The sequence below is a fragment of the Eumetopias jubatus genome, unplaced genomic scaffold (assembly GCF_037043125.1).
Source record: "Eumetopias jubatus isolate StellerSeaLion01/CBP00866 unplaced genomic scaffold, mEumJub1_p1.0 scaffold_17, whole genome shotgun sequence".
NCBI classification, from domain to species: Eukaryota; Metazoa; Chordata; class Mammalia; order Carnivora; family Otariidae; genus Eumetopias; species Eumetopias jubatus.
The window spans coordinates 9,365,678-9,427,481 of NW_028274823.1; the positions used below are offsets into that span (position 1 = coordinate 9,365,678).

General features: G+C 42.5%; 2 protein-coding genes across 7 annotated transcripts; one reads left to right on the top strand and one right to left on the bottom strand.

Moving 5' to 3' along the window:
* Positions 1-15,960: 15,960 nt before the first annotated feature.
* Positions 15,961-45,018, bottom strand: ACADSB (acyl-CoA dehydrogenase short/branched chain). Its single transcript, XM_028120028.2, has 11 exons — positions 44,925-45,018; positions 30,737-30,896; positions 30,426-30,526; positions 27,645-27,851; positions 26,940-27,110; positions 26,119-26,244; positions 24,560-24,652; positions 21,984-22,073; positions 20,138-20,275; positions 18,019-18,118; positions 15,961-17,318 (listed from the first exon to the last, which is right to left on the bottom strand). Exons 1-11 carry the CDS (start codon positions 44,964-44,966, stop codon positions 17,248-17,250), a joined length of 1,299 nt encoding a protein of 432 aa, XP_027975829.1. The 5' UTR covers positions 44,967-45,018; the 3' UTR covers positions 15,961-17,247.
* A 159-nt stretch (positions 45,019-45,177) lies between these two features.
* Positions 45,178-59,924, top strand: IKZF5 (IKAROS family zinc finger 5). 6 transcript variants are annotated; one of them, XM_028119951.2, is made up of 5 exons: positions 45,178-45,325; positions 46,801-46,949; positions 53,927-54,126; positions 56,134-56,316; positions 57,508-59,924. In XM_028119951.2, the coding sequence occupies exons 3-5, from the start codon at positions 53,994-53,996 to the stop codon at positions 58,449-58,451; spliced, it is 1,260 nt and encodes a 419-aa protein (XP_027975752.1). In that variant the 5' UTR covers positions 45,178-45,325; positions 46,801-46,949; positions 53,927-53,993; the 3' UTR covers positions 58,452-59,924. The 6 variants fall into 6 exon arrangements, with proteins under 6 accessions (XP_027975752.1, XP_027975753.1, XP_027975757.1 ...); XM_028119952.2 differs by having other exon boundaries at positions 53,941-54,126; XM_028119954.2 differs by lacking the exon at positions 45,178-45,325 and adding an exon at positions 45,347-45,673.
* Positions 59,925-61,804: the final 1,880 nt, after the last annotated feature.

Below are 61,804 nucleotides of genomic sequence, written 5' to 3' on the forward strand. Positions count from 1 at the left end.
CAGTTGGGAAGAAGACATCCATACCCCACCAGTCTGAGATTAAGTTTCAGGCTCTTGGTCATCCACTGAGTGACCATGGGAGCAAGGGCCTTCCCCTCTCCGGGCTCAGGTCCCCTCGATGGGAATAAGAAGGTAGCTGACAAGTCTCTAGTGTCCCAAGCAGCAGCTTACGACTACACGATTTTTCAGAAGACTTTTCAGATTATCTTGTCCAAGCAGCTAGTCTGCTTTGGGGGTCTCCCCATACGTAGTCTCTAGGGCAGAGAGAGGATGGAGTCCGGGCCCCTGGGATCGCAGGCAGCTGAAGATGCGAGGAGGTGGGCCAACAACAGGGTGCTGGGTGTGGATCTCTGGGCAGCTATGCGGATGAGCAAGAAGGAAAGAGCGCATCCCTTTAGTTTTGATTGTGACAAGCTTATTGGGTTGCAGTGTTTGGGGATCTTTTCTAATAATCATCCCCAGTTACCCTGGACCCAAGCCCTCACTCCTGCTAGGGTGGCGACTCTCTTGACAACAGCAGGTCTCAGCTCATATGAGAGCTTCTTAGTCACTTTCGGTTCATTAAACAGCCTCGGTTCAGTTCTTAAGGCTTAGCCCTGTTCATTTAGAAACCACAGTCTCGCGTCTATTTTGTGCCCTGAACTTCAGCATTGGCCAAGTGTGAGTGTGTGTGTGTGTGTGTGTGTGTAGCAGAGAGCATGCAGGGTCTCTTTTGACGTTTTCCTTTTCTCATCTGGAGCTGGGGTTGGTTGTGGCATCGGGGAACGAGGAGCGAGACAAAGACAACTCTGCCCCCTTGCGTGGCCGGGCGGGGTGCGGTCCCTCATTGCCCTTGCTGGGCTAGCTTTTCCTCCGTGCACAGGCTACGAATGAGTGTTGGCTACGGCAAGTCTTGCTGTCAATGGGACTTGCTTTCGGGGCCCTGGGGGAGGAGGGGATCTCTTTCGGGAATGGCTACATTTTACTGCTGGCTGTATGCTTTCCGCTTCCGTGCATACCTCTTTGTCCCCAAGATAAAAGATTCTAGGAAGAAGGTAGAACACAGTCTCATCTACCTCCGGAACTGGCTCTCAGGCCTGCAGGCACACGCAGAACCCATCTGCCTTCACTCTTTGGAACCAGGGACTCAAGATAGGGCGGCCTGGCTCTCCCGGGTTCGGGGGTGGGGGGGCAGCGGGGGGGTGGCTTTTATGGCGCCATTGTTTCTTGGCTTTCTTCTCTTCTGCCCTTAGGCAAAAAATCAACACTCCATGGGCTAACACTCCATGGGCTAAGTGAGGCATCTACCTGAACAAAATGCCAGGCTGCCTTCCTTGTATGGACCCTCAGTCTTGGCTTTGGGGAGGTAAAGCACCCTCTCCACCCGCCTCAGCCTGTGTTTCTCCTACGTTGACGATGGCTTATGGAACGGTCACCTCCCTGAGGACTCTGAGGAGGTAGCCGGTCCTTCTGGTGCTTTTCTGAACTTAGAATATGAGGTATTTAGGTATGTGACCTTATTGCCCAACTGGGAGGCCCCTTTGAAAGTGAAAGATGGCCTCGTTGATAATTATTCTGAGACAACAGACATAAACCGGGACTGTCCAGGGAAACCGAGACACACGGTCCCTCAGTTCTGAGCATGTCTGGACTCCAGCTCCGGGTCTGCAAAAGGGAAACTCAGGCCCCACACCCTGTGCACCAGCAGTCAGGGTGACAACAGCTCTGAGCCCCAGCCCAGCAACTTCACGGGGGGTCTCCCCGGAGTCCCGTCTGGGTTCTGGGGTTTCCCGCAGCTCCAAAGTGCTTCCATCCTCTACCATCCTCTAGGTCTGCTCTCCTGGCCCCGGGGAAGTTCTTGGTTGGCTTCTCTGCTTTGTCTGGGACATGCATGAGATCAAGGCCAGAAGGCTGTTCCTGGGATCCAGTCTCCTCATGTCCCCCATACCTTCTCCTCTGGCACACATTTCCAGGGGGCTAGCCTAGGCTGCCATACTGCTTCAAAGCCAAAAGCTCTTGGAGAACAATAATGTTTGCTTAGGTACTCTGGGCATCACTTGTTTTTTTTTTTTTTCCTTTAAGATTTATTTATTTATTTGAGAGAGCGAGAGCACGTGCATGAGCCGGGGGAGGGGCAGACGGAGAAGGAGAGAGAGAATCTCAGACTCCCCACTGAGCGCGGAGTCTGACGCGGGTCTCGAGCTCACAACCCCGCAGATCATGATCTGAGCTGAAACCAAGATTTGGACATTCAACCGACTGGGCCACCCAGGCACCCCTCACTTGTTCTTTTGAGGGAGCAGCTACTGCATCTTCTAGAGCAGCCCAGACAAATTGGACTGGAATATGCTCTGTATCTGCACTGCCCAATGTGGGAGCCACTAGCCAAACATTGCCAATGAGCGCTTGGAACACGGCTAGTGCTACTGAGGAATCAAATTTTAAATTTTATTCATTTTTAACTACTTTAAATTTAAATAGTCATATGTGGCTAGTAGCTATCATATTGGAAAGCACAGTTCTAGAAAAATCATTGAAGAGGAGAGGTATAATCCAACTTAAGTTTAAAAGACTGTCTCAGGCTGATAGGTGGAAAACGGGTTGGATACTGGGAAGAGAGGAAGCAGAGAGCTAGTTAGGAGGCACTGTTTCCAGATTGAGGTCACACCTTGGATTGGACTAAAGCGCTAGGAGAGAGGGGAAGATGTGCAGATGAAGAATTATTTTGGAGGTAGAACCAGTGAAGGAGGCCCGCTGGTGACTGGGCTTCCATAGGTCACTCTGAGGACCACATTTGCAGCTAAACAGATCCACTCTAGAGGAGTCATTTTTGAACCATGCATTATTTGTCACAGAGCCCTTTGACACGGGACAGGTCTTGTTTCGGTGGTGGACACGGCTGGTTACCACACGTACTGGTTTGAATAGTGTCTCCCAAAAATCCATGTCCTCCAAGAACCTATGAATGTGAGTGACCTTACTAAGAAATAAGATCTTTGCAGATGTCCTCAAGATGAGGTCATACTGGATTAGGGTGGGCCCCAAATCCAACAGGACTGGTGTCCTTAGAAGAGGAAGGAAGTTTGGACACAGACATGCCCTTGGAAGGAAGATGGCCATGTGACGATGAGGCTGAGGTTGGAGCTGCGCTGCCATGAGCCAAGGAACCTAAGGGTGGCTGGCAGTCACCAGAAGCTAGAAGAGGCAAGGAAGGATCCTCTCCTAGAGCCTGTAGAGGGAGTATGGACCTGCAAACACCTTCATTTTGGACTTGTGGCCTCCAGAACCATGAGAGAATGCATTTCTGTTATTTCTAGCCACCTAGTTTATGGTATTTTGTTACAGCAGCCCTGGGACATAGATGCCCTGAGCCAGCATCCATCCCTGTTTTCTTTCTAGCAGACCTAGGTTTCCTTCTGACAACTACCCCTCCTCCAGTAGCCATGGACCTAAGGAAGTAGACCTTTCCTGGGTGGGTGCTGTTGACCTAGAGGTAATCCTTCCTTGTTGCCAGGGATGATTTTGGAGTGGGCATGTGACCCAACGTTGGCCAGGAGGATATGAGGAGTAGTCTGTGGAGGCCATCTGCTTCCATTGGCTCTAAGGCATTCTTCTTCCCTTGGACATGATTGCGTCGATGGGTAACACCTCTAGCTGCTGCAGCAAGCCAGGTACCAGCCTGAGGATGATGTCCATGGAAGGATGGCAGAGTATAGAGATGGGAAGAGCCTGGGCCTGTTGACCTTGCAAAGCTGCTGAATCAACTCACCCTGAGTCCTGGGCTTTCAAGCTATGTGACATACCGAGACCAGGCTCATACCTTCTCCATTCAAGCGGCTCATCAAAGTACAAACCCCAAGAGAGGAGTGTTGGCCAATACCATTGCCCCATCTGGCTGTTCTTCCAAATGATGTTTTAGCACCTCCAGCAATTACCAGCGGGACCCCCCCCACCCCTTGAATGTAAACAATGAGTAAAAGAAAGGAGAAACATTCACTAAACTGCTACTCTTTTAGGAAAAAGAGCTAACTGGGGCACCAGGGTTGGCTCAGTCAGTTAAGCATCCGACTCTGGATTTCGGCTCAGGTCATGATCTCGGGGTCATGAGTGCAGGTTCGTGAGATCAAGCTGGCCCTGTGCTTTTTGTGAAGCCTGCTTAAGATTCTCTCTCTCCCCCCTACTCTGCCTCCCTTCCCCGACCCAGTCTCTCTCCCTTTCTAAAAAAAAAAAGAAAAAGCAAAATCACTGACCAATTAGTGCTTCCTATCTGACCCTCCATCCCACAGATATGTTGTCAGCACCTGGTTTCAGCTTCTTTGGAGGCTGGTGTAGGGGAGATGTCTTATAAGCAACATTTATTTCTTGAAGTTCTGGAGGCTGGGAAGTCCCAGATCATGGCACCGTCAGATTTTTAAAAAATTTTTTATTTAAATTCAATTTAGTTAACATGAACTGTATTATTAGTTTGAGGGGTAGAATTTAGTGATTCATCAGTTGCACATAACACCCAGTGCTCATGACGTCGAGTGCCTCCTTCATGCCCCTCACCCAGTTGCCCCATCCGCCCACCCCCGTCCCCTCCAGCAACCCTCAGTTTGTTTCCTAGAGTTCAGCGTCTCTTATGGTTTGCTTCCCTCTGTTTTCATCTTATTTTTCCTTCCCTTCCCTTATGTTCATGTTTTGTTTCTTAAATTCCACATATGAGTGAAATCATATGGTATTTTTCTCTGACTGGCTTATTTCACTTAGCATAATACTCTCTAGTTCCATCCACGTCATTGCAAATGGCAAGATCTCATGCTTTCTGATGGCTGAGTACAGATGCGGACCACCTTACTGCTGTGCCCTCACATGGCCTGAGTGGGCAGGGCTCCCTCTGGAGGTCCCACTTATAAGGGCACTAATCCCACTTAACCCCCCTCCCCTCAAAGGCCGTACCTCCAACACTACCACCTCGTGGGCTAGGATTTCAACATACGAATTCAGGAGGACACACATCAGATGGGAAGGGTCCTCTTACTCTTCTCTCAAATTAGGCGATTCCACCAAAGCCTTTCAGCTTTCTAGCTTCTCCCTTCTGTCCCTGGCTATCCCCAGAGTTTCTCTCATCCAGGAAAAAAAAAATGCATCTCCTAATTTCAGAAGACCTCACAAACCACCTGACTTTTAATTCTGCCAACTTATTTTGATGTATCTCTCCCCTTTTTTTCCTCACTCATAAGAGGCACTTAGTCATCCTTTGGTCTACCTGTGCCCAGCACCCTCATGGACTCAACTCAGCTGCAAACGGGCAAATCATTACGTGCATCACTACGTCTCCCTTGGACCCCGCCCAGGGCCATGGTGCTTCCCCAGGGCCCGGACTGCGGGAGGCCTTCCCCATGCATGTGGTGCTGCTCAGCTGCCCTCATACTCGGCATCCCTCGGCATTGACTCAGGCTGCCTCCGTGCTTGCTCTTAAGAGTTGGGCTACCTGTGACCCCACAACTGAAAGCCACTGCTTTGGTGGTAAGGAGGATTTGCTTGGGAAAAAGACAAATTCACTAGCTTGTCAAATCCTTCCTCCCAGGTAACAAGAGCACAATACATTCTTGGCAAAGCCATGGTCATCTCCCAAAACACTGAGCTTCCCCTTTCTGGCCCTTCTGCGTTCCAATGGGCAGTTCCAGAACTTTCCATGAATTGCCATGGTTTTCCAACAGTTCTACACGGTGGCTGATGTTATGCAATATCAATAATTTGCATGACTATTAACTTTGATTATTTATGTAGGTCTAGATGGAACATGCATGGCACATGACACCGATTCATTACATCAGCTGACAGCAACTGGATGCTAAAATTGTGAATGGTCTTTTTTATAAAAAGTATTTAATAATTAAAATTTCAAAAATTAAAATTAAAGTCTTATAGTTAGAATTTTATTTTGCCTCTTTATATTAATGACTTTAAATACTTATTTAAAAATAACTTTTGAAGACAAAGATAATGTAAAAATTTTGCATTAACTTTAATTTGCATTTCTTATGAAAATACATTCCACTTTTGCACACTATGAATAAAACTATTTTTTAAAAAATCCTGTGGCTCATGAGTACCTGTAAGATCACAGTAGGAACAGAATATAAAAACATAAAAGAGAACACAAAAGCTAGGAAGAAACAAGAAATAGAAGATCTCCATAGAGGTGGTCCACTTAGGTGTTTAAAACCCATAATAGTCAAGGGAGCACAAACAGGACATTACACATTCGTTTTTGTTTTCTTAAAGATTTTATTTTATTTTATTTTATTTTATTTTATTTTATTTTATTTTATTATTTATATATTTTTTAAAGATTTTATTTATTCATTTGAGACACAGAGATAGAGAGAGAGACCATGAGCAGGAAGAGAGGCAGAGGAAGAGGGAGAAGCAGGCTCCCCACTGAGCAGGGAACCCCATGCAGGGCTTGATCCCAGGACCCTGAGATCATGACCTGAGCTGAAGGCAGACGCTTAACCATCTGAGCCACCCAGGTGCCCCTTAAAGATTTTATTTTTAAGTAATGTCTCCACCCAACATGGGGCTCAAACTCAAAACCCTGAGATCAAGAGTCACATGCTCTACCAACTGAGCCAGCCAGGCACCCCTTACACATTCTTTTTTTTTTTAAAGACTTTATTTATTTGACAGAGAGAGACACAGCGAGAGAGCGAACACAAGCAGGGGGAGTGGGAGAGGCAGAAGCAGACTCCCTGCGGAGCAGGGAGCCCGATGCGGGGCTCGATCCCAGGACCCCGGGATCATGACCTGAGCCGAAGGCAGACGCTTAAGGACCGAGCCACCCAGGCGCCCCTACACATTATTTATTTATTTATTTTAAAGAATTTCAAAGAGATTTTTTTTTTTAAAGATCTTATTTATTTGACAGAGAGAGAGAGCACAAGTAGGCAGAGTGGCAGGCAGATGGAGTGGGAGAGGGAGAAGCGGGCTCTCCGCTGAGCAGGGAGCCCGATGTGGGGCTCGATCCCAAGACCCCAGGACCATGACCTGAGCCGAAGGCAGCTGCTTAACCAACTGAGCCACCCAGGCGCCCCTACACATTCTTTATTTAATGACGATTTATTTACTGATCAGAACAATGAAAATGTATATGAAAAACATTTTCAGTGGATCCACATAAGGAAATCCCTGCAATTTCACCCTCATTAGTTAAAAATGTAATTACTGATCAAAAACAGTAAGACCACAGGTGGGCTTCCAGTTCCAGGCCCACGAACACTCAGGATTGGCCTGCTCAACTGGCATTTGCAGAGATGCTGAGGGGGCCCTGAAATTTTACCTTTATTAGCAAGAGAGTTAATTAAGAAACTGCTGATAGGTTCAGTGTTTTATTTTATTTTATTTTTTTTAAGATTTTATTTATTTATTTGAGAGAGAGAGAATGAGAGATAGAGAGCACGAGAGGGAAGAGGGTCAGAGGGAGAAGCAGACTCCCCGCTGAGCAGGGAGCCCGATGCGGGACTCGATCCCGGGACTCCAGGATCATGACCTGAGCCGAAGGCAGTCGCTTAACCAACTGAGCCACCCAGGCGCCCTAGGTTCAGTGTTTTAAATCTAATAATTTTTCTTAGAGAGAATGGATATTTTTTTCCCTCTTGGAGATGTAAACTAACCAAGTAGGGCTTGCTGAAATTGCTATGGGGTCTTAGAAGGGAAACCCACAGACTGAGGTAGTTGCAAAAATGGTAGAGGAATAGGGGCCAAAAACCGTTAGAGGTTAAGGGCCTCGGACAATTCCAGAAGAATATAAATGAGTCTTGAGAGAAATAACATGAAAGCCTCCAAACGAACTACCCAACCAACAAGCTCACCCTGAGAGCACGTTCTTCTGCTGGACGTTAACAAGGAAGTATGAGGATTTTCTTTCAAGAGATTTTCCTTTTAAAAGATGCCCGTGGAATATTCTGGCTTTTGCATAATAATGTGCAGTTCTTTTCCCTAGGAGGCCGGTGGTGAATGCTGCAGTCCTTGATTTAGAGTCAGGTTTTTCATCATCTATACTATTAGTCAGAGGTGGTGAAGCAAACTTTTTTGAAATTTTTATTCTTCTGGAAAATTGCCCTGAATTGCTGAGGCCCAGTACAAATTTCATACCAAAAAATCGGCTGGAATGAGGCAAACATCTCTATAAACTTGGGGTCACCTGAGGTGAGAAGTGTGTTAACCCAAAGACAGCATGAACGTCCATGCCCAAGTGATGACCTGTCTTGCAAAAACATGACCAGATGAACAGAGCCTAAATTTCTTTTTACATAATGTTAAAACAAAACAAAACACACCTTTCTGTATCTGGCTACTGTTTTAACATTGTTACATTTCAATCTGAGTAACTCCCAAGATTTGCCCACTGGGTAAGTACAGGGCTGTCTTAGTCTCAAAATGCTCTTTAGTATAAAATACACTTAAAATGAGCTTAGCGGCAATCAATAAGCATATCCTTAGCCTTTGTCTACTTGGAAAAATCAACTGGGTTGATCACATGGAGGATTAATGAGCAAAGGAACTGTACATACCTTATACAGTGATAGGGTTCTGTTACATGAACGTGTGCAAAATAAAGCAAGACTCAAAGGGGCTGTCCACTCAACTAGATGTACTCCCTCCAGGTTCTCCGACCCTCCAAAGGGGTTAAAACCTTACAACTCTGGAATTTCTTTATTGTTAGTTTATATCTCTAAGAGGAAAAAAAAATCCATTTCTAAGAAAAATTATTAGATTTAATGCCCTGTATCTAAGGTAATTTATCAGTAGTTTCATTAACTCTCTTGCTAATAAAGCTAAAATTTCATTAAAGCAAGCCCCACTGAGCCTCCTACTTTGGGGTGGGAGAATTGTGATGAACACATTGACCTAAATTGCTTTTGGTTCCACAGAACTAGGAAAACAGCTGGTGCATAGCTTCTCAATAGCACATTAGGAGAGAGAATGGGCAATCTGTAATGAGCTAGTCACCTCTGAACTCAGTAGGATGAAGGGGAAGGTGCCCTGCCCGCTCCATCTTCTGCTGCTCTGCCCTTCTAAGCCAGGTGGGTGTTTAGGGAGTTCTGGAGTTTTGTTAGCTGGTCCTGCTACACTGGGGTGCTGGGAAGTTGAAAAGGAACATGGACTCCGGGGCTGGAGTCATTGGAACACCCAACTTTTAGTGTGCAATGAAAAATCCCCTGAGGGAATTCTGAAACAGGCGGATTCCAGGCCCAATGATCTGACTGGTAGATCAGGATCTCAGTTGACTTCGTGGTGGGGGGTGGGGGGCAGAAGGCCCATGAAAGGTCTATTCCACCCTCCCCAAGCACTTTGTCAGTCTTTACACCATTAGGACTATGGAAGACCCCCACATCTCCACCTCCCACCCAAATCCTTAGGCCTTTTGGACATAAATTTCCAAGAGTCTGCTGGACATTATGCCAGGACAGATCTGAAAATAAACATCAGACCCAAGGACCAGCAAATTCTTGGGGATGGCATTCCACAGTCTGCACCATTTTTAGGACTCTCAAAGTTGTTCTAAAGTTCAACGAAGACACTGGCACAGAGAATGGTAAGAGGTACAATGGTAGAATCTTGATAAATGGTAGAAGAGAAAAGAAACCAGTAGAATCAGCCAAAAGTTGGTGTTCTGTCAAAAAAGCAAAGGAAGCGGAGAGCCTGAGAAAGAAGAGGGGTGTCCAAAACTGTAGTTTGGAATGGATATAATAGGTCAACAATTAAGGCTAAAAAGATAGCTTTTTAAAAAAGATTTTATTTATTTTGAGACAGAGAAAGTGTGCACAATGGGAGGGGCAGAGGGAGAGGGAGAGAGAATCTCAGGCGGACTCCATGTGGGGTCTGATCTCCCGACCCTGAGACCACGACCTGAGCTGAAAGCAAGAGCTGGACACTTAAACAAACGAGCCACCCAGGTGCCCCAAAAAGCTAACTTTTGAGAGCATTGTGTAAGCCCACTGACAAAAGTAAACGGCAGGTTAAGAAGAGATGAAAGGAGCAAGCCCTGAGAGGAGGGGTGGCCACAGGTGGCGACCTGGCAGCCCTGTGGGGCAGTGGCCCACAGGGACTTCCGAGCTTTTAAGGACAGGAGACATGAACACTGTTGTAGATTGAAGGAGGGAGCCCATCGGTCCAGACAGGCTACAAATGAAATTGACTGAATAATGACCCAAGTTCCTATGGGACTATCGTGTCTTCATTTTATTTTTTTTAATTTTTAAAATATTTTATTTATATATTTATTTTATTTTATTTTTTGGTAGACAATTTTTATTCCTTTATTTTTTTTTTTTTTTGGTGTTTTCCAAACAGACTGACTGACTGACCTTCTCATAATCTGTTTTAAGAGGCAATAATTTAGGGGCGCCTGGGTGGCTCAGTCGGTTAAGCGTCTGCCTTCGGCTCAGGTCATGATCCCGGGCTCCCTGCTCAGTGGGGAGTCTGCTTCTCCCCCTGCCTGCCGCTTCCCCTGCTTGTGCTCTCTCTGACAAATAAATAAAATCTTAAAAAAAAAAAGGCAATAATTTAATCAGAGGCTGGCAAATGTTTTCCCAAGGGCCAGAGAGTAAATATTGGATATTTAAATATTAATTTAATATTAATAAACTGAGGGTATTATGTATATATTGATATGCCATTTCACATTTAAACATTTTTTTTCGTTTGCAGGTCATAACTGTTCTGTTTGGAGATCTCAGGTCAAATCCCATAAAATCAAATTGGGACAAAAAGACAAGATGCTAGTCCCCGGGCCAGTGTAGATGGCCCAGTTTGTACCTGAATGCGAGAAGCCCTCCCGGTAAAGTCCTGCCAGCAGAGCAAGACACACAAGGCTCGAGCAGGACAGCTGTTCACACTGGACACGTGCAAATTGCCCACAGGGGCCAACCCTCCAAGGGACTGGGTTTCAGATCCCTTTGGGTCCTCTGTCAGTCCAGCGTCCTGCGTGACTGGATGGCGCGGCCTACTTGGCTGTGGCTAGTTGAGAAAAGCAAAATCAGTAAAAGGTCAAATGATGCACAAAAGAGAAAATTTTCAGCAACCCCACAGGTAGCGTTCATTTTATTTTCAGTACACAAGTACTCTTATATTTATTTGACAATTATATGAGTCCTGTTATACCCCCATTATAAAAAGTCCAACAGTAGAGATGACCCCAGTGACCCCCAGTGCTGGTCCCACAGGCCCTCAATGCAGGGATCCATGTGGCCGCTGCACTTCCTGAGTTTATGACAAGAATTTCTATACGTGCTTGGCCTTACAGCAACAGATTTGTACCGCGGTGCACAAATATTCGATGTTATTTTTAACAATAAATTTGGTGAGGATTTTAACTCAGTACACGGATCTTATTCTTTTAAACTGCCACACGGGATGTATGGTATGTACACTATCATTGTGTAAGGGTATAAATATCATGTATTTATTCTCTTAAGCATCTCTAATTTCCGCTACTACCAACCCTGCTGCCCTCAAGTCCGAGACTTTCCTTCTTATCTGTCCACCCATAAGTGCTGGACCAAGCTGGGCTTCCCATACCTTTGTCCACACTCCGTAATCTCCATTTTTATGTTTGAATTAACCAGTTATTTAAAGTTATGGTTAGCTTTTTTTGTACCCTGCCGTTTTGCCATTTAATTCACTTCTCACTGTGTAGGGTGGATGTTGCTTATACAATTTTGTATTTTTTTTTTTGGAATTTGTAGGAATTTCCTTTGTGGCAAATTCCACAGGGTCATTCATTTGCACTTGAAAAGAACGGTCTCCCCACAGACCTCAAACTTGTTAATTACGTTATCCCAACCCCCCCCCCCCCCACTTACCTTCTGCTAGGTTTGTTCATCTCTGAGTCAGCGCCTGTGAGGATGGCTTTGTCAATGTTTTTCATTGTATTTCTATCTGTTTCGCTCCAAGTACGTTGTTAGAGACATAAAGTTCATGACTACTGGGCCTTCTTGGTGAGATCTTCCTGTTTGCTTATGGTCTGTGCCTTTAATTCAGTGCTGGCCCTTCTTGAGGAAGTCCTACTGTCTTCCCTGGTCCTTTTGACTCTCCCACGCTGCTGTTTTTTGGTGTTTCTAACTGTATGCAGCCAGGATTTACATTTTCCTTTTGTCCCATCTTAACATCTTTTACTTTTCATGGATGAGTTTAACCCATTTATACCATAAGCACTGCTATGCTGGGCTGTAGCCCTACCTGATTTTGTTTCCTACTGACCACTAACTTTTGTAAAGTTAGCTTATTTTCCTTTATATGGTAGCTCTCCGTATAGATCACTGGGGACGGAACATCCTGTACCACCCACTCAGCTTTTTATCCTGCTCTGTCATTCTTCCTGCCTCAGGGAGACTTCCCGATAGCTCTGGAGGGGAGGAGATTTTCTGGAATTACTTTAGTGCCCTTTTCAGTACTTTGCTCTCCTTCCAGCCGCATCTTTCCATCGCCCGGCACACCCCACTCCCCAGTTTTTCTCCCAGAACATGCGGACTCCCACCTCCCCTACTGGTTTGTCTCACAGGCCCTCTTCCCAGCTAGCTTCTCTGTTTGAAAAGATCCTAGTGGCATCTTACTGAAAGCCTCCTGAAGATTAATGAAACTGTCAGACCAGAGGAACGAGTCTGGGATGGCCCTCATCGGCCAGACTGCCCAAGTTTGCATCATCTCTGTTATGTGCCAGTAAGCATCTTATTCAAGCTCTCCATACCTCAGTCTCCTGACCTGTAAAATGGGTTAACAGGAGCACCTACTGCATAGGGTTGTTGTGAGTTAATACGTGCCAAGAGTGTAGAGTGACGGCTGATGAGAGCTCAAGAGATGTTAGTGCTCAGTGTCATCATTCTCAAGGATCTAAAGAAATACTTTTGCGTAGCGTTGGCCTTGGTACTTTCCTATTCAATCTCCGTGTGAGGACACACTAATGAGAACAGAAAAGCGACACCTGAGATGAACACACATTTCGATAAGTATCTAGTCTTTCTCAGCTCTGTGCGGCACTTCAGACCCTTGGATGCTGTGAATGCTCGGCACATGCCACTGAATGACAAAAGAAGAAAGGGACTGATATCTAGATTTCTAAACTAATGTAGGAAATAACAGGGAACAGATAGGCTGAAGCCTCCAATGGCGTTAGGTTATAGCGTATCACTAAGTAAAAGACACAACAATATAAAATTTCCCAGAGTAGTACTATAAAGCACAGGCATAAATATCAGGTAGATACAATCTATGCTGTGAAGATGTGCTCAAAAGAGGTGACTTCTCTACTGAAGAGTTGCTTCCGCAAAAAAAAAAAAAAAGAAGGGTCCTCTGGTAAAATTTTCTTTAGCTTCAGAAATTAAACTTGGTCTATATCGTGAGACCTCTTCTCTGAAAACAAACGAAATTGGCTTACACGAGAGGCAAGCTAGCAGCTTGGGAAACAAAAGTGTTCTGTATTCTGCAGGAAGATTACATTATTTTGTTACTTTATCTGTATGCGTAACAAACAGTTTTGCTTTGTCCGAGGAGCAAAAATCTCCAGTTGACCGAGTGCTGTATTTTTTTATTCTCCACAGAATACTGATTTTGTAATATTGAATAGCCTGATTGATATATACCATTAAAACAAAACTTTCACTTTATGAAAGATCAGCAAAAGTACATCAGCAAGGGTATAACTAGTGCACTTACTCACATACGTCATCATCATAAAACCCAATCAGACACAGTGATCTTCACATCTAACATGCCAACTGTAACCTCCGAGAGCTGGTGTCTTTGGGAGGTGATTAATATATGTAAGTAATGACAATGATCGATGGCAATACTTTTGACATATTAACTCTTTGTCAGTTAAACCTAAAAGAAATCCTCAAGAGAATACTGAAGTACAACGAGACTGAAATCCAAAATTTGTTGAACAGAGATGACATCAAATAGGAGGCAGAGCACTGAACTGGGAGCCAGTACATTTGGATTCTCATCTTGTTTTGTCCCTGGTGGATGACCGTGGGCAAATATTCTGGGCTTCGAATCCTTCCCTTTTAAAACCAGAGAGTTGGCTGGATAGTTCTCTAAGGTCTTTCTGGGTTTAACTTCCCATGACTCTAAAATCTTTGACACTGATTCATTTTCATGTTGTAAAATAAGTAAATCTCTCACAATACTGACTTGGCCAGCTTGGAGTCCAGCTCCGCCCACACAAACACAGCCAATGCGGTTCCTTGGTGTCTGGGTTCACCAAGAACCACGAAGGCCCAACCCTCAAATTAACAAAGAAAAATGACAGCCTTCAGGAGGTGAACAAGCTCATCCTCCACTAGACACCAACTCAGGATAGTTTTACATGCCCCAAAGTCATGGTTATTAAGAAAAGACAGAAGGGCTGGGGTGCCTGGGTGGCTCAACTGGTTAAGCGTCCAACTTTTTTTTTTTTTTTTAAAGATTTATTTATTTGAGAGAGAGAGTGAGCGAGCAGGGGGAGAGGCAGAGGGAGAGGATCTCAAGCAGACTCCCCGCTGAGAGCTGAAGCTGACAAGGGCCTGATCTCGTGACCTTGAGACCATGACCCAAGCCAAAACCAAAAGTCAGATGCCCAACCGACTGAGGCACCCAGGTGCCCCAAGGGTCCAACTCTTGATCTCAGCTCAGTTCTTGATCTGAGTTCAAGCCCCGCGGTGGGTACTTAAAAAAAAAAAAAAAAAAAAAAGGTATAAGGGAAGAACTACAGGGAAACCCCACAACATCCTCTTTGGTAAAAAGTAAAATAACATGATGATTCATTAATAGAAGAGAGTAGATATGTTAACTATAATACATAATCAATTTTCAACTGGCTTTTGTGAACATGCACAACATATATACACACCATTAGAATTTTATCAATACGAAATATAAATTCAAGGTCTGGATATCCCCAGGAGTTTCTCCAAGGCTGCTAATTTGAACACGACATTTATTGTAGTTTCATGTGTTTATAATTCTACAGGAACCAGCTGGGATTTATCTTACTAATGTTGGCTTCTATAGCATTATCCGTAAAGCCCACCTCTTTTTTATATAATCATAGAAATTAAAGATGTCCAGCCCCGTTTGAGGGTATTTCATCTATTCCCCTACTCTCCTTATCAGACCATACTGCCTTCTTGTTTGGAAAGACTGAATGAATGAGTTTCTATTATCTCCCTTTTTGAAAGTCAAGTAGACTTTATCTCTTTTGATCCAAGGTCTAAATTTGTCTTTATTTCTTCCTGATATTTTAAAGTAACCCTGTCTCTATTGTATTTACCAATTCTGAATATTTAACTGTGATCTGTATGACAGAAATTAAGCCAATTCAAGAAACATGAATGTGCAAAGCAAAATTACTTTAAAAGTGCCCAGTTTTCTTGATAAACACGATCCTTTCATTTATGTACTAAAATGCTTCCCATTCAACAGTAGTGATTATGAGGCTTTAAACATTCTTCAACATCTGTAACCCATGCCACCTTTTCAGAAAATATAAAACTCTAACCATTCCATTGTCCACCTCCCTGAGGGGACTCAGGATATATACCCTGGGTGGGAGGGAGATGGGGTCCTCTTCTCCAGATCGAGAATCCCCAATACTGAAGAAATGGTGGGGCGCCTGGGTGGCTCTGTCGTTAAGCGTCTGCCTTCGGCTCAGGTCATGATCCCAGGGTCCTGGGATCGAGCCCTGCATCGGGCTCCCTGCTCCGCGGGAAGCCTGCTGCTCCCTCTCCCACTCCCCCTGCTTGTGTTCCCTCTCTCGCTGTCCCTCTCTCTGTCAAATAAATAAATAAAATCTAAAAAAAAAAAAAAATGGCATCACCAGCTCTATATTTTGTTGAGCTTTGCCTTTCTATAATCTATTGTACTGTGAAACAATAGATTTATTTTTTCTTCCCAGATATAAAATTATTTTTATATTTTTTTTTAAAGATTTTATTTATTTATTTGACAGAGAGAGACACAGCGAGAGAGGGAACACAAGCAGGGAGAGTGGGAGAGGGAGAAGCAGGCTTCCCGCTGAGCAGGGGGCCCGATGCGGGGCTCGATCCCATGGCCCTGGGATCATGACCTGAGCCGAAGGCAGACGCTTAACGAATGAGCCACCCAGGCGCCCCTTTATATTATTTTTTACATCACTGAATATGTTTTTTCAAACTCTACAGGCCCCTTCTCTCATTCGTTGTAAGATTTTGATATACTTCTTTACAGGAACGAGATTTCTCGCTCTTGAACATCACTGAACCAAAACATAATTTTTGCATTACTATTCATGATCAGGCCCAATAACTAAGTTTGAGGAAACACTATTCAATTCAAATATAGAAAGAAATGATGTTGTTGAAAAGTAGTCCACAGTACAATGAACATTATAATATTGAATATGTTCTGATTATGAAACCAAATTACTTAAAATTTATGCTTGAAAACTAATAGACTTGTTTTAGATTTTTTTTTTTTTTTTTTTTGTAAGTGGGCTCCATGCCCAATATGGGGCTCGAACTCACAACCCTGAGATCAAGAGTCATGCACTGCTTTACTGACTAAGCCAGCCAGGTGCCCCAAGAGACTTGTTTTTAAAATGATCTGCTGAAATCATCATGAAATGCATCTTTTATGCAGGTCAATTATAGCAACAAATTATATTGCTTTATTTTGTTAAGATAATGTCTTCAGTCATATGATCTATAGAAGTATACACTATTTTCCACCCACTTCCAGATATGTAGAACTAGAACTTTCAGATTTTTCTTTCTTTAACTTAAACTTTTTTTAGATTTTTCTAAATACATTTTCAGTTTCTACCTAGTTTTAGAAACTCAGAATTGATCTATAGAACTGCCAACTGTGACAAAACCTTCTCCAAAAGATTTTAAAAAATAAAAATTTAACAGGAATATAAAATAGCCATGTCTGTAAGTAATACTTCACATGTATTTTTCCAAATGCTGACAGAGTGAAACTTCTGTCTGCCCCAAAGCTGGAATGATTAATATGTACACAACTCTAAAAATAGTTCTGGAGAAAATACGGATGCATTTCTTTCCAAATTCGAAAAATGATTCCCTGTGCCTCTTTTATGCAGACTGGAACAACAGATAAAACAGTAAAGGTCTACCCCAAGAATCATGACTAAGGGCTTAAACAGAACGCTTCGATGCTGTGGAGGTTTACTTCCCCAACAAGGCACAATAGTTTAGAATCTTCTACCAGCAACCAGGGGGAGAGGCCCCGTTCCCTCGGACGTCAGTATTCTGCACCAATGTGCTTTGCAATGGTGTTCAGCTGGATATTTGAAGCTCCTTCATATATTGTACCTTAAACAAAAGGGAGCAAAAGGAACAATTAGGAGCACACCCACAGCTACACGTGTCTACACAAGAAATCACTTTTACATGTCGCCTCTGTGGTTGCTATAAGACTGTCCCCAGTGATATCACTCCATGTCCCTGAATATGGTACAATATGACAAAGTCATTCTATCTATGAGATGATAATATTCCATTTTGGAAACTGGATTCTGATTCCAGAATCAGTATGAAACAGCTGAAGTTTGTCGCTCCTCAACTATCAGTCCCTCAGGAACGGGCAGCTTTGAAAACCCCTCATTTTTGTCTCCCCCCCTGGTAGTGGAGCATCGAACACTCAGGCCTGATTAGGCATGAGGCTTCTGGAATTAGAACTTCGCTTCAAAGAACGGCATTCAACGCATCAAATGTATTAACGAGTTTAGTAAAAGAAAAATTAGAACAGGTAATTTTGTTGCACTTTTACTAAAAGGCCTGTTGAGGGATTTAAAAAGGCAACCTGAGGTTTTAAAAGATATACATCCATCTCTTTCTTGAAGAAAGAGGTGGGGGGGAAAACCCAGCCACAGAAGAGAGCCAATAAACACAAGACTGAAGAGATTAAAACCGCCTTTGCCTTAGTAGTATAAAATCAAAGGCACACAGCAGCCCCAACAGCCACAAAGGTGAATAAAAGAAAACAAAATAAAACGTAAAAAAATCTATTTACCAATTTTTGCATCTCGGAAGTATTTTTCCACGGGGTAATCTTTGGTGTAGCCAACTCCTCCCATCCACTCAATACACTTACTAGTTGTGAGGCCTGCAACCTGCCAAAACCAAGCAGCAGATGACATGTTGAAACCACATAACTAATGCACCATAAACACTCCTGCGGAACAGTCTAGTAACATGGATTCACTGCTATTGGCAAGTGGAAGGACTGAAGTTACCCAGCATTGTCTCTTCAGTCTCCTTCCCTAAACCATTAATGTAAACTGTCCTAATAATTCACAAAATTCCCATTTTCTTAAGAAAATTAGGGTATTGATCAGACACAGTCACGTGCTGCCAACAGGCATCATTTATTCAGCAAATATTTATCAAGGGCCTTCTTTATATCATGCACTCTGCCAGCCACTGGGTAAACCATGGTGGGGGATGGCCGGTCACTGCCCCTTTTGGTTCACGCATCAAACTAGCAGTTACAGAAACAGGTAAACTCTACGGGCCAACAGAGGAGCTGGCTAGGGAAACTGATGTGATTTAGGGGTGGGGGCGACGTGCGAGGACGTGACAGCTTTGCTGAGCCCCAAAGGATGAGTTAGGGGACATTTCAGGTTGAGGAACATGTGGGAGGGCTTCAAGGGGAAAATGGGTTCATCACCCTCAGGGGCCTGAGGAGACCAGCGGGCTGGGGTCAGGGCAAACTGCGAGGAGAATGGAGAGGCAGGTGGGCCTCATGACGGCAGGCAGGCTGAAGACTGTCATGGCCCCCAAAGACGTCCACATGCTAATCCCCAGAAACTGTAATGTTTGTCACCTTACGTGACCATGGGGACCCATAGATGTGATAAGTTGAGGGCTTTGAGATGGGAGATGGTCCTGGCTAGCCTGGGTGTGCCCAATGGCATCATGAGGGTCCCCTCAGGGAAAGAGGGAGGCAAGAGAGCCAGAACCAGATTTGAACATGCTCCCCTGAGCCTTGAAGGTGGAGGACGGGGCTGTGAATGGGGGAATGTGAGCAGCCTCTAGAAACGGGAAGAGTGAGGAAATGGATTCTCTCCAGAGCCTCGGAAAGGCAGCTCTGCTGACACTTTGGCTTTATCCCAGTGGTGACTCAGACTTCTGACCTCCAGAGCCATGAGATAATAAAATTGTATTGTTGTAGGCCACTAAATTTTTGTTAAAAGCAGCAGGAAATGAATACAAATATTGTCCCATTTGCTGTGAGAAGCCATGAAGGTCAAGCTGGAATGACACGGTCTCCTGGACGTTCTGAAAAGGGAAGACCGGACTGGAGGAAGAAGCAACAGGGTCCAACGACAGTCAGGTGAGTGGGGTCGTCTGGTCAAGAAATGGCATGGCTTGGACAACAGAGGGCAGTGGAAAGGGAGAGAGAAATATGCTAAGTGCAAGAAATCCTCAGGGGGCAGAACTCTTAGCAACTGATGATGGGGTTCAAGGTGGGAATGAGGGGGAAGAGGGTGTGGCAAGATGGCTCAGGCCTCTGACTGGTACAATGGGGTGGGCAGGTCCAGGGGAAATTGGAGCTGTGAGTCTAGAACCCAGAAGGGAGGTTGAGGCAGGTGATAAAATTTGGGGGCTGAGAGGTTAAGGGATTATTCCAAGCTATGGAAAGACTAAGACAAACTACAGAGGTTGGGAAGTAGCAGCCAGTGATTTGGCAAAGTTCCCCGGCCAAAGTCTACTGGGTTAAACAGAGAATGCTTTAGGTATCAACAGAAAACATTCAATCAAAACATGAACAATCTCTTCTTGTTGTTTTTACTTCACATGATTTGCCCCAATCAGAAACCAGGTGTGGGATGCCATCATTCAGATGAGGCTCACCCAGGGATTCACTGATAGGTGTCCTACCTGAATTGGGTGACTCAGTTCCCATTGAAGAGCCTGTGAAAACACTGAGGCCTCATAGAATTAAAGCACTTTTCTATGGAAGGTTTGCGATTTTGCTTTTCTGTTGTAGGAACTGGAAAGTCTATGCTATTTTACTTGAAAAACAAATGCTCAATCAACACTCCTAAGTGAAAAGGTTAATGCATACGTAACGAGGGTGCGGAGGGGAAGAAGGCTGAATTACGTATTTCGGTTGTTTGTTGTTTTACCTCTGATGCATAGTATTTGGCCATAGATGCTTCTTTTATGAATGGCTTTCCAGCTTCTAAAAGCCTAGCAGTGTTGTATGTTAGCAATCTTGCAGCTTCCAGCTGGGTGGCAACGTGGGCCACTTGGTGTTGGAGCCCCTGGAACATTTAGGTCCAAGTTAGAGAATTATGATTTCTGAAAACCAGCTTATCCTCAAAGTCTTGCCTGGATATGGAACACTGACAGGCTGAAAACATACCCCGCCCCCCCCCACCCCGGAAACAGAATTTGCGTTCATTTTGTAGAAATACTTAAAAATCTGCCATCTACAATGAAATTGTTTTTAGAAAACTTTCAAAGTTCATGTAATTCTGTATAATTGTCAAGATTTAAAAAATAATCACAAAATTAGGTTTAACAATTTGCTATATTTAATAATTAATTTAAACCCATTCTATGATCAAAATTAAGCTTAACAGTTTTCTTTTAATTACCCATACCAGGCATCTTCAGAAGTGTCATGATTATATCTATTAGTTCACCCGACCCCGGACCCCTCCCTCGCCAACTCCACAGACAGAAACAAAGGAGATCTAAAGCCTCCCACAAACTCTCTTCATATTCTTTCCCTTTCCTTGCAATCTCTGTGGTAGCTGGCTCCGAGAAAGCACTCTAGGAGAATGAAATGAAAACAGGACCAGAAGCCAAGACGAAACACCTATGGTTTGACACCTGACTAGCTGTACGTCCTTGGGAACTCGGTCTCTAGGTGCTTCTGTTTCCCATGGCTAAGATGCCCAGACAGCGTGGGCTGTGGAAGGCCCTGGCCAGGCCTGAAATGCTCAGTCCTTCCAGGCCTTGGACTGCACACGCTCACTGTGCACCCAGGCCAGACGCACTGTGCCTGGAATCTCTATGCACATGCAATCTGTGTGTGCTTGTCTAAGGCCAAGTCCTTATTACAGCACCTGAAGACAATGCAACCCAACAGAGCCGGAAAGGTAATAAGAAATTGGACTTAGAGCCTCGAGCTGCTTACAGGGAGGTTTTACAAACATGTAAAGTAATTACTCTGGATGTTTAGGTAAAGTGCTTGAGCGAGCTCGGTAGGCTGCCACTCCGGGCCTTCCCTAACCTGGCAAGGCCTCCACATGGCCTGGAAGATGCCACTTGCCCCCAACGATCCCCTTATCTGGGGAGCTCCGAGAAGCCACATCATTAGACCAGGCCAGTATCTTTCAATGCACTTGGCGGAGAACATCTCATCTGTACTCACTGCAGCAAACTGTACCTTCCATAAGAAAGGAGTGTCAAAGTGTAGTCGTTGGGGGATTACTGCGTGGCTCTCTTGCACAGAGGATTCTTAACAAGTGTTACCATTTACTGAGCACTTGTCACACTCAGGCAACATGCTAAATACTCTCCACACCTATCTGATGCAAAGTCACCCTAGTATTATCTTTAGTTTAGAGATGCAGCAGTGGGGCTTAGAGGGTGAGGTAACTTGTCCACGGCCTACAGCTGGTAAGACAGAGAGCTGGGATTTGAGCCCTGGATGCTTGACTGCAGACCCCATGCCCTAGAACTTGGAAAGCAGTGCGGAGACAACTCTAAAGCGCTCACCAAGATATCCAGGGTCATGCCACAGGTGGGCCTCAAGGACTGCTGTTCTGCCCTTGGAGAAGGTCAAGGCATTCACAGGTATGCGCCCTGAGACCTATTCCTTCCTCCTCTCCACCTTTCCCATTAAAATCCTCCTCCCCCTCCCCCCCCAGGGGACTCCCTCCATGGCTTTATGACACAGCTCTTCCTTAGCAGGAAACCTTGAGAGGACGGTTTGGTACAAAGAGGCTAATAATTATGTACCTGAAAATCAAATATTCTTTTGCCAAACTGCATCCTTTCTTTCATATAGGGAATAGTGTAGTCAAAGCACCCCTGAGCCAGTCCCAGCATCTGTTCAAAAAACAAAAGAGCAGAATTTCTTATTTTGTTGTAAGTTTACGTTTTTAATTATTCAGGGTATAAATTCCTCTTACAGGCAAATGGAATCATTGGGGGATAGGGGAAGACTGGAGGCACAAAGGTGGTACCTTCACCTACTGCATTTGTAGAACTTAACTTCCCAGCGACTGGGAGAAGATGCGAGTGATTTCATATAAATAGGAGTCTGTTTAATTCTAGCAGCGGTAAATCCTCTGGCTCAGCTGTTTTCATACAACCAGGTTACTTCTAAGGAAGCTTCTCGTTTAAGCTCCGATTCTCCAGGCATAAAGGGAGCCATGGAAATTTTGCTCTCAACTGGCCTCGAAGACTATAGAGTAGCTCCCTCCAGTCCTTCAACGTGGAAGGTCACTCCCTAACCTTCTATCTTCCTGTCCGTGTTGTATATTATCAGGATTAATAAGAGCTTCAGGGGAAAGGGCACTAGAATATAAAAGAACAGTGTTTCCCAACCCTGGCTGCACATTAGGTTCATTTGTGGGAACTTGATTAAAAAAAAAAAAAGCGATGTGAGGTCTAAGGACTGAATCCAAACGTTGGGAGTGGAGGGCATGAGTGGCCAAGGCATCGGCGTTTTCAAACCTGAGTGGTTTCCTGCAGGGCTACACTGAGAGCACCTGTTAAAGACACAGGTTTATGTGCTGGAACCCGTCAGGCCATGGTGGCAATCTCAGCTGAACTGTCTCGTTGCTAACCAACCTACTGACCGATTCAAGCTCAGAAACGGTTTCTCCAACACTAGGTGGCCATGAAGTCACTATCCCTCATTATGTCAAAGTATGTGGGTTTTAGAAAAAGAAAAGAAAAAATCAATGTGGAAAGCTTTGGGGGAAATGCCCACAAACTTATCAATATTTCATTAGTGTTCATTCACATTAGCCTTTTATTTTAAATTTTCTGGAGAACAGACTATCAAGCTAAAAATTATTAAAGGACACCGCCCCCCCCAAAGCCCAAACTTTAGTGAGGCAGCAACCCATTGCACTTTTGGCTGAGATATGATGATGTCACCAAACTTTTACAGCATGCTGATAATATCCCACATTGACGTGAAAATTAAAATGACCAGTCGTCAATCACAATAGGCTTTTACACTCTGTAAAATGTTTTCACTATCAATCCTGAAAAACCAAATAGTCTTCGGCTGCAGTTTTGAGGATAGGTGCCTTCAGTTTGCTGTTATATGTGACTCTTTCTCTAAAAGGCATCCACAGTGTTAACCAAGAAATAATAACTACCTGACCTTAACTTTTAATTAGGTTATAAGATAACTTGGAGTAATTAGATGAAAGCCCAGGCTGTGTATTTTACTGGCAGAACATCTATATTATTTATACATCTGAGAACAAGGAGACCCAGTCCTACAGTTTTTAATGCCGTATCTGATGAAGCTGAATCACAGGAAAACATTAAAAAGAACAGATAAGTCATTTCTGTCATTATCTAGCTTTGTGAGAAACATGGGTTAAGTTTTGATAAGAATGTTTTGTTAGCAAATTAACAGCAGCAAAAAAAAAAAAATCTAGAGGAATACTACAACATTTAACTATTCCAATAGCTAACATGTGTAACATCTTCAAAATCGAAACGCTTTAAGTTTTTGAATTTGGGATATTCACTGATTAAAAATAAACAAATATATTCTACAAAATGACATTTTTTACAAGAGTTTATTTTTAAGTAATCTCTACACCCAACAGGGGGCTTGAACTCATAACTCCAAGAAGAAGAGTCACATGCTCTGCCGACTGAGCCAGCCAGGCGCCCCCAAAATGACATTTATAATAAAACCAAAGATGCTACTCATTTTGTTAAGCAAGAAATCAACCAATTTCACTTCATAGAAAAATGTAATGTGCATTATAAAGGGCAAATTTGGCTAAAAACATGGGATAGTTCTCATTGTATATACCCATTTAATTGTGGCTATTTTATTTCGAGCACCACACACACAAAATTGCCTGATTTTCACAGGCAAAACACTAATTCTTTACAGATTACAGACCCTTACTACACAGAATATTCGGTATTTTTAATTAAAAAAATTTCTTCTAGAATGAACTTCAAAAACTGAAAAGGCGATTTAAAAAAAAAGGGCATATTTAATTTACAGTATGTTTGAGAAATTATCGATCCAGCTATTGGATCACACTTAACGTTCTCAAAGCAGAAAAAGCGTCACCACTAAGCCATTGTTTGGTTCTCAGGGCGTTACATAATTGACCAAAGCGGGATCTGAAGGAAATCAGTCAGAAGCCATTCCTCCACCTCACGGAAGGGAAGGGCGCCATCTTGTGTTCGCAAACTTCCAATACTCATCAGTTTCACTGCATTTTTTCTTTTTTCTTTTCTTTCCTTTTTTGCATTTTTTTTCTTCCTGCGTTTTAATTGACCCACACTGTGGAAAAGTCAAGCAAAAGGGCTAAAATGTGACCAACCTGTGCGGCAATCCCTATTCTGCCTTCATTAAGACCCCCGATGGCATACTTATAGCCGTGTCCAATTTGCCCCAGGACACTGGCTTCTGGAACCTGAAAGGAAAAATGTGCAATGATTTCTACATTTAATTTTACATAATAGGTTTTGATTACATAGCTCTGCATACACAACATTTCCAACTTGTGACAGGACCCCAGGCCAGGACTCCAGGGCCACCCCTCGGCTGCCTCCCTCTCCATGGCTCCCCACACAGCTCTGGGGGAAGACAGGACGCACGTCAGTGCCGCTTGTTATCGCTTCCACTAGCGCCCAGCACAGGCACGCGTTGAACGAATGAATGGAGCTAGACAAGGGGAATCTCCTACAATCCAACAATAACGAACGAATAACCATTTCCCCCAATTCTTGCCTGTACGCTATGGTATGAGATTGAACATACTGGGAATTACACAAAACATGTAAGTACTTGGCTGAATCAAGGGTGTCAAACCTTTCTTCTGCCGAGACTATTATCCCCATGAAAATCACCTGAGCTGTGTGCACACACATGCATGAGCACACCAGGGAGGGGCGGAAGGAGAGAAGAAACAGAGTAAAATGTTTATTTGTAATTTTAAAAAATCTAGACTAGGAACAATAAAACAATACATTTAGCTTTACAACCTCAGAAGATGGAGTGGGCAGAACAGAGAAAGAAAGGGCAAGCAGGAAGGAAGCCAGTCTGGGGGAATTAGTGAAGCTCGAACATCTATCTGCAAAGTCACCCCACGGACGCCCACACGCTCACTCATGAACCAAAAGATCAAGCTGCAATACGAGTGTAAAAAACCTGTCAAAACCTGTTCCACCTGTGTCAAGTTCTGAAAAGCATTCTGGCAATCTTCTCTTCCTCACTTTTTTAAAAAATTCAATTTAATTAACATACTGCATAATTAGTTTCAGAGGTAGAATTCAGTGATTCATCAGTTGCATATAACATCAAGTGCTCATCACATCATTTGCCCTCCTTAATGACCATCCCCCAGTTACCCCATCCCTGCCCCCACCTCCCCTCCAGCAACCCTCATTTTGTTCCCCAGAGTTAAGAGTCTCTTATGGTTTGTCTCCCTCTCCCATTTCATCTTATTTCTCTTCCTCACTTTTAACAGATTCCACTCTAAACTGTGAGGCGCTGCCTGGTCTTTTCTCAGGCTCACTGGGTAACATCCCCCCCTTGTGGCCTTTGGTATACCCACACCACACGTCCGTCTCTGAAGTCAGTATCAAGTTTATAAAGTATAAATGGTTCCTAAGCATGTAAATTAAAAAGTGTAAATGGGATTAATCCTCAGCATTGGCTCTGAGGTCAGCTGCTGGGCAGAAAGGTTTCCACTCACTTAAACTCTCGTGAAAAGTACATTTAGCCAAGATGTCACTTAAGAACATCGTCCAAGTCTTACAAAATACTCTCCTATGCACAAATACTCTCTCAATATGGTGACACTTTTCTTGCGCATCTATTGTTCCGTGCAAAGCTTATTTCACGCCAGTCTTTTGCTGGAAATTCTAAGATACCTACCTTGACGTTTTCAAAGGTTAATGGGCAGGTGGAAGAAGCTCTAATCCCCATTTTGTTTTCTGCTTTCCCTATGTGAAGGCCTTCAGTGTCACGATCTACTAGGAAGCAGGTAATTCCTTTATACCCCTAAAAAGAAGATTTAAAATGCTATGCCACACTTGAACTGGTAGGATCCCGTTTCCAAGAGTTGAAAGTTAACAGAAAACTAAAACTGAACTTTTGGCATTATTATTAATGGGTTCAGAGCTGCAACAGGTGCATTAGTAAACTTGGAAAACATTAGATTCACAATGAAGAAGTCTAGAATTAACCATTATGGCTATGAAAATTATTAAGATATGCTAAAGTATTATGTGATCACGAGCATTCCATGTTTTAAATCTAATTTTGTTAAATGCTTTAAAATTTCAAATGTAATTCAGTTAGATGTTATGTCAGAGAAAAGACAAACTATCAAATGTATTTACCTTTTTGCCATACACCTATTTTCCAACTAAATATTCTTAAAAATGAATGTACTAAGTAGGTACTTAAGTTCATTCTTAAATAGAAAATGTGAAATCCTACAAAATGAAAGATTAGCTTCCGATATAACGTATTAGGTGGCAATTACTAAATGGACCTCCATGCAATACTAATCACATCAACCATATATATTCGGGGAGATTAGTAAGCAAGAGGTTGAAAAGATGTCAGTTATCTAACATTTCAGTACTGAGGAGAATGAGGACTTGAAGACAAAGCTTTTGGAAACGCAGGCAGAAAGGAGATATGAAGAGAAAAGGTGGGAAGGGGAAAAGAAATTCTGCTTTCAAACTTACGAGGTCAGGGTTCACGTTCGCCATCACCAGGAAGATCCCTGCATATTCTGCATTGCTGATCCACATCTTTGACCCATTGATGACATAATAGCTTCCCTTTTTATCAGCTCTGGTCTTCAAGGCAAATAAATCACTACCAGCTTCAGCCTCTGAGAGGCAGATACTTCCTACCTACATATGCAAGCAAAAAAATTTCCAAGTTAATAACTGTATTTGTACTCTGTGTAACAAATACTTCCAGTAAAATAAACACATGTCGCTTAAAGCTTTAGGCACTTTTAAAAGCCTGTACTTATAAAATCATGGTATTTTTACAGCATTTCTAAAATATACCCTACTACCCATCTAAGATAGATTTAAAGACTTAAGCACACCGATTCAATGTTAAATTTAATTAATTCGTTCTAATAATTGCAGTTTTCTAGACATCTCACTGTAAATGAAACCACCAACAAAAGTGCTAAGAAAATATAACTGGGGCCAAAAAAAAAAAAAAGTTTTTTTTGTCTGATGATTATTCTCTTGAATTTCCAAGCAGAAATGAGAGGCAGAGCATATTTTCCAAGTAGCATTAATTTACTGAGCATTGCCTGATTATTGAATGGTGCCGCGTTGCGGTCTTGGATAGTAGAGTCAACATCACAGCTGGAAATGTCCTGAGTTTAGAAGCGATCAGATTCATTTCAACAACTCCTATTGACTTACTTTTTCTGTTGCAAGCTTGGTCAAATAGGTAGCCTTTTGTTCTTCTGTTCCATATTTTCTAATTAGATTGTTAATTACTGTGTTCTGGATGTCACACACCAAAGCCACAGATGCATCAACTTTGGCTAATTCCTCTATCACTAGGATAGAGGAAAAAAAGGAAGCGCCTGTTCCTCCATATTTTGTTTCAATTTCAATACCCATCAACTAAAAGGAAAAACAAGGAAACAGATTAAGAAAGCTAATTTCTTTCTTCCTTTTTTTTAAGATTTTATTTACTTATTTGACAGAGAGAGAGAGAGCACAAGCAAGGGGGAGCAGCAGAGGAAAAGGGAAAAGCAGTCTCCACGCTGAGGAGGGAGCCTGATGTGGGGCTCGATCCCAGGACCCCGGGATCATGACCTGAGCCAAAGGCAGATGCTTAACCAACTGAGCCACCTGGGCGCTCCAAGAAAGCTAATTTCCATATGGGAAAATTCCTTGCAAGAACAAGTTCAAAATTAAATGTTAACTATATAGATTCCTAATTTTAAAACTGTATGTATATTTTATTTTAATTTGATATGGCTATTGTACTATCTTGTAAGTAACAAAAGCAATAGAAACTATACATACTTGAAAAGGAAGCGGTTACAAGCTAGAACTGCCACTTGTTTATGGAATCTAAAACACAAAAATCAGCAAAATGCTTCAAAGGATGATGGAATGGAAGAGAAAGTGTCTCCTACAGCAAGGACTTGGAGGCAGGCAGTGGGGCACAATCCCTTCTAGGCAGGCTCCTTGCCTTGACTCATCCAGCCAAGATGATAACTGAAGGACCACTCCTTCTGGGGCATTCTAGGTGGTTAGCAGACATCTGGTGGTGTTTCCTAGAACCCCAACAGACAAGGCGGAGGGGGCCTGTTAAACACGACCAGATGCTGGCCAAGCTTTCCAATGATGGTCTCACTGTTCAGTAGCTACTCCTAAGTTTAGAGCGTGAAACTTCCACAGTTCTCCATTTTTAAGTGTCCTCATTTCAGAAAGAGAATGTGTGTACGGGTAATTCAAGCCACAAAACTGTTAACAGATAAAAGGCTAATGCTGCTTTCTATTCTGCCCAGACACTTCTGGAATCACAGCGTGCTGCAGTCTGGGTCCTGGAGGTTATGGGTCAGCTGAGGGGAAGTTAGTGGGAAGACTGAGAAGGGGAGATCCAGAAATGATGTTCTATGAGGAAACACAGGGCATGGTAACTATCTGATTATGGTCTCTTGGACAGCTGTCAGAGACACTGCTTCTCCCAAAAAGTCACCGATTTTTTCCTCTGTTGGAAATACCGTTTTTGTCAGCTATTGCTACAGCAGGGGACCATAAACAGGGTTAAGAGGTGGCTAAGAAGAGCTGGTGTAGGAGGTGCAACCAAGCAGATGCTCTAGGTGAGGTTACACCTAAGCAAGGGCCGCTTGTGGGCTTCAGACCATCCCGCCTGCAAGAACCACCCCGTCAGGAGAGTGATGTTCAGAGGGTAGAACACTAAGACTTCTCAGAACAGCCCAGAGGCTCTGCCAACAATGAAGATGAAGGCTGCCCGAAAAATGGGACTCCCAGATGCCACCTGGCCCACGGGGGCTCCACACAGATTCCATGTTCCCAAGCATTTCATTGCTTTAAAGAAGGTGGAAAAATCACTACTAGGTATGGTACCCACAAGCGTGTCTCTTTAAAACGGGAAAAGGAAAAACTATTTAGGCTCAGTGGAAAAGGCGGTCTTTTTCCAGCAGGGTAACAGACAAGATTTTAGCCAATGGCTCTGAAGAGGAGCTACCAGTTCTGGGATATTTCCTAGTATTCAAAATAAAAGATAAACGTCGCTTCACAGCTATGGAGAGGGAGAGGTGATGAGTAAGTGTGGTGATTTTGAAAATGTTCTCCTTGGAGCCCCCATGCTGATAACATTTGAAAATGTTCTCCTTGGAGCCTCCATGATGGAGCAGTTCTACTTTTATCCATGTTGTACACTGGGCCTCTGTTAAAGGGCTCTGTGACTTAGGGAGCTGGAAACCGGTTTCCCTGGTTAGTGTGGAATTCAGAGGTCAACTCTGCTTCTAAGTTTGTGGCGTGCAGAGGGACTCAGGTAGAATACATGGTCTACTGTGAAGTTTTACTAACTAAATCTTAATGTTGGTTTTGTTGAGCTGGATCACTTTGTTGGGGGGCGGTCCTGGACACTGTAGGATGTTTAGCAGCATCCCTGACCTCTGTGTCACCCCCAGTTGTGACCACCAAAAATGTCTCCAGAGACCGCCAAATGTCTCTTGGGGGACAAAACAGCCTCTGGTTGAGGACCACAGATCTAAAGAAATCATTCTTTCTTGCTTCTGAGCCCTTTTCTTAAAAAGCACAGTATTCCTAACTTAAAATGCTAACTCAATTTAAAAGAATTTAACTAGGATTTCAATCTAAAAGAGAACACAGAGGGGCACCCGGGTGGCTCCGTCAGTGAAGCATCCGCCTTCCGCTCAGGTCATGATCTCGGGGTCCTGGGATGGAGCCCTGCCACGGGCTTCCTGCTCAGTGGGGAGTCTGCTTCTCCCTCTGCCCCTCCCCCCTGCTCCTGATCTCTCTCTCAAAAATAAAAAAATAAAAATCTTTAAAAGAGAACACAGATAATTTTGACTAGGAAATGAAGAGTTCATTAAGCCATCATTACAGTTCCTGAATTTAAACACATGCATACATTTTAACGCGGGACAGTACTTATATAAAAGTTTGGAATGGGAAGAATTATAAAGTATATACCCCTTGTTGAAATAATCCTTGTATTATCGATGTGTCCATTTTTGAATTTTCATCCATTGTTGAAACCAGAGGAGCAACCTGTTCCTGGGCAAATTTGTTAACTGTAGGGGAAAAAAAATAATGGTAACGTCTTTATTCTCTTAATAGGACAGGTTTTACTTAAAAAAAAAAAAAAAAGTTTTAAATTAATGTAAAAAAAATTCCATTCACAAACTGAGGTGAACATATCCCCCAAACATGTCATGGGATCTCACACTGGATCCAACTGGTGGCCAGATGGATCCGGAGGTGACACTGGGCCGTCTACTCACCGGTGTTCTTTATCATCATCTCCTCATCTGTAAACATCTGGAGGGGGGCACAGGACAGCCCAGGGTTTGTTATGCCAAGGAGAGCTGCTGACTGGGAAGATTTCAGGACACGGGGAGGAGTTTTCCAAGAAGACAGGGAAGTTCGCAAGTTTCTTCTTCGCTGTCAGAACAGTCCCATTGAATAGGGAACACACACACAAAAGGTAAAGAGACATATCTGAACATGTTTCTTCGGAAATAACTTTATAACCCCTTCTTACCTCTTACGTCACCAAAAAAGAGGACTGGAAGCTGGAACATTTTAAAATTCACTGTCTTGTGAACAAAAACACAAACCGGTTTAACATTATGTCCTTTATCCAAGCAATAAGCTCTTCTAACCAACAAATTTCCCAGAGGATTAGCTTTTACCTTCAAGAAAATAGAACTTTCTAGGTGGAATTCTTTCTTTCTTTTTTGTTAAGATTTATTTATTTATTTTGCGGGGCAGGGGCAGAGTGAGAGAAAGAATTTTAAGTCCCACCTGGGGCTCAATCCCACAACCCTAAGACCATGACCTGAGCCAAAATCAAAGAGTCAGAGGCTCAACCGACTGCACTGCCCAGGCGCCCTGGAACTCATTCTCAAAATGTCACATTTCATGGACTTCTTTGAAGGGGAAACCTGAATATAAATAACACTACTGGGTGACCACTGCAAAGAGCATTCTAGAGTGGGGTGGGAATAGGTGAGGGCTCAGGGACAACTGAGCAGGCAGGAGAGCCCCCCGTCCTGACCTGCCCCGGGGACTGCAGGCACCAGGGCTCTCTTGGTTTTCCAGGCCAGTTCTGGTGTTTCAGCTTCTCTGGTGTTTCAGTTTCAGAGACGGTACAACAACAGGGTTAAGAAAACAGACTCTAGGGGCTGAAAGAACTAGTTTCAAATCCGGCATCTGGTATTTACCAGCCACGTGATCTTGGGCAAATGATTTCAACCTCAGTTAAAACTCCTCGGTCTGTTTCCTTCCCTGAAACATGTAGATAATCATCTTGAGTTTTGTGAGGATTAACGAGATAACCCACTTCATGAAGGGTCTGGCATGGCATCTGCCATACAGTAAGAGCTTGACAGACAGTAATGACTATTTCTACTCGGACACTGAAGAACACAGCAGGGGGGTCCTACCCCGCAGCAGTAACAGAGTTAAACTGCAAGGCTGGCTTTTCTTGCCATTAGCGTGTCTTCCTGCTGCAGGGTGCCCGATGCTTCAAACGTGCCAATTTCTGCTCAAACAATGGATCTGCTCCAATTTTGTCGAAAAAAGAAACCATCCAATTTGAAATGCTTGCCATATCTTTCCAATTTTATTTTGTAGAATTTTATTACAGGGAAGACAAATAAGTTATTAGTCTTTTTAGGTTCACTAAAAACATGCTAAGGGAAACAAGCCAGCTACAAAAGATCACATTCTTTTTTTAAGATTTATTTATTTGAGAGAGCGAGAATGAGAGAGAGAGAGAGAGAGAGAGAGCGCGCGCGCACATGAGAGGGGGGAGGGTCAGAGGGAGAAGCACGCTCCCCGCTGAGCTGGGAGCCCAATGCGGGGCTCAATCCCGGGACTCCAGGATCATGACCTGAGCTGAAGGCAGTCGCTTAACCAACTGAGCCACCCAGGCGCCCCAAAAGATCACATATTCACATATTAATAGGATTCTACCTATATGAAATTTCCAGAAAAGGCAAATCCACAGAGATAGAAACTATAGTGGTTGCTTGAGGCTGGGGGTGATGGAAATATTCTACAACTCTGTAAATTACCTCAAAATCATTGCATTATACGCTTTAAAAGAGTGAATTTTATGGTATGTAAATTATATTTCAATAAAGCTGTTAAGAAAAGAATTAATATTTTCCTTTTATTCAACAAGACTTAGAAACAAGTGTTCTGAGCGTCTGACAACGGCCTGAGAGCGCAGGGTACCAAGGGGAACACTATAAGGCTCATGGAACAGGCAAAAAGCAAAGCCAAGTTTTGCAGGATTAAAAAGCATATATGGCGTTTAAAAAAAAAAAAGCAAATGTAGTAATATACTGCAATATATTTTTTCTCAATAGTTTTGCTTATACATGGAAAAGTTTACTGATAAAAAGAAAAAAACAAAAAAAACAAAAAACAAGAGTCACTGAGTTTGAAACCACTGTCGATCTTTCCTACACTCGGGTCAGTCTTTGTAGTTAATGTACCCAGGAGTCGATGTACTCTTCTCTAGATTCAGGAGGAAAAACAAACATTGGTCGGTTAGAAAAAGAAAATGTGTCTCTCTCAATCTTGTAGTTAATTTTGTTTTGTTTGCAGAAGTAGGAGGCAGATAGTTTAGGGCCAAGTTACAAAGAACATTTTTTTTCCTTGTTAAAAGACCTAGTTGGGACAGGAACACTTTGGACTAGAAAGAAGCTGGGGGTGGGGGGCACACACATGAGGGAGTGATGTCTTCTCCCCAGTGAAACAAATGGAAGAATCAAGGGTAAAGAGGATGGAGGGAAGAAATGGAGGGATGTAGGGGCTTCGGGAAGGGAGCTGAAGGACAGAGTGTGCTCGGTAGCAGCGGGCGCCAAGGACAGATGGGCTGGGAGAAGGGATGGGGTTATGGGAGAAGGAACCTAGATGCCCGTGGGGTGTGTTCTGCTCCGTGGTTGGTGTGCGAGTCCTGCATGGGACCCTCAACAGACTTCGGAATTCATGAGAGAATGAGCCAACTAATCTCCTCCACAAAATGATCAGGAAACTAGCCTGTTATATTTTACAACTCCAACACATTGCCCTCGATTCTTCTTTCTAGGGGAGATTATTTACTTCACTAGACCCCCCTACAGAGTTCTTTGTGTCTGTGAGTCAATGTATCACCTCTGTGCTGGAGTTTAACAGAAAGCCCACCACTGAGAAACTTAAGAAGCCAGCAGGTATTACAATAATACCCATTTGTTCCTGCTTGACACAACTGTGACCCACTTAGTCTAAAAATTGCTACTGACAAAGTGTATGACTGTTCAACACATAACAATTGTTTTATTTCTTTTAAAGATTTTATTTATTCATTTAGAGAGAGAGAGAGAGAGAGAGAGGAAGAGAGAATCCCAAGTAGACGCTGCACTCAGCGCAGAGCCCAATGTGGGGCTCGATCTCACAACCCCGAGATCACGACCTGAGCCGAAACCTAGAGTCGGACGCTTAACCCACTGAGCCACCCAGGCATCCCACACATAACAATTATTTTAGATTCACAAGACCACACAGGCAGATGTGCTTTACAAAGTGGGTAGCGCCATACAAAGGTGGGGTGAGCTTACTGAAGATGCCGTCACAAAACACAGTGGCTACACCCTGAACATGGAATCCCTTTTTAACCAAAGCACTGAATGTTATTACCTATCCTTTTGGGCAGAAAAAAAATGTTCCCTTTAATAGGACAGTCTTTAATAAAGGAAACATTTCCCTGCCTCGCCTTTAAACACACAGTCCAAGGTTTCTGATGATGATTTTCAACTGTCCCCTGCCCTTCAGTGTTGACCTCAGCCTCTGCAGCGTTGGTATCCACTCCATCAAAATGATTTTCCACAGTTATAACCCATTGCACCACATCATCACATTTTTTTGTATAGAGCAGCAATCGAGACTTGAGTGGAATAATAGTTATTTATGCCTTGCCAAATACTTCTTGGAGCTTGAGGATGATCTGTTTCCTACTCAACGGACCAGAGTTCTGCTGCCCTTAGAAGTACTGACGATCAAACCTGGGGTCTGCAGACTCCTGTGGGCCAAACAATCAAGCCCATGAACTTGGGTGGGGGAACTTATATCTTTATTTCACTAACCTCTAACTGAAGTCAAGCATTTCCTTCAATTATGAAATGGAGGCAACGAGTTCCAAGTTATCGGTGACGGTCACCGAAAGAAATGACAGGTATTTTTATATCAAATAACAGCTAGTGCAAACATCTTGAGGCTCCTCATGACTTCAGAACTGCTGGCCTGTTGCCAGATCTTAAGAAACATATATTACCACTATCACAATTAAAAACATTTTTATGACTTTTATAACTGGGTTCCTTTGTAATCTTGCGTAGTTTATGTGTTTTAAAACATTTTGAGAAAGGGGCTATTAAATTTCACTATATTGCTGTATACCTTTCATTCATGGCACAAAAAAAGGCGAAGAACCCCTGACTGCCGGATGTTCTGGTAGATTTTCTGCTAAACTCATTAAGGTTAGCTGTAAGGAGTCATAACCCTTCTCCGTTATGTCTCAGCACAATGAAATACCGTTCCAAACATTCCTTGAGTGCTTTAAGTCTACGGGCTTTTACAACGCCCGAAAGGTAAAAAAAAAGGAGGACACAGGAGAGAAGTTTGCTAACCTGCAAAGTCCCTCTTAGACTTTTCCAAAGGAAATGTTTTGATAGAACACGAAGGGCTCCACCTTAAATGCCTATATTCAGGGGTTCCCACCAAATGTGTCCCCCTGGGTCTCTTTTCTGCATGTGTGCACGAAGGTGTGTTTTCTTCCCTTTGATTCCATCCCGGCACCCCAGCGTTCAAGATATCTGGTCTTCTTTTCTTACCTGTAATTTCTTAACATTTTTTTAAACATTTTTTTTGAAGATTTTATTTATTTACTTGAGAGAGAGATCGAGAGAGAGAGAGAAAGCACAAGCGAGAGAGAGCACAAGCAGGGAGCAACAGAGGGAGAGGGAGATGCGGGACAGACGTTTAACCGACTGAGCCACTCAGGCACCCCCTTCCTGGTAACCTTCTGAAGGTGAGAAACTTGGCTCTCATGATCTAGGATGATTTGCTGGTACAAACCTAGTGCACATTTACAATAGTTTCAGAACTGCTAACCCATACCGCTGCGAGAAACAGATTTATCCGTTAAGAGTGCGGTGCTTGTATACAGTTCTTTTCATCTTTGGCCTTAGGGTACCCAATCAAAACACTGTTTCTGCACCTTCCTCCTTCCCCACCCCCTTTGTGTGGTGATGTGATTCTCCTGTAATAATTCTGAGACTAGTTCTAACGTGTGGGGTTTTCCCCCCACACCAACAAGCAATTCTCCCACACCCACCAGGTGTCCTACCATTCAACTCAATTCTGACTCTACCTACCTAAAGATGGCATCGGGTCCCACAAGTCAAGGGGCTCAGTCCCACAAGACGGCCCCTGGCCCACTTCACATAACAGTGGCAAGCCCAGGCCGTCCGCCATGCTTCAGACCTATGGGCTATAGACTGCAGGTTCCTAGTACCTGCTCCTTGGGGGTAGTCTTGTTTAGTCTACTAGAGCAGCTCACAGAACTGAGAGGAACATTTTACTTACTAGTTTACTATCAAAGAAGAGAACTCAGGACAGCCACAGGAACAGATGCACAGGGCAAGGTTGGGGGAATGGGGGTGGAGCTTCCATGCTCTCTCCTCAGGCACCCCTCTCCCAGCACCTCCCTGGGCTCACCAACCGAGAAGCTCTGGGAGCCTTGTCCTAATGGGTTTTTATGGAGGCCTCGTTATGTAGGCCAGATTGATTATATCATTGGCCAGCGGTGACTAATTCACCTTCAGTCCCTCTTCCCTCCCAGGAGGCTGGGGGGTCAAACTGAAAGGTCCAACCCTCTGATCATGAGGTTAGCTCCCAGCACCCGGTCCCCACCCTTGGTTGCAGTCCAGAAGTCACCTCATTAACATAAACTCAAGTGCACTGGAAGGGGGTCTGGTATGAGCAACAAGGCACCCATTTCACCTTCAAGGCTCTCAAGAGGATTTCAGGAACTGCAAACAAGAGACCAAATATTCTGGGACGCCTGGGTGACTCAGTCTATTAAGCGTCTGCCTTCAGCTCAGGTCATGATCCTGGGGTCCTGGGATTGAGCCCCGCATCAGCTCCCTGCTCAGCAGGGAGCCTGCTTCTCCCTCTCCCACTCCCCCTGCTTGTGCTCTCTCGCTCTCTCTCAAATAAATAAATGAAATCTTAAAAAAAAAAAAAAGAGAGAGAGAGACCAAATATTTGAACAAAAGATGCTCTTTGCTCTTACTGCCTAGGAAACTCCCAAGATTTTGGGAACTGTGAGCCAGGAACCCTAAAGGAAGACCCAATATATATTTATTACAAATCTCAGTATCACAACTTGTCATACAGTTAGATTCATTGGCCACAGTGGCATTCCCATCTTCCCCTTATATCTGGTTCGATTTTACTTTTTTTCTTTTTTAAGATTTTTTTATTTATCCGACAGTGAGAGACACAGCGAGAGAGGGAACACAAGCAGGGGGAGTGGGAGAGGGAGAAGCGGGGAGCCAGATGTGGGGCTCGATCCCAGGACCCCGGGATCGTGACCTGAGCCGAAGGCAGACGCTTAAAGACTGAGCCACCCAGGCGCCCCTCGATTTTACTTTTATACATAAAATTGACTCTTTGTGGCATGGCATACAGTTTAAAGGGTTTTGACAAAGGCACAAAGCTGTGTGCCCACCACCACCGCTCGCCACCTGGCACCTCCAGCGCTCCCAGATTCCAGCGCTGCCCCTCTGCCATCGACTTCTCCCCAAATCTGTCTCACTGCAGTTCCGATCACAACTCTAGCCGTGACTGCATCCAGGGCACTGTCAGGAGACACAGACATGTGTGTGGCCTAATCCGACTACTAATTCTTAGTCACCGACCTCCACTTAGACCCTTTCCCATTCCCTGAAATGGTTACAGGAACTCAAGCCCCCCTAAGCTCACCCCTTACTGTCAGCCAATGACTCACCTTCTCTACCAGAAAAAATAAAAGCCAACAAATGGGAACACTTCAACTTGTTGCCACCACACCCACTCGGTGTCCTGCGTCTGCACCCTCATCCCTCTCCCCTCCTGGTACAACGTAAATGATGTCCCTCCTCTTAAGAAAGGCCTGTCCCGGGGCGCCCGAGGGGCTCAGTCGGTTAAGCATCTGCCTTCGGCTCAGGTCATGATCCTGGGGTCCTGGGATCGAGCCCCGCATCAGGCTCCCTGCTCGGCGGGGAGCCTGCTTCTCCCTCTCCCCTCTGCTCCTACTCTCTCAAATAAATAAAATCTTAAAAAAAAAAAAAAAAAAGGCCCTCCCTTCTGTCTGCTCACATTCTTCCATTTTTCCCTGCTCAAATTCTTAGCATGTGAATCATCCTTGAATCATCCACCGTGAGAACCACCCTCTGGACCCTCTCTTCTCTCCTGGGCACAGCCAGGCCCTGTGGAAGCCGTGCCTTGCTTGCCCTCTTGGCCTCCTGAGTGCCCCCACCACTCACCAGCACCCCTCCCCGTAGGGTCTCCACCAACATCTCCTGCTTTTCGGGCTCCGACTTGCTTGCTCTCCGCAGATTCAGCTCAGCTGGGCACAGCCTCCTCCTTCTAAATGCTCTCTTCTCGTTTTCTTCCTGTTCTCTCCTGCCAGTCTGTCTGCCTCCTGCTCTAGCTTCGCTCCCACCACCTGACCTTCAAGTGTTGAGGATGTTTGACAAAGACTCTCTCCCTAAACCAAATGTGAGTCAGCTCCTCCGAGTCTCTCTCACTAGGCCCTGACCTTGGGCACTGTCCTTGGGCAGTGCCCTTGGTCCGCTTAGTCCTGCTTTAGCAAGAATCCTGCTGAGTCAGGTTAATGAAAACCCCTACCCTTGGCATCTGATCATTTTGGTCTGCCTCCAGCAAGAATCCTGGTGAGTGTGAATCTAGCAAGTGCTGGTGAGGGAGAATTCTTTCTACTCTTCAGGGTCCTTCTAGCTGGACTAAGAATCAAGTTGAGAAGAGACAGATTAATAGGAGAAAATCCAATTTAATGGTGCAGGCACAGGGAATCCACACAGACATGGAAACTGCAAAGACTGTCAGGCAACATGATGCTACAATGAGTGACCTCTGACCTATATTAGCGCACTCAATCTGTGGCACAAACTGGAAGTGGGAACTCTATTTTAGAGAGCAAAAACCGAATTCAAAATTCAGATAAGTCTTCCCAAATTGTCCTTGGCAGCACTGAAACCACCCCCCCCCCCGACTGGTAAGTATGTAAGGGTGCCCACTTTCCTAGGGCCTAGCCAGCACAGCATGCTGGCCAACTTTTGGACTTCTGCATCCACCTGACAGGAGAGAACTGTATTGCAAAGTATTCTCAGACTTGTATTTCTCCTATGAGTGTGAGGGTCTTTTCATACATTTAAGAATCATTTGTAGTTCTTTTTCTGTTTATTGTTTATTCATGTCCTTTGCCCATTTTCCTATTCAGTTGTTTTTTTCTTCCCTGATTTGCAGGAGCACTACGTAAGTTAAGGAAATCCTCCCTTTGGTGGCAGGGGTTGCAATTTTTTAAAACCGGTTTGCCATTTGTCTTTTGACTTTGCTTATGCTTGTTTTGTGCTGTCATGCAGAAGTCTATGGTTTTTATGTTGTCAAAATTATTACTCTTTTTGGGTGATGACATCCAGCTTTTAATGAGAATGACATTCCTTACTCTAAGATAATAAAGGGATCTGCCCATGCTTATTTTTAGTGTTCTATATATTTAATTTTCTAATTTAATGTGCATTTTAATACTGGCTAATGACATCAGTTGCATGAACAGATTTCATTTTTTTCTAAGTCCTTTTTTTTTTTTTTTTTTTTTTAAGTAAGCTCTATGCCCAGTGTGGGGCTTGAACTCATGATCCTGAGATCAAGAGTGGCATGCTCTAGTGATTGAGCCAGCCAGGCGCCCCATAAGTCCTTTTTAACTTACAAGCCCATAAATATCATATGATGATTCTACAGCTCACCCTTGGTAGAGGGATCTTGATGGTATTTTTCATGTCCTTTTGCACTGTTAAACAAAATTTAACCAAGTAAATTTGAAGATCTAACTGGCTTTATTCAGTGATTTGTGAACTGGGCAGCAAGCATCCCATCTAGTAAGCCGAGGGGAGCTTCACTGAGCTAAATAAAAGAAAGGTTTTCAAAGGCAGAGAAGGCATTTAAAAAAAGAAGAAGAAAGTAATTTGTTATCAAGGAATGCACTGTTTAGGCAAGGCTGCCCTCCCTCCTAAGGGGAGCTGAAGGGGTCTCTCTGCATTTTCTAGTTGGACTTGGAAATTCCTAGTTGGACCAGGAAATTCCAAGTTGACCCGTTAAAGGTTACATTCCTGGGGGGTTGAAACTGCAGTTAAGTTAGGTGTTAAGTCTTGGTCCCCTGCCTTGGTGCCCTTAACCTAAACAACACCATTTTCGGCCTCCGGTTTTCTCTTTCACAGCACTGACTCAACTTTACAGACCCAGAAAAGGTAAAATAATATTATTTTATGATACAATTAAATATGTATAATCCACAAAAGAAGGATCTTTTAACCGTCAACAAACCAGAATCCCTCTCCCTCCGATCCTGCTGGAAACTAAAAAATATTTTAAAAGCAAATTAACACAGTGAGATATGATCAGATTGGTTAAAATAAAAAAGAAATCATAGTGACAATGCCAACCGATGGCAAGAATGAGGTGAAAGTAGCTCTCACACGCCGCCGCCAAGCACAGGAGTTGACAGGACCACCTGGAAACCTGGTCAGCAGTTTCTGTACAACCGTGCACTTCCCAAATGACCCAGCAGCTGTGCTCTTGACTATTTTACTCAGAGAAATGAGCACTTTAAGTTTAAGAAAAGCCTGCGCGCAAACGTGCAGAGCAGCTTTATTCGTAAGAGCGGAACACTGGAAACAACCCGATTGTCTCTCGCAGGGAGAATGGTGACACACCCACGGTGTATCGCTCATGGTGGGGGGGGGTCTGCTTGGAGCCCCAGGGTTGACAGAAAGGTTGTTTTAAATTTGAAGACATTTGAGATTCAACAAATGCCGAAACAAGCCTTCTCAGAGCTTCCTTTATCTGTCTAAAAGCAGTAAGTTTGGGGAAAGGGGGCCGCCGGAAATCCCTTTGTAGGGGAGTTTTGTGCAAAAAGTACCAATACCTGTATAGACAAATATTATCACCAACTTTCTTATCTCCTGCCTGTTCTCCTAAAAACCCATGCCATTCCTAAAAGCACTCTGTTTTTCCCTTAGAATCCGTTTCTGCACCTTCCCTTGTCCCTACTAAGGTATGGAAACCTTTAACCTTCACCTTTGAGAGAGCCAGCTACTTCTTCTGTTGGCTCCCTCACGCAGGTGAGATAAGGCTTTTCTTCGAGTGAATGTATTTTGTCCTGGACTTAAATATCCTTTCCCTTCTTTTGGTCCAGTTCTGAATAAAGCCCACTTGTCACAAATCCTCCTCTAAGGGATACCCCACATTAATTCTCCTCTTTGCTTTCTTTGCCTGTCTGCCAACAGTCCCCCCAAATTGTCTGTGATATACTCCAAAGGCTCAGACCTATATCTCTGGCTCTGATTTTTCTACCAGTTTCCAGATCCCTTTCCTGCTCAGCTTCCAAAATGCTTCTAGTCATAAGTTTAATTGACACTTTTAGAAGTCTGGAGTCTAAAGCAGAATGAACCCTTTTCCTTTCTGTTCCCCCTAAACTGTTTTCCTCCAGATGCCCCAATCTTTGCGTGTCACAGAGCCACTCCATTCGGAAAATGTGGCATCCATCTAATTCCTCCATTTCAAGATAATGACCAAATCTTCTCAAGTCTTCCTTTATGAGCGCGTCCGCCATTCTAACCAGCAGTGGTATCACCTTAGCTGAGGGCTTGTTCCACCACAGGTGAACTTTTGAAGTGGTCTAAGTGGAACCTAACCTTTTGGGTTCCCTCTGCAAGGTACTAACTGTTTCATCCGGTAGGACCCTTTGGCAAACAGCAGCTCGGAATCTCAATGGCTCCTGCGGAAATCTTGAAAATCAATTTCTTTGATCAACAAACTGGGTGTGGCAAATAGTAGGATGAGAGAGAGTTTTCTACCAGGTTATAAGGGAAAGTCCCCAATTTCCCACTCTTGAGGAGGACATGCAGAGCACAGGTCTATACCAATGGTTCTGAATAGGGGCACACTTTCGCCCCCCAGGGAACATCTGGCAAAGCCTGGAGGCATTTTTAGCTGTGGCAGGGGTCAAGGGTGCTCAACATCCCCTAATGCACAGGACAGCCTCCCACAACAGAGAATGAATGATCCAGCCTTGGATGTCGACAGCGCCAAAACTCAGAAACCCTGGTCTAGCACTTAGGAAAAGGGGGGGTCAAGGCAATGTAAGCTGGTATGAAAGGATCCTGAAAGAAAGGAGAAAGCATCTTGCGGCTGCCAGAGAAGATCGTTATGGTTACTTAGTCTTCTTGGCACCAGAAAGAAAGAAGGATGGGAAACAAGGTCCTATTTGTATTTGCAAAAAAACCACTGCCATTTCTGTACTGATGAGTAGTAACATTATGAATGCTTGTATTTTAGTAACCAAAAGGGCTGTTATCTGGGACTGTGGACAACCCTGTTAGAACACCGCTGCAGAACAAGTATGGACCTAACCACTTAACATGATAGAGACTTGTCTTTTAAACTCATTCCATCAACCTGCAAACTTGTCACATCAGCAATCCTACAATAATTATTTCTTAAACAAGCGCAGTATATTCCTACATCTACACCTTGGCGCATACATCTCCTTAGCCTATAATCTCCACCCCTCTGCTGCTTTACCTAAACCTAAGCCATCCCTTCTTTTGATGCTCAGTTCCAGCCCCTCGTTCTGTAAGCACATCTGTCCGTGCTGTTTATTTAACACTGGCAATAAATAAAATCTTCTACTGTCCTAATGGCATTTCTTAACACATATACCTGGTCTCTCCAATTAAAAATGTAACTTCCCTGAGGTCAAAGACCCTGTTGTAAACTTACAGACCCCTAATGCTGATCAGAGTACTTTGCACAGAGCAAAGACACCCCCCTCCCACCAGAGTTACTGGTAATAGATTCTGCCCGTATTAACAGTGAGCATTTACTGAGTATTTACTATGTCCCAAGAGCTGTTCTAAGCACTTAACATCTAACATCTCCCCTAATGCTACTGTTCTCCCCACTTTGCAGGAAAGGAAACAGAAGTACAGAATGGGGCAGTAACTGGTCTTAAGGTTGTCCTGCTACGAGGTGGTGGAGAGGGTTCAAACTCAAGTACTCTGACTCTAGGGCCTGGGTTTATGGCACACGAACAATTTCTGCTTATGCATGTACTAAGCTCTCACTGCCTAGACACACATAATGTCCGAAAAAAAGTGCTGCCGGTTTTCTTGAATAGCAAAAAGCTGAACAAGCTATAGATCTAGTTTAGCAGTTCCAGCCACTGGCAGACCTTCATAGGATTAATCGAACAAGGAAATATCACATCAAGAATATTTTTTTAAAATGCTCTCTTGCAAAATATCGAGTTGCCTAAAATGTTTTGGAACCACAGGGTGACCAAGTCAATTCCTTACAAATTGGATTGCCCAACCATAATGGGCATGTTCGTTCTAATGTATTTCAGGGACAACAAAGTCTTTCTGAGGAGGTAAGCATGGCTGAGTGCCCATGCTCTGACCTTACTGCTGGGTGAGAAGAGCACACTGAACACTCACTACCTCCCAGTGCCTCCTCATCTGTTAGATGAAGCCACTAATACTCGCTTAAAGTTAGAGGATATCGGGTGGAGGATATAAAATGCTCTGCCTATTGTAAATTCTCACTAAATTCTGCCTTTCCATTTATCTTCTTTTTAAAAAAAAAAGATTTTATTTATTTGAGAGAGAGAGAGTGAGAGAGAGCACGAGGAGAGGAGAGGGAGAAGCAGACTCCCCGCTGAGCAGGGAGCCTGATGCGGGACTTGATCCCAGGATCCCAAGATCATGACCTGAGCCGAAGGCAGATGCTTAACCTACTGAGCTCCCCAGGTGCCCCTCCATTTATCTTTGAGAGGGACCAAAATTAGCCCTACTTTGCAATTCTCTACCCTCCATGCCACCTGCTGTCACAGCAATAAACCTAGATCATAGCTGATTCTGTACCTCCAAGGCTCAAAACCTTCAATGGTTCTCAACAATTCCAAAGGATAAACTCCAGCATTCCTTAAAATACCCCCAGTCCTCTTTTGCTGCAGTGTTTTCGCCAATTCTCTTCTCCTAAAATCTAAACCCAGCTTCCAAAGAGACTCTCTCTCCCCTATTTGTTTGCAGCAATATACTAATATGACTTTAGTAATTTTCTTAATAACCCAAGCCTGTAAAACAATCAAATAACATTAACTACCTCTAATTAAACAAAAAGAGTCCTACCTCTGGGCATAGCACTCACTGAAGTAGCACTATGAAGAGCTTTTAATTCCTTAAAGCAAATGCAAAGAATGTAAAAGTTTACAGCTAAGCAGAAGTCAAGTTAATAACGAAGAGGAGGTATTCAAATGTGTGACGGTTTTCTGGAAAGCATGCCCTAGGACGGAAGAGCTGAATTAGTGGAAATGTTTAATGTAATGAGAAAACCCTGACAAAGTATTAAAGAATCGTTTGGGCCAGTCGGGAGAGCAGAATTAGGTACAACAGGTGGATATTCCTGGGAGGCAGGTTTCAGCTCAAGTTCAAGGACGCCGGCAGGGAATGGGCACCCCTGAGCCATGCTGAGCTCACCCATGGGAGATGCTTGGGCCCCAGTCATAAGATAAGGGGCAGAGGAAATTATCTAACTGGTCGGTAAGTCTGACCAACTCTGAGGTCCCTTCCTAACGTTGGAGCCCGGCCGCAGAAGAGAAGACACGGAAACGCTCTGCTCAGAAAGAGACTGTGTCTGCATTTTAACTATCTTTCTAGTTAAAATTGGGGGGTGGGGTGAAATGTAATAATTGGGGAAACGTGGCATCGGAGAGGTGACATCTCTGCAAAATGCCCCTAAAGATCCTAAACTCCGAGGCTCCCAGGGCCCAGTGGCTTGCAAAGGACAACTGGCAACCATGGCTCTCCGACTCCACACTCATGATGCTTGCTCCGGCAAAGAAGCTTCTAGAACAGCTCCCAGCTCCCTTCCCACCAGGTGCCACTCTCACCCCTCCTAACAGAAGAGGAGGTCGGCTCCGTCAGAGGCCTGGAGGGAGATCGGGGTCGCCACGCGGCGGAGAGAGGGAGGCTCCGACCCGGGACGTGCAGCGGGCTGCCGGGTCCCGTTAGGGGAAGCCCCGCCGCCGGGGCCAAGGTCGTCCCGGACCCCCAGGACACCCGCCGCCAGCGTACTCACCAGCGCGCTGCCACGCAGCAGCCGAGCCGCCGCTGCCTCCATGAGTGGGGCAGGCCAAGTGGCTGTGCCAACCACACGAAGTCGCTACTCAGTGCCTCCTGGCCGCGCGCCAGCGCTTGGGGGCGGAGCCAGGGCCTCGCCCCCGCCCCGCCCCCAGCTCACCTCCCTGGCCCCGCCCCCTCGTGCCTACGGAACCGCAAGACAGACACACAGGCCCTCTTCGCCTTTGCCCTGCGCACTGCTCACGCGAGACTTGGACAAGGCAGTGGGGCGGGAAGAGAATCGGAGACACAACAAACATGGCGGCGGCAGCGGCTGCGACGGTGACGAAGACAGCGGCGGCGGCGGCGACAGCGGCGTTAAACAAGGCAGTGGGAATTACTCGGTGCGGTGGTCAGGTGGTAAGTAGCAGGCTTCCGGCTCGGACGGCGGCGACACAGCCGAGCAGGACGGTTAAGAAGGAGCGGCAGGAGGCGAGAGCCGGGTTAGCGGCGGGCCGGCTGACCCCACCCGGGACTCAGTTTCAGCGGAGGGTTGGGCGTGGTCGGTCAGTCGGCAGGGTCACGACCCGGTACGTTCCTGGCCCGAGTGCGGAATGTGCGGTCTCTCGGTTCCAGGAGCCCCGAGGGAGCGGTGCCTGTGGCCAGGAGCTGGAGACTCCTGGGTAGGCAGATGCCTCTCGCTCTGACAGGTGGTCGTGTGCGGGTCTCCGCGAGGTTTGCGTCTTCACCGGGTACCGGAACCTGGAGGTCAGCGGAGGCGCGAGTCTCCTGGGTGCTCCGAATCCTGATGAGGATGCTGCCCAGACGCCAGTCCTGGGCTGCTCCTTGGGAGGACTTTTAAAACGTCTGTCTGTTATCTAATGGTCCAGCCTGGGTTAGTTTGTACTGTTTGTGCACTCTAATTCTGCGGAGATGTGAGGTTTGGGGAGGGCTTTGCAGCAAAGACCTATTCAGGTTCATACAGGTTTAAGTCTCTCGGTAAACTGTAGTGCGGGTAGCCAAGCCGTGCACCTATTAAGTGCTCCTCTCACTGTGAATTTGAATTGAAGTTACACCGGTTCTAGCTACCACTAACTAACCACGTGGCTCATTTAGTGACCCCTTAATGTGCTGTTCAGAACCCTAAGGAGGAGTGACAAGCGGTAGAAGAAGTAAAGACACTTTAAATTGTGAGATCTAAGGAAATTCAGTTTAGAAGAAACAAAACTTATTTAAAACAAAATTTTAAACGTCTGGATAAATGGTATTAAAATTCCATTTGATTTTAATTGATGACGTGCCTTCAACACAGCTACAGTTTAATATATTGTTGGGAAATCGTTACAGGGAATTGAGAGATGTTTGGTATTTTTTTGCCCCTAGGGGTTCAAACTGCTTCCCAGAAAACCCTGTGTTTGAGGTTGTGATAGAGAGCATCATAAAGATGAGAATCAAATGTTCCCTTGTTGGGGGTGCCTGGAGGTTTTCTTTCTAACCCTTTCCCACAAATGTTTCCCTACAAGGCTAGTGCATTATTTTTATGCAACTATAATTGTTCAGTGCTAAGCCTGACCCTTTAAGTGTACAGTGCTGTGCACAAATGAAATTAATAACTTAAATTTAAGAAAGACATTAAGAGTTTGCCAAATATGAAATCTTAAGAAATCCGAGGGGGAGGAGTGGGAGTCAAATTAGTGCATGTTATTCTTTGGTGATTCTTTGGAGCTTTGTTGACCTGAGCCTGTTGCTTTGTTCTTTGATTATCTGTTAGATTAGTTTTCTTTTCTGGTAATGGTAAAATTGGCAGAAGTTATTTTCTTAGCTTATTAAACCTGTAGATGCTAATTAACTTTTTCTCATAAAGGTTTTGATTTGTGGTGTGCTTTTCTTTGCAGACCTCTGTATGGCTTTTCAATTTTAGTTGAAATTCCCTCCATGGCCTTTTGGAGTCCCTTGGTGTGTCTCCAGAGTATATTTCGATTACTCTACATTTCATCAATGTTGGAGTGGCAAGAAAAAAGAGGAACTGATTTGGGGTGAAAAGGTTAGAGTGTGTAGCTCCTGTTTTGGATATCTTTTAACTTTATTTTACTTTTACGTGTCATGTTTTCTGATCTCTCAAAGCTTTATAATGTCCCTTTTTGCGTTCAGAGAATTTTTTTTTTTTCTGTAATCAGAGGAAATGTGCTCTAATTGTCTTTGAAGGTCCATGTTAACTCTCTATACTTAAATCAGTCCTCATTTGTTGGGCTTCACCATTGATGTGTATTCTATGGCAGAGTAAATCTTTCAGTGACCATAATTATTGGGCTATAAAAATAAGCACATCTATTGAACTGTAATCACTTTTTTTGTAGAGGCCTACCTAACCGCCAAATTAAGCTATTGTATAAGTAAGTTAGTTGCTAAGTATTCTACCTTATGGTTAGTAACCCCCAAATGGTACGTGAATAAAATAGATCTTTCTATTCCTTAATCGTGTTGTTCTCAAAATTCTCCCATAGCTTTTAAAAAAGATAGACTTGGGGAAGAAGGTAGGTTATAGAGATTCTTCTAGTTCTTATGTCACTGCTCTTTCATAGTTGTGGCTGTCTTCTAATTCACATCGTGGTGCCTGTTTTGTAAGTTCCTGGTTAAGAGGGTGTGTTTGTGTGTGTGAGAGAGAGAGTGTGTGTGAATCAACAACTTCCCATTTATAATGTGAGACTGAAGAACTAATATCAGAAGACTTCATACAAATAAATCCTTTATCAGAAACCAAGGAAAGTCAGAATAGTTTTAAGTTAGTGGCTTAAAGGTAAAGAGGTTTTTATGTTCTTCTGGGCTAGCAAAACTTTTTTCTTAAATATTTCTTTACTTCACTAGTGTAGGTAGCGCCTGGTTGTTTTGTAAGAACCTTATTTTTGAGCCTTGAATGGATAATTTGGGAGAAACTATTATTGTAAAAATAGTTCAGGTACATTCTACCCAGTTTATACAGACATGTGCCTACACCTCATGGAATCCCATACTAGACCCAGCTTAACTTTAATCAGGTAATCACAGGGAGGACTCAAAAATTTTGCCATATCATAAGGAATGATAATCATACAGTATGGGAATAATTCTCTGGTTGATATAATTAGATATCATTTAGTAGAAAGAGTAGATCAGGCTAGGAATATACCACCCAAATCTGCAATAAAATTGGAGAACTCAAATGTTTCTTTTTCTGATGACATGATTTTACATATTGAAATTTGTGTAAGTTATTTTTTGACTAACAAGCTCCAAGATGTTAAATTCGTGGCTCACGGAAAAGATATCTTCAGTAAAAACATAGTTTGCTGATGTCCTAAAGTAGATTTTTATGGTATGTTTGCAAAGGTTTTTAAATTTATCAGGGTCTTAGGGGCATCTCTGGATTTCAGTTGATTTGTGGAGTTCTTAAACTCTCAGTCAGAGAGCGCCTGGGTGGCTCAGTCGTTAAGCGTCTGCCTTTGGCTCAGGTCATGATCCCAGAGTCCTGGGATCAAGCCCCGCATCGGGCTCCCTGCTCAGCGGGAAGCCTGCTTCTCCTTCTCCCACTCCCCCTGCTTGTGTTCCTGCTCTCGCTCGCTCTCTCTCTCTCTCTCTCTGTCAAATAAATAAATACAATTTAAAAAAAAAAACAAACTTGCAGTCAGAGACTGATGATTACTTTATTAAAGACAGGAAGATGTCTTGGATATAAAACCTTTACTTTCTTTTGATACTAGGAAGTCTGTAGTTTCACAGTTATTGTTCTTTTTCTATTTACTGTTGCTTAGAAATAGTGACTTGAGATGGAGAAAGCTGGATTTTGAACCAAAGGCTCCATTCACATTCAGGCAAGGGCCTGTCCTGGGCTGTGTGTGTGTGTGTGAGAGAGAGAGATGTGACGAAGGTCAGGTGAGCACAAAAAATGCTTAGGGATGGAATGACACTTAATTTTTAAGTGATTGCAGAATGTCTGAGGTTGAAAACCATATCAATATATTTAAAACTCTTAAGAACAGATTTTTTTTTTCATATTTACAATGTTATCTTCCCTTTTTTCATTGGCATTCTTTTTTTTTTTTTTAAGTCCATCATGCATTATGATTGAAAATCAGCACACAATTTATGGCAGAGAACGCAGTGAAAGTTATAATGTGACAAGGTGATAATAGCCAAGACTGTCAAAATATGCCAGCCATGACATCCACAAAAGTAGTTAGGCTCATTTGTGTTCTTAAAACTTGAGATGCATGTATAAAAATACCATTTTCTTTTGCTTGCTTACTGGCAATCTCATGCATTTTTTTTCTGCACTGTCACATGTTCTCCTGTAGCAGTGTTAGGCTTTCTAATTAGGAATTGGTAGGATTTATCTTGCTTATTGAAGCCTATCAAAGTATATTCAGATATTTTCCAGTGGAAACATCTCAGTTTTCATATGAACTGATTAGCAAGAAGTGATGCCAAGTTGCAAAGTAAATACCAGATTTCTTTCTTAATTACAACTTTTATAATTAGGACACAGACAATCTATAGGGCCTTACCAATCAATCCTCATACTTTTACTTTTCTCCTTTTATTGTGGGGGCTCTTCCTTTAATGCTGTGTTGAGTAACAGTAGTCACAGCACTCATCCTGGTCGTGCTTAACCTTGATTCTAAAGGGAATGCAGCTAAATTTTCTCCATTCATTGGTGTAGGTTTTTGGAAGATATCCTTTATCAGCTTGAGAAAGTTAAACATTCCAAATTTGAATAAATGATTACTGTTATTTCCTTGCCCCTAGTGTTGCCTTTGGACTCAGATGACAATCCTATTGTTTTTCTTATGTGGGTGGACTGTCTTTTTTTTTTCTAGGAAGTTTTATATTCTCTTTGTCTTCTTTGAGGTTTTAAAATTTCAAAATGTGTCTAAGTGTTTTATTATCATATACTGTTTTGCATTCTATGATCCTTTTCCATCTGAAAGGAGTCTTTAATTTTGGAAATTTCTTGATTGCTATTTTTTAAAAAACCATTTCTCTTTGTTTACATTTGTTTTTCTGAAACTCATTTTAGAACTCTGCTGTATTTCTTACCTTTTAATGCATATTTTTACATTGTTTCCCACCTGTGTGTGTTCTGTTGTCCTTCTTTCCTTTTCCTTTTATTGAGATACGATGTTACTACAGATTATTGTTGATCTTAATCTTCTACAGATTATTGTTGATTTTATTCTTAATAATCTGGCTCACTACCCCCCCCAACCAGAGGGCAAATTTTTTTTTTAATTTCATTTATTTATTTGACAGAGAGACAGCGAGAGAGGGAACATAAGCAGGGGGAGTGGGAGAGGGAGAAGGAAGACTGATGTGGGCTTGATCCCAGGACCCTGGATTGTGACCTGAGCTGAAGGCAGATGTATAACCGACTGAGCCACCCACGTGCCTCCAGAGAGCAAATTTTAAAGGACAAATGAACAGAATCAACAGTAGTCACAGAACAAATAGTAATACACTGATTTGGGAGCAGAGGGAACCAGTTCAGATAAGCCTGGTAAGATGAGAAAAAGCAACTGAAACAAATTTGTTCAGAAACCAACAATAATCCTTAAAATTAAGAAAGTTGAGCCAGACCAAAGCAGGTGATTTAAAGAGGTAGTGTAAAAGAGTAAAATAAGATGTGAGTTTGGGAAATTACAATTTGGGCTATATGGATTACTGAGATGAAGGTAGACCATGTTCGTTTCATTGTAACTAAAACGAGGGCTTACAAGGCTCAGTTGATGAGCTGATTGATAGAAAAAGGGAAAAAACTGAATCTGGGACAGAGGAATGTTTTGACCCGAGGTATAACCATTTTTTGCTGCACAAATAGCCGAGAACATGTCATATACTACAGGTGTTGGGAGATACTTTACATATAGATACTTGTAAAACTTAAAACAGCACTGCCAGTTGGTATTATTATTACATTTTACAAAATAAGAAACTAGAGCTGAGAGAAGTTTCTGTTCAGAGTCTTCAAGCTAGTAAGTTTGGCCTAATACTGTAATACTCTGTTCATCCAAAGGATAGACTTTCAGTGGCCTCAGTTTTCTAGAAAATGGTGAAAAGTGGTAGTGATAATAATACCTTTTAAAAACCCCTAGACATCTTCTAAGAAGGGTGGAAAAGAACTGTTCACAAATGTTGCATTGTTCAGGAACAATGCAAATTTGGTCACCTGCACATTCTTATTTGGATAAATATGTTCAGAATAAAGAACAAGTTAACTGTGAGGAGAGAGGAAGACAAGAAATACAGAAATTAAATAAATCAGTAAACAAGAGAAACCAAAAACAGCCCTTCATTAGTGCCTAAAATATCACTGCATTGTTGTACAGTACAGTACCCTACAGGAGGAACATAGTCAAGGGCTAGTCTATATCTAGTAGAGTGCTAGTTAAGTTAGGTAAAAACAGAAGTTTTGGTCTTAAAACATCAGTCAAGCTACTGTCAGTTGGGAAATGTGCTGTTGGTGAAGCCCTCTCATTTCTCAACTCCACAGTTCTTTCTTTGGAAAACAGGCTGAAAAGTACTCAGAGTAGTCCAGACATTCTCAAAGAAGAAGAACATAACTGGTGGACTTAAATGACTGAGATATTAAGATTTTTATTATTAGGACTGGGTGGTATTGGTGTGAGGCTAGACAAAAATAGACCAGTGGAACAGAATAGAGAATCCAGAAATAGGGTCACATATATATAATCACCTGATGTAGAAAGGTGGTAATAGAGTCTAGTGGAGAAAGGCTGGTCTATGAAATGCATGTTGCTAGACAGTTGGTTCTCTTTGGAAGAAAGTATATTTCAACTCTTAAAGTATACATACACAAAGCTCGGTTCCAGATAAAAATATGAAAGGTAAAAAAAATAGTAAAGCTTTTAGAAGAAACTGCAGAACATCTTCAAGGAAGATGTTGGCAAGGACACAACTCTAAATGTAAAGGAAAGAAATGGGTCAGTTGGACTATGTTAAGAACTTCCATTTATTGGGTTATCTTAAAGAAAGTGAAAAGGCAACCAAAGAGTGAGAGAAGACACTGAAAATATACATATCTGATAAAGAGCTCATATCTAGAATATTATAAAGAACTCTTAGATATTAACTAGAAAAAGAAAACCTAATAAAAAATGAGCAAAAGACTTGAACAGATACTTCACTGGGTATGAAAATAGAGGGTATCTCTGTGGCTAATTAACATAAAAAGTATACAACTTCATTAGTTATCAAGGAATGGAAATGAAAACCAATGTGATACCGTGCACCCACTGGAATGGCTGAAATGAAAAAGGCAAAAAATAACCTGCGTGTTGGCAAGGATATGGAAGAACAGAGTTCTTGTTCATTGCTGATGGGAGTGTAAATTGTCATAAGCACTTTGAAAAACCATTTTGCATTGTCTAAAGGTGAATATATGCAAGCCCTTTGACAGCAATTTCAAAAGTCAGGGTAGTGGGGCCCTTGCCGGGGCTCTGGGGGACCAGTACTGGAAGGGTCCATCCTGGGATGCTGGTGGCCTTCTGTTTCCCGACGTCGGTCAGACTTCATGGATATGTTCACTTTGTGATGACTTGTTGAGCTCTACCCTTAGGATTTATGTGCTCTTCTGTGTGTATGCTGTGCTTTGAGAGAAGTTCAGCATCTATGTTGAGAAGTGACTGATCTTTAGCTTTAGATTCCATTCTACTGGCTTTTAAAGATGAGGACTTTTTAAGATAGAAATTACTTATTAATAATAGTTGGAGTTTAGGGAAAAAAATGAGCAGAAGACATATTTAAGAAGACCTTGTACATTTGCATAAAAATTTTTACTGGGAGAAAAGACCTTTGTCTCCTAGGTTGTTCTTACTAGAAAACTTTTTGGTTATTTGATTTCTGAATTTGGGCCATAAACCTATGTGAAGACCAGTTTAGTTTGTGATAACAAAATCTCATAGGAGATTTTCCTCTACATTAGCATCAGAATTTTTTTTTTTTTGCAATAATCATAGGGGTGCATATATAGTTTAGAATTAGTTTTCTTAAATTTTCTTTTTAAAAATTATTTATTTTTTATTATGTTCAGTTAGCCAGCATATAGTATAAGTTTTTGATGTAGTGTTCAGCGATTCATTTTTTGTTTTCTTTCTTAATTTTTCCCCTCATTCTCAGAGTGAATAGGATGATGTGTGGTGGTAGAGGTGGTGATTTGGATTTCCAAGGCAGAGGTCAGGAAACTATAGCCTATAGGCTTATCCTGGCTCAAGGCCTGCTTCTGTAAAGCCTTATTTTGGAACATAGCCATACTCAATTTGTTCACACATTATTTGTGGCTGCTTTTAGCTAAAATGACAGAGTTGAATAGTTGGGACAGAGACCTCATGACCTGCAAAACCTAAAATACTACTGTCTGGCCTTTTTACAGAAAAGGGTTGCCAACCCCCTGTTCTAGAGCACCTATTTCTAGAGCATTCATGCGAACCCTATGATTTGAGAGCCTTTGCTGTCTGAAATGATAGTCACTAGCCATATATAGCTATTTCCATTTAAATTAATTAAGGAAAATAAAAAACTCAGGTCATTTGTATTAGCCACATTTGAAGTGCTCGTCGCTATGTGTGGCAAGTAGAACTCTATTGGACAACACAGATATGTAACATGTCCATCTAGAAAATTTTCTTTGGCCTCGATTGAGCCACTTTTTTTTTTTTAAACTGTCTCCTTCATTGATAATCCCTGCTGCTGTGCCTATTTCTTTCATGTGGACTTATTTTCTCTTTTTTTCAGTCTTTGTAATTTTTTTCCATCCTCTTAAGACTGAGTTTGGTCCCAGTTTATTTAAATATTAATTGTAGTAAATTTTCACAATTTTCTCTGTGTTCTCTCGTTCACCAAGAAAATAAGATATTTGATGGCAGGTACTGTATTCTCTGTTGCTTTGTACGGTGCCTTGCACATAGTAATCTTTGTCACTGTTGTTTTGATATATACTGGATCTCCCTAAATAGTGTGACATTATTTCAGTTTTTTCCCCCTAGGCATAACAAACTGTAAACTTCAACAGAAAAAAGAAAAAAAGGATAAAGCAAAGATGGGTGAAAAGAAACCAGAGCCTTTGGACTTCGTGAAGGATTTCCAGGAGTATCTGACTCAGCAGACTCATCATGTGAACATGATTTCTGGATCAGTTAGTGGGGACAAAGAAGCAGAGGCTCTTCAGGGAGGTAGACTCATCTTAATACTATTAAATAATTCATTTTTCATAAATATATTAATACTTGTGTGTAGTTATCTGTACGGTGAGGACCACTAATCACTAATGTGAATCATTCCATTTTTACTTAGACACAGGGCAATTTGTTTTCCTTTTTAAACATGTCAGATTTTAGTTGAGGGAGAATGAAACTTCCCAAGGGCCCAACATAGTCTAGAGAGGCATTATGGTCTTGTTGGAAGGTTAGGAATTCTAAATATCCTTCCCATCTTCTAAGTTCTATTAGCTAACAGTAGACCCAAGGAACCCAATGCAGGTAGAGAGCATCAGCTTCACTACACAAAGGATTTGGCCAGTGAGAAATCTGGATTAGACCAGAGACACAATAGGGGTTTCTTTTTCTTCTCTCTTGAAATGAAGAAAGGGCTGACCGTGTTTACTTCTCTAGACAGAGAACCAGAATAGGGAAAGCAGCGACCCTCTTGAGCCTGCTACAGATAGACTTTTGTCTGGTTTGTTTACCACACAGACTGGAATCTGTTCCTGAACGGAGCTCAGGGGTCAACAGACTACAGCCCATGGGCCCCATCTGGACTGCGAATTGTTTTTGTATGACCGGCGGACCAAGAGTGATTTCTACATTTTAAAATGGGGAAAAAAAATCAAAAGAATACTATAATATGTGCAAATTATATGAAATTCAGACTTCAGCATCCATAAAGTTTTATTGAAACATAGCCACACTTGCTTGTTTACATATTTCCTGGAGCTGTTTTTGTGCCATAACAGTGAAGCTGAGTAGATCTGGTAGAGAACAGATGGCCCACAAAGCCTAAGGTATTTAGTATCTTATCATCATGGGAAAAGTTTGCTGACCCTGATGTAGATAGTCTGTGGCCTTGTTGTCCAGGAACTAGCAGCAGAGACCAGGCATCACCTGGGAGCTTGTTAGAAGTGTAAATTGTCCGTCCCCACCGCAGATCTACTGAATCAGGATTTGTGTTTTAATAAGCTCCCCACATGATTAATATACACATTGAATTTTGAGAGTCACTGGCTTGGGAGAGAAATCGAAGATGGGGACACCGAGCCTTGTCCCTCCAATGTAGTGGCACCGCTGGATATTGGATTTGCACCCACCAGTAAAATCACTTCTCCTCGTGAAGCGGGGGAGGAAACAGTGGAGGAGGGGCTTGACTTGTTCATACCAGTACTGCTATTTCCTGGGGATAGAGTAGAAGTGTTTTTCCCAAGAAGTTGTGGGAATAAAAATGTCCCTCCTGAAACTCTAGTGTACAGATTCCTGGACTGAGATTCAAGAGACCAGGGTTGTACTCCGCACTGCTTGCTGGTTTTCCTGATAATGAACACTTGCTCCTTCAGTTTCTTTATAGATACAAAGAAGTAGTTGGGTTAAATTAAAAGCAAAGGGCTAGACAAATATCTTTTAACTTTCAAATTCTTACAGTTCTAACATTCAGAGGTATCAGATATAGTATCTTCCTTTATGTGCCTAGTTAGAATTTTAAGATCCTAAATGCATCCCAGAATCTAGACCATGTATAAACCAAATAAAACAGGGCAAAACTCAACATTAATTGCTTTAGATGACAGTAAACTGAGTTAGGATTTGGGGAAATTATCATGACTGCTGATTATAATACTTGTAGAAGTGGCTAGGATCTTAAACGTGTATTGCTTTGCCATTATGGTTTACTCCCCTCTGTTCTCCAGACCTGTCAAAAAAAGGATAATGCCCTATTCTCTTCTTCAGAAGCATGTTGAGGACTGATAAAATTTATGTGTAAGTAATTTGAGGTCCCCCTATAAAAGGTTCTCAACAGAATACTGCTTTCGTATGAAATTAACCTCTGTTCAGAAAGTCTGTATTTTCTGAGTTAGGTTTTGTGCTAAGTAAGCTGTCAATTTATGAAAGATTTTCTACCACTCAAGACTAAAATGCTAAATTGAGTTGATTCTGAGATGCATAATTTTTTTTGCTATACTTTGTTTATAGCTGGAACAGATGGTGATCAGAATGGACTTGATCACCCATCTGTTGAAGTTTCCCTGGATGAAAACTCAGGAATGTTAGTAGACGGGTTTGAAAGGACCTTTGATGGGAAGCTCAAGTGTCGGTACTGCAACTATGCCAGCAAAGGAACAGCCCGGCTTATCGAACATATTAGAATCCACACAGGTAATGGCGAAATGGCTGGAGAAGGCATTTCTTTGGGGGCAGGAGAGGGGCCAAGGAAGGCAAGTTGATCTGATGTATAAGTAGTTCTGATAGTTTAAAATTGAAGGTTGATACAAGGTATGAATAAATGGAGAAGTTACTCCATTTTTTCAAAACATTGGCATAACAAGATACAAATGGGAAGTAAGGCCCCTTCTAGAGCTCCCCCTTCCTTAGCCATCTTTCTTCTTGATCCACATCCTCTCTCACCATCTGTCTGCTTCTAAGGCTGGGCAGGTTAATGCCGAAGGTAGTGTGAAGTGATAAAATGTTTTCATCTTTATCCTTCTAAGTATGTTTCAGTTGCCGACCGGGGACAGGGCTTTTATACAGTTGCAGACTGCACCGCTGACCCTTAGGGCTCACCTTAGTCCTCCCACCTTCTGAGAAGCCCTCTTAACTATGCCCTGCCCTGGCCCAAGACCTGGTCGGATGTCCCACTCGTTTGCCCTGTGGGGTCTCATGCTGTGTCTGAGGACAAGGCTCATGTCAGGGCCATGTTTGTGCCCGCAGAGCCTAACAGAGCATCGGACACATAGTAAGGACTCCGTACTTATTTGTTATGTGATTGACTCCAAATACTTATTTTACATATTTGCGCCATTTTCAGCTAACGGCACTGACTACAGTTGTCCCTTTTGGCAACTGAAGAGGAGAGGAGGAAGGTAGAGGTGAAGCACTGGCCATTTTGAAGGAACACTTTGCATAATTCATATTTGGACTGGGAAGCTCATTTCCCTTTTGAGCTTTCTATTTAATAGAATAACTTTTTAGAAAAGTTTTTTTGTATTTTTCCCTGAGGAAGGGGTATTTGTGTGTGAATATGTTTGAAGAAGTGTTCATGTATAGATGTGCTCAAACATAACTGACGTGTACTTTTGATAAAATCATTATTATGTAGGGAATATTATTGTCAGTTTTGCTACTCTTTCCCCAGATGCCAGTTGAAGCCATAACAATTTCTACAGTATACTGACTAAGAGAACATATCTATAGATCTCAAATTGTTGCTGATGAGTTAAGGCTTTAAGTTGACAGGTTTCTTTGCAAAGAAACCTGATCAGTTTCTAAGTCTAATGAATGGACAACACATGAAACTTTCCATAAATGAGCTACTCTTGCAGTTTCTCCCCCATTTTTCTTTTTAAACAGGTGAGAAACCTCATAGATGTCACTTATGCCCATTTGCATCTGCTTATGAGCGTCATCTGGAAGCCCACATGCGTTCCCATACAGGAGAAAAACCATACAAATGTGAATTATGTTCCTTCCGCTGCAGTGATCGAAGTAACCTGTCCCATCATCGAAGGCGCAAGCATAAAATGGTACCAATTAAAGGTACTAGGTCTTCCTTAAGCAGCAAGAAAATGTGGGGAGTTTTACAGAAGAAAACAAGCAATCTGGGCTATAGCAGAAGAGCATTAATCAATTTAAGTCCACCTTCCATGGTGGTTCAGAAGCCAGACTACCTTAACGATTTTACCCATGAAATCCCAAATATCCAGACTGACTCCTATGAAAGTATGGCAAAAACCACATCAACTGGTGGCCTACCAAGGGACCCCCAAGAACTCATGGTTGACAACCCTTTAAATCAGCTCTCAACCCTGGCAGGACAGTTGTCTAGTTTGCCACCAGAAAACCAAAACCCTGCATCTCCTGATGTAGTTCCCTGCCCTGACGAGAAGCCTTTCATGATGCAGCAGTCCTCTGCCCAAGCAGTGGTTGCTGCCGTGTCAGCAAGTATTCCTCAGAGCTCCTCTCCCACGAGCCCGGAACCTCGGCCGTCACACAGTCAGAGGAACTACAGTCCGGTGGCAGGTCCGAGCAGTGAACCAAGTGCCCACACAAGTACTCCCAGCATAGGAAACAGCCAGCCGAGCACTCCAGCTCCGACCCTCCCGGTCCAGGACCCGCAGCTTCTACACCACTGCCAGCACTGTGATATGTACTTTGCCGACAATATCCTTTACACTATTCATATGGGATGTCATGGGTATGAAAATCCTTTTCAGTGTAACATATGTGGTTGCAAATGTAAAAACAAGTATGATTTTGCTTGTCATTTTGCAAGGGGACAGCATAACCAACACTGATTGAAAATAATCACATTATGCTTTACTTGGTTTTACCTTTTTGTGTTTTATAGTTTTGTTTATTGGGTTTTTTTTTTTCCGGGGGGGGGGGTCATTCCTAATAAGGTGTCTGCTAATTTAAAGTCTATATATTTATAGAATATAAGTTTGTCAGTGGAAACAAAAAAAAAATTTTTTTTTTTTCTATAAAAATCTGGTCAGGCTCATTTATGTATTAGAGCAGTGAGACACGTTGGTGTCTGTTTTTTCCTTTCACTTAGTTGAGAACTGGAGTGCAATCATAATCCTAATAGGTATTCATTTACATTTCCCATACTTACGGTCCATAAACACTTCAGAGCTTACTGATACTCTTGTATTTCAACATATACATTCAGCTAGATATTACTTCTGCCATATTCAACATGGTAGAATTACTGTCTCTTACAAAGTCTATTACAGTTTATTTCAGTGTTTAGTAGAGGAATTGCCTTTAACCTCGTTCTTTGTCAACGTGCTGTTTCATTCACATTGCTGAATGTTCACAGTACTTTCATTTCACCTGATAATCACAGAGCTATTTAGTGTAGCAGATCCTTCTTTTTTTTTTTTTTTTCCTTAAGGGGAAATGTAAAACAGGTCATTCTTTTTAAATTCAAGTTATAAAAATATGAGGCAAAAGTTCTGAAAAGAAATTGAAGCCTACATTGAAAAATGGGTTTAATACTTAAAATACCTGTTTGTTCAATTTCTAGTTTAAATATGTCAGTTTTCCATTGGATTCTTTTTATTCTGGTTTATTGTAAAAACCACATGAAATGCTAGAAATATCAGGATTATCTCTAAAGATGCCTTTTTTTTTTAATTTGCATCTTTCATTTAAATTCTTCACTCTGACATTATTATTAGTGTCAGGTGAGGTTGACAAGTATACTGAGAATCTGTTATTCCTCTTATTCCTTTGATGACCAAAGAGGTACAGTGGTAGTCATCTACCTTATTCCTTGGAAATGCAGTCCTTCAAAAGAAAAAAAAAAAAAATCTCTGAAGTTTCCATTTCTTGCCTTCTATCCATTTACTGCCTGTAATTTCCAAGAAGAGGTGGGTATAGAAACACATGGGAAAATAGGATGGTGAAGTAATACTTAAAAAAATGAGAACGTGTGTCCACCAAAACAAATTCTGGTTTTCCCTTCAGAATTGGCCATTTAAAATATTTTCTGTGAATTCAGCTTGTAATGCTTATTTGCAGTTCTGCCAGTTTTTCAAGGATAGTGACAAAACTAGAGACTGATGGAATCGTCGCCTTAGTAGGAAAGGGTACAAAAGTGGGAAAATAGATATAAAATGCATTTAAATGTGATAATTTGTTTACAAAAATATGACTTACTAAACCTAGAATAATTTTGAATAGGAGGCTATTGTTTTTATATTGTGTAATAACTAGCTTACTCTAAGAGAGCTTGGTCAAACAATAAAATATATTGTTACTAACTGTTGGTTTCTGTGTACTTTGGAAAAGTTTCATTTTTAATTTGGTCCAAATCTTGGAAGTGTTGCTAATCGGCTTCTTAAAGAGAATACCCTAACTATGAAGCATTTATTAAGCAAAAAGGACTTACACTCTTCTATAGCAAATAAAAAGGGAAATGTTGACAGTAGGCGTTCACCAAAACCCCCACGTGCCAAGTTAATGAATCTTCTGCCCTTCTTTCCAAATGCTAGAAAGCCATTAAAATGAGTTCTCGTGGTTTAATATCCAGTCAAAACTAACCTCAACAGCATTGTTCAAAGAGCAGCAAAGAGTCTGTCAAAACTATAAATAACTCTCTCCCTTGTCAAATCTGGGGCTTCTGAATCTACAGTTGTGTTTCTCTTGTTGCTTAAATCACTCATTGCTCAGATCAGCTTGAATGCAACCATTTCCAAATGTGGAACTTGGCTCTAGTATTTATTTATTGCCAGAAACAAACAGGTTGCTGTCATTTGGAAGCTTTTGTAATTATTTTCTTCCTTCTCACTTTTATTCTTCACATAAAAGCAATACCCCAAGATAGAAAATGAAAGCTTTCATTAAAGAGAGAGAACCCTCTTGTTAAAACCAGTTTCTTAACTCTATATTCTGGGCTATTCAAATAGTGACACTTTTTTTCTGGCAACTAAAGATAGATGTTTTGAAGGTACATTTTAATTTAAACAGAAAATATCTTTTTTCATAATTAAACTAGAATGTATAATTCTAATTTTCCTATGACTTAAAAGAGCACAGTTGGTATCCCAAAGGTGTCAATGCTTGAGAGCTACAACTAATTCTAAATGCACTAAAGTTTTTGAATCAAATCTACCTTATAAACTTTTTTAGTATTGTATTTTTAAAAAGATTTAGGATTTTATTTAAATTTTCTGAGTTAAATTTTATACATGGAAAGATGATACTATCTTCCATTAAGTGTTGAATACGTTTCTCCCATTTTATTTTTAATCAAATATTTTATAGAAATGAGCTGCTAGGAAAAGTTGAACATGAACTATTTATAGTACTTTGCTGTTAACAGGCAATGTTCTGAAACTAAATGTATTTTTGTTCAGTGAACATAAGTTTAGATTTTTAAAGTTGGTAGATAATTTATCTCCACTAATATTTTTTTAAGAAACTGTGAAGAGATTAACAGGGAAAAATTTCATTTCAGATTTTACTAATACAGTATGTAGCTACAACTTCTTGAAATTCAAGTAAAGGCTAGACTTTTACTTTGAATATTTGCCAGTGCTATTTCATTTTAGAAATAAGTGTTTGCCATTCATCTGCAGAACTGTTTGACAAAGGGAATATTACTTAAGAAATGTTGAGATAAACCTCATTTTAAGTTCTACAAAAATATTTATCAAGTGGATGTATTATTTAAAAAAAAAAAATTCCCTGCTAAGGACTTTTTCATTAAATAGTCTTAGAGGGTATATGATTTCTAGAACTTGTTTTTGTTAATATGTGCTTTGATGTAAAGAACATATTTTGTATGCAAAACATAAAACTTGAGTATGGTTGCAAAACACTATATTGTTTAGGGATTCCAGAGAGAAGTTCAATGCTGAAATAACTATATCTAGTCTGTAGTTCCTGTTGTGAATGAAGCTTTGCTTTTGTAATACATGAATAAAAAAAAATAACTTTCTATTGATCTCGATTTTTCTTCTTCAAAACTAGGATCCAATTTTTTAGTAATTTTCCAGTATGTAAACTGTTAATAAATTAAAAAAAAAAAAAAGGTTTTATGGCTACATTGGTTTGAATCTGTAGAATGCCTTACCCATGAGAAGATCGGTCACATGAGTTAAAGACAAAAACGGCTCCGTGCACCCACACCTTGTCTCCT

What these genes read in the sequence shown, in the direction of transcription:
- ACADSB (XM_028120028.2), bottom strand. Translation starts at nt 44,966, where the DNA reads ATGGAGGCAGCGGCGGCTCGGCTGCTGCGTGGCAGCGCGCTG. An exon ending in TGCTGCGTGGCAGCGCGCTG is followed by an intron (nt 30,897 to 44,924) that starts GTGAGTACGCTG and finishes CTGTTCTGACAG; the next exon opens with CGAAGAAGAAACTTGCGAAC. An exon ending in AAGGATTATTTCAACAAGGG is followed by an intron (nt 27,852 to 30,425) that starts GTATATACTTTA and finishes TTTTCCTTTTAG; the next exon opens with TTGATGGGTATTGAAATTGA.
- IKZF5 (XM_028119951.2), top strand. Translation starts at nt 53,994, where the DNA reads ATGGGTGAAAAGAAACCAGAGCCTTTGGACTTCGTGAAGGATTTCCAG. An exon ending in AGCAGAGGCTCTTCAGGGAG is followed by an intron (nt 54,127 to 56,133) that starts GTAGACTCATCT and finishes CTTTGTTTATAG; the next exon opens with CTGGAACAGATGGTGATCAG. An exon ending in ACATATTAGAATCCACACAG is followed by an intron (nt 56,317 to 57,507) that starts GTAATGGCGAAA and finishes CTTTTTAAACAG; the next exon opens with GTGAGAAACCTCATAGATGT.